The 71,827-nt window shown below is 42.1% G+C and overlaps 2 protein-coding genes and 1 non-coding gene across 6 annotated transcripts; 1 reads left to right on the top strand and 2 right to left on the bottom strand.

Moving 5' to 3' along the window:
- The first annotated feature begins 12,950 nt into the window (after positions 1 to 12,950).
- On the top strand, positions 12,951 to 49,367 carry PLEKHF2 (pleckstrin homology and FYVE domain containing 2). 3 transcript variants are annotated; one of them, XR_010794351.1, is made up of 2 exons: positions 12,951 to 13,110; positions 48,611 to 49,367. XR_010794351.1 is itself a non-coding variant. In XM_066625132.1 (2 exons), exon 2 carries the CDS (start codon positions 32,731 to 32,733, stop codon positions 33,478 to 33,480), a length of 750 nt encoding a protein of 249 aa, XP_066481229.1. In that variant the 5' UTR covers positions 12,951 to 13,110; positions 32,718 to 32,730; the 3' UTR covers positions 33,481 to 35,093. The 3 variants fall into 3 exon arrangements, 2 of the variants coding, with proteins under 2 accessions (XP_066481229.1, XP_066481230.1); XM_066625132.1 differs by lacking the exon at positions 48,611 to 49,367 and adding an exon at positions 32,718 to 35,093; XM_066625133.1 differs by lacking the exons at positions 12,951 to 13,110; positions 48,611 to 49,367 and adding exons at positions 13,241 to 13,327; positions 32,718 to 35,093.
- Positions 49,368 to 50,132: 765 nt separating this feature from the next.
- CFAP418 (cilia and flagella associated protein 418) lies at positions 50,133 to 62,412 on the bottom strand. 2 transcript variants are annotated; one of them, XM_066626437.1, is made up of 7 exons: positions 62,235 to 62,412; positions 61,416 to 61,515; positions 58,133 to 58,215; positions 57,938 to 58,003; positions 56,507 to 56,602; positions 55,865 to 56,000; positions 50,133 to 50,392 (listed from the first exon to the last, which is right to left on the bottom strand). In XM_066626437.1, exons 1-7 carry the CDS (start codon positions 62,390 to 62,392, stop codon positions 50,378 to 50,380), a joined length of 654 nt encoding a protein of 217 aa, XP_066482534.1. In that variant the 5' UTR covers positions 62,393 to 62,412; the 3' UTR covers positions 50,133 to 50,377. The 2 variants fall into 2 exon arrangements, with proteins under 2 accessions (XP_066482534.1, XP_066482532.1); XM_066626435.1 differs by lacking the exon at positions 50,133 to 50,392 and having other exon boundaries at positions 52,782 to 56,000.
- Positions 62,413 to 62,609: 197 nt separating this feature from the next.
- TRNAS-AGA (transfer RNA serine (anticodon AGA)) lies at positions 62,610 to 62,691 on the bottom strand. The gene has a single exon. It is a non-coding gene; the product is annotated as a tRNA-Ser (tRNA).
- Between the last annotated feature and the right edge of the window lie 9,136 nt (positions 62,692 to 71,827).

Raw genomic sequence — 71,827 nt, 5'->3', positions numbered from 1 at the left:
TTTTAACGGAACTAATCAAGGAAATTCATACTTTCAAAATAGCTCTATTTACTGACTTAATATCTGTCTGACTCCTTAGAACCATTCTCACTCATGGTAGTTAATCAGATATTCTTTGTACTTATACCTTGCTAAATATACTCATATTCTGTTTCATATATATATGATTGCACAAAATGTATATTAAAAAGGCAAAAGGAGCCTTCTGGCTACATAAAAGAAAATCATGTCTTGTCTAGAATCTAGATTATATCCCTCTGCTATGGCATGATACCACAAAACTGTACAACAGCAGTTCTCAATCTTTTTCATCTCTGGAGCCATTTACACTCCTAAACAGAGTTTTGGAAAAAAACCCAGCACATCTGCTTGATTTTTTTAAATGTAAATAGCAGCCACTTGGGACTCTATTCTTGATCAGGACTCAGACTTGGGTGTCTTTAACCCTTCCCTCCCCTCCCCAAGTCCTAGTCCAGATTGTGCTCCATGCCTCTATTTGCTCTGGGGGGGAAACAGTTGCCATTTGTACGGATGGGAGCTTTTATTCCAGGTAGTATAATAGTTGTGGGAGCCCCCCTCCAATATCACAGTCCTGATTCAGATTGGGGCTCTCTGTGGCTACTATTTTACATTTGAAAAATCAAGCATATAGGCCTTAATCATACAATAGGAGTATCATCATGTTTGGCTCTCTGTTTCTTCCCTACCAAATTGTTTGAACTATTTAAAAAAATAAACTCTTAAGTGTTTGTTTTAAACTGACATCTTATAAGTGGGGCTATCAGGTGCAGAGATGGTGTGGGGGCAGTGGCGTAGCTAGATCATTTGACACCTGGGGCGCATACATTTTTGACACTTTCCCATACAGCAAAATTAATCTGGGCTTCAAGTCTGGCCGGGAGCCCAGATCTAGCCGCCCAGTAAACCTCAGTCACAGAACCCAAAGTTCAACCAGGAGCCCAGGTCTACTGATTTAGAAGAGATGGCTCCAGAGGGCAGTCAGAATGGGAGCCTAGGTCTACCCACCCAGCACACCTTAGCCACAGAAGTTGAAGTTCAACAGGAAGCCCAGGTCTACGCACCTGGTTGACCTGGGCTCTGGAGTTAAGAATGCTTGTGCACCCCCAAACACAAATGCTGGATGTGTCCCTGACTTAGTGACATACTGCCCCTGCATTTGGTGGTTCAATGTAGCCATCATGGTTAATAACCACTGATAGACTAAAGTCCACCATGACTGTTTAGAATCCACTTTAAAAGTCATCTAAGCCAGTAACCAACAATTTAGAACCTTCCTACCAGTGGCATCGCTAGGGTTGATGTTGCCCCCATTTATTTATTATTTATTTAACTATAGAACAGTACAGGTTACCAAACCAATTGTCTTGTTGGCATCCTTCAGTCTCGGAAGACTATGGTGTCACGCTCTGAATTGTGGTTCTGGAACAGTGTCCTCTCCAGTGCGTGAAGCCTGGGTAAAGTAGGTATGGAGGATAGGCTGTTACCCATGCAGCAAATCCCCCTCTCCACGTTGCTGAAATGGTCCAATGGAAAGGCAGAGGCCAGTACGGTTGGTTCCAGCTTATACCATAGTCTTTCCATGCCCGATCTCGCCTAATCTCGGAAGCTAAGCAGGGTCAGGCCTGGTTAGTACTTGGATGGGAGACCGCCTGGGAATACTGGCTGCTGTAGGCTTATACCATAGTCTTTCAAGACTGAAGGTTGCCAACCAAACCAATTAGTAACCAACAAAAAAACTGGCCAACTTGATGACACTCACACAGCTGAATAGGAGTTGAGCATTAGCTTTGATAAACAGAAAAGGGAGCTGATTCATAACATCTCATAGGTTCCGTGCTGTGTCATAATAACACCTTGTTAGCACTCATAACAATCAGGCTCATTGCTCAGTTTGAGTTAAAGAAATCTACTTTTTGTGACATAAGGCAATTGTGCTTCCTTTTCTGGTTTTTTGGCTATAGCTTTTGATAGAACATAGATATTTCAATGTGGCTTGTTTCTTTGCATTATGCTGTAAATTATGCATTGAATCATATATAACATGATGGTATTATTCCTAATAATTGCAATTTTAGCTGTTTTGGTCACTAGTGGTGTCACCACGCCCCCCCTTGCAGCTTGACAACTGGAGCCTACGGCTCCCCCCCATTTGTACACCACTGGGGCCTATAGCTTTAAGTGCTCCCAAGATGCTGAGTGAGGCTGCAGCTCTCCATTCTTAGACTGGTCCTTCCATCCTCTTCTCTCTGTGATGAAGCCAGCATTGCGCTTCACTTCAGGTGGTGAAGGAAGGTGAGAGAAGAGACCAGTGAAGGAATGGGACAGGATGCCTAATAGCTGCATCCTTGCTGGATGGCTGAAGTAATTTAAAATCACCACTTAAATAAGGGGAATGTTTCAATGCTACTGATGACAATGGAATTGCCCAACACTGCAAGCCTGTGTTTGGAAACAGGATGTGGATTGTTGATAGGTTTATATTGTCTGACTTCCTGAGCACATTCTGAAAAAAAATTATTTGTTCCAGCCAATCAACAAACATGATTTCTGACAGGGGTACTAAATTCAAGGACTTTGGGCACATAGGGATGCTCTGTGTGCATCCATAGGACTTTAAACTGTTACTGCTTTTTCCTCCTTAAAGGGAACCTATCTAATGTGTTTAGAAGCATTCCTTAGTCACAGAATAGATTAGTGAAATTCCCTTACCTACAGAAACCTACTTAGTGAGGAGAGGGGTTAGCCTCCAGACTTATCTTTTCAAAACCACAATAGCCTAGGTCAAATGGATTGAGGGTTGCAGTCTGAGAGCAAAGCCCTCTATTTTACACTTTCATGTCCCAGTGTATAAAATTGTAGGTATAAGATGGCAGTGGATGACTTGAATAGGCTTCTGGTTCATGCAGAAGGCAATACACCCCCAATCCTGTCCCTGACTAACCAAGTAACAAACTGGGTCAGCTGTGAAGAAACAGAATGACACACTAGTTAACTATTTGCTCAGCAAATTCTTCAGCATGCAGTTTGACTTAGACCAAACTACATGTTATGTTAAACACAGTTTGGCCCAGTGTATTTATTTGCCTTTTCTAACTGAAACAGAAGCTCTGTATGTGTGAGGGTGAGATCTGGATTGAGACTGAAAGGGAAGAAGGGGTTAGAGCTCTCCTCCCTCTTGTCATGGCCCTGATCCTGATTGGAACTCCCTGTGATTGGAATTTTAGAAATGGCAAGCATGCAGGGCTAGACATGTTTAAGGTTATGTGTTGTGTGGCCATTAGCCAACTATGTCTGCTCACCTGATTAATCAACCTGACTCCTTGTAAGCTATATTCAGTGCAATATTTGGAATTATTTCATTCTAGTGGACAAGCAGAATAGGATTTTGTTCTTAACCCTGATTCTATTCAAGAGCACGCCTTTTAACCTTACTGAGACTCTTGCTCTGTCTCCTACCAAAATCTGAAATCCCATTTAGCTTTTAACACAATGATATATGGATTACTGAGTGAGTTCTGACTTAGAAGCAAGTGATGTTCTATTTGCTCCACTGCACGACAAGAAAATGGGTTACAGTAGCTCTGCAACCATGTCCACAAAGTTAGTTGAGCAATGCCACAGTAAGGTGCAGCCTAGAATGTGGTGCATGGCCAGTCAGCTATTTGCAAGATGGAAAGGAGGTCTGTGTACAGAGGGCGAAGAGAGAGTGGGGAAGTGATGACCACGCTAATCAAAATTGCAATGGTGTAGATTGCATGCTCTCTGCAACAGCCAGCCTAATTAACAAATAAAAGCACTAGGTAGCAAGTATGAAAAGGCTGGGTCCTGCAGCTAGATTTATGGCCAGTGAGTCTAAACCACAGAAGGACTCCCAAAATGACAACCATCAACACAGGAGGTAAAAAGGAACCTGCTAAAGTTGAAGATAGTGGACCACCACCCCTAAGATTCAAGATTCACCAACCCCATCCCCGTCCTGTGGCAACTCTTGGGAGACTTCACAGCTCCGATCTCTCGGGAGACATCCTCAACTTGCCAGAGGAGGAGGAGCTATGCCACAGATCACATTGAGAAGGACTGATCTAATGGAATATTCGGACAAACTATGGGGGGGCAGTCACTTGGTGGCACAGCACATGCTTTGCATGTGCATTCAATTCCTGACATATCGGTGTAGGGCTGGGAAACGTGACCCAATCCCTTTCCTACCTGAAACTCTGGAGAGCCACTCCAGTCATTGCAGACTGGATCAGTGATCTGTATATAAGTCTGGTATGTTACACTACAATTCCTAATAGTGCAGAAATTTCAAACCACAAAACAAATAATTGCTGAGGCTGGTCACTTGGTTTTGTGGTCTTGTTGTTTCCTTGTTTTCTCTTGGTTTCTAGTCTGGGTCAGCAGGAAACCATGTGCTGTAGTCAATAGCTTGGCGTTGTCCTTTGATGCAGTTTTTGGCTTGGCTTTCACAGCTCAATAAATTTTTTGCATCTCTTCTTCTGCTGAGTCTGATAAAGTACTTTGATAAAAAATAAAGTTGTTTTTTGAACATAAGAACAGCCCCACTGGATCAGGCCATAGGCCCATCTAGTCCAGCTTCCTGTATCTCACAGCGGCCCACCAAATGCCCCAGGGAGCACACCAGATAACAAGATACCTCATTCTGGTGCCCTCCCTTGCATCTGGCATTCTGACATAGCCCATTTCTAAAATCAGGAGGTTGCACATACACATCATGGCTTGTAACCCATAATGAATTTTTCCTCCAGAAACTTGTCCAATCCCCTTTTAAAGGCATCCAGGCCAGATGCCGTCACTACATCCTGTGGCAGGGAGTTCCACAGACTGACCACACGCTGAGTAAAGAAATATTTTCTTTTATCTGTCCTAACCCTCCCAACACTCAATTTTAGTGGATGTCCCCTGGTTCTGGTGTTATGTGAGAGTGTAAAGAGCATCTCTCTATCCACTTTATCCTTCCCCTGCATAATTTTGTATGTCTCAATCATGTCCCCCCTCAGGCGCCTCTTTTCTAGGCTGAAGAGGCCCAAACGCTGTAGCCTTTCCTCATAAGGAAGGTGCCCCAGTCCAGTAATCATCTTAGTCGCTTTCCTTTGCACCTTTTCCATTTCCACTATGTCCTTTTTGAGATGTGGCGACCAGAATAAGACACAATACTCCAGGTGTGGCCTTACCATTGATTTGTACAATGGCATTATAATATTAGCTGTTTTGTTCTCAATACCTTTTCTAATGATCCCAAGCATAGAATTGGCCTTCTTTACTGCTGCCGCACATTGGGTCGACACTTTCATCGACCTGTCCACCCCACCCCCCACCCCAGATCTCTCTGCTGATCTGTCACAGACAGCTCAGAACCCATTTGAATTTAAAAGAAATTATATTTTGAGACCTACTGCAGGAGATGGAATGTGTCAAACATACAACAGATGCCAGGCCTGAAGAACTTGCAATCAAAACATAGCCACGTTAAACTAATCTTAAACAGATTTGTGACACCATGATCAGAGATGGAGCTTTGGCAGATTTGAGGAACTGTGATGCAAAGTTGCATGCTGGCTGAGGTGTTCATAGTAGCTTGAAAGATATCCTAGCTCACCACTTAAGAGCTGGCAAAGGAAACCATCAAAGGAAGTCAGAAGAGAAGTGAAAGGGAAGAGAACTTTTTATCTTAAGTGTATAATACATAGCATTGAATGACTGTTTTTATATTTGGCCTTTATAAACAAAAAATCCTATACCAATTAAAGTCATAGAAAAATGCAATCAACTGTACATTAGTTATCAAATCCGGTTTAGGCAGCCCAATAAACCTCTTCCTTGGAGGCTAAGCAGAAAGACAGTTCGTAATTCATTAGGTTTGCTCTACATTGATATAGAGTCTGGACTCAATTCAAGAGCAGAAATTTGTTTTCCAGAAATATAGTGGGCAGTGGCATGAGCTGCAAAGGAATTTGAATATGTTGATACTGATCGTGGACAGTGATGATAAATATAATATTTGATATTTATGATGGCCACAAAAGGTAAATGTTTCCATGAAACACCAACTTTAAGGTCCATAGAGAAACAGATTTTGAAACTATCCTTTTCAATGGTTCCTGGTTGAAAATTCACAAACATGGCTGGAGTTGCAGCTGGCATGAGGTTATGTGACTATCCATGTCTCAGGGATAAATCTAATGTCTCATGATAGAAGTAAAAATAATAGATTTGAAGGGGTCAAGGACATAACTGAGAGGTATACTGGTAGGAGCACACGAGCAAGGATGAACAAGGAGATAGAGGAGGCATTTCTGAGGCCCAATAATCCATAGGCGAAGAAACATAATAAAAGCCCTGCTGCATCAGGCCAAAGGCCCATCCAGTCCAACATCCCATGAGCAGTTGTGGCCCACCCGTTGCCTCTTAGAAACTGTGGCTGATGCCTGGCCACTTCCATTGTCCCAAGGGGACAAGTCTGCAACCTGGGACTGCAGGAAGGACACTGGTACAGATGCAAGCAGACCACTTTCTCACTGAGCTGCTTCTTTTAACAGAAATAAGATCAAAGCTCGGCCAGGCTACAACTAAGCATAGGTTATGTCACCATATGATAAGGTTACATTACCTTATCTTAAGTGTCCCAATATTATAGAAAATTCTGCAGTCTTGAGCCCTTTCAGGCAGATGATCAGTGTTTCCCTACATCCTTCAGGTTCCAGTTGGCCAGATGGATGGTGAATGCCTATGGATCTTCCTTCTCTGCATGTGATACTCTTGGGGAGTGGGCCCTTATAAATGGCAGCCCCCTATTCAATCCCCCTGGGTCCCACCCTTGGAAAGTGCCTGTGCTTTGGGGGGGGGGAATCTGTGCCCCTTCATGCTCTGCAAGGAGGGGATACTCTTTTCTGCTTGTTCTTCCTTATTTCTCCTTCTGGTACTGCTTCCCTGTTCCTTCTCCCTCTGTCCTCTTGACTACCTCCCAGTCACTTTGTTCCTCTCTTCACCTGCTTTCTGTTTCTCCCCCATTACCCCAGGCTTTTTCTTCCTTGCCTTTTTGATCTCTTCTTTTACCCCTTTTCTGCCTGGCTCACACTAAGATGCTCCCTCTTTGAGCTTCCTTCTTGTATGCCTTCATTTCTCCCCTCCTGAGTGTCCTTTCCTCCTCTTCTTTCTTCTGTAGCCCCTTTTGAGGGCTTGTCCCAGCTTCCATCACTTGCTGCTGATGGGAAACTGGTGAGTGGTTGACCAGCCACATTGTGAAGGCTTGTAGTGATTATGCTGGGTATCCCCATGGAGGTTCATAGCTGGGAGAAGTGGCATTTCACAGAAGCCCACAAGCAGAAGAGAAAGGCATTACACACCACTTAATCTGGAGGCAACATACAGCCACCATGATTAGTAGCCATTGTCATGTTTTTAATGAATTTGTCCAATCCATTTTTAAAGCCATCTAAGATAGTGGCCATCACCACGTCTTGTGGCAACAAATTCTAATTCTATAGATTAATTATGCACTGTGTAAAGTGGTACTTCCTTCTGTCCATCCTACATCTCACATTCATCAGTTTCACTGGATGACCCCTGGTTCTAGTATTGTGAAATAGGGAGAAAATTCTCTCTTGCCATACCATTTTATAAGCTTAATTCATATTGCCCCTTAATTGCTGATTTTTTCCAAGCTAAAAAGCCCCAAATGTTGTAGCCTTTTCTCATAAAAAAGGAACCCTTTGATGTTTTTGGTTGCCCTCTTTTGTACCTTTTAAATTTCTACACAGTATTCTTCTTGAGGTGTGGAAATCAGAATTGTACACAGTACTCCTAATGTAACCACATCATAGATAGAATGGATACGGAAAGGTTAACAAATGAACAGTTAACAAACACCAACAGAGTGAGGGGGGGGGAGGAGAGAGAATAATGTAGGAATTTGCCTAGAGAGTGTTGAGAGTAAGTCTTCATCACACTTTCCTTCATGTTGCATAATTCTAACATTGGAACATGTGGTTAGAGAAGTGCTGTGTGTGTGTGTGTGTGTGTGTGTGTGTGTGATGTGGTTCTGGCTGTGTACAGGCTGCATGTGGTTTGAGGCTTGCAACATAGGACAGTATGTGAGTGTGGTTTGTTGCTGTGCTGTGCCTGTGGTTGCTATAACGTGCATTTGACTCAAGGGAAATTCTAATGTTAAACATTTGTTCTGGAACCTTAAAGGGATAAGAGCAATACATGTTGGGTGCAAAACTGTGGTATCTCCCAGCACTGTGACCCTGATCCAAATTTCTCCTCCCCTACACCCACCAACTAAACTAAATTAAACTAAAGAATAAAAGGAGCTGAGAGGTGGGGGGGGGGCGTCCTGCTCTGTTCCCATGCCATGCCTAGTTCATTTTTAACTGACCTGGATGGCTGTCTCCACTAGTTTTTCTACACTAGTCTTACACCTGCAGAATTTTCTAATTACTCCTGGTTCTGTTGATTGCAGTACATTTGTCTTGTGATGTCTGCTCCTTCCTGTACTCCACTTACCTAATGTTTCTTTTCAGTTGTACTCATATTCTGTTCTTCTGTTGTAAATTTTGTTTTGATGGTATAGGTTTTTGCATTCCCTGTTTTCTTCTACCTCCAGCTTCTAGCAGAAAACAAACACACTCTGAGATGCTAAACATTCACTTGGTGGCTAGAGCTAAGCTTCTGGTTGGGTGATGCTAATTTAGAATACGTTCTATTCATAGCCCAAGCCTATGCTTGTTTGTTTTTTAGAAGTAAGTCTCACTATCTTCATAGGACCTTACAGTATTTGCAAGCTATGCAGTTTTTCCACCCTTTTTTCCAAGTTATTGTTCACATCCAAGCCAAAGTTTGGGGTTGGTTAGAAAACCAAACCAAAAATAATGTTTCCCAGTTAGGTGCCTGAATTTGAGCATACTATGTAGCAGAAGAAGTTGCAGCCTAAGAAGAGGAGAAGGAAATGCATCCCTGTTGCCATGGTGCTGACCTCTAGTGCGTGTGCAACAGCAGCACCATAGGAGAACTAGAATTGCTTTATCTAAAATTCCCCATTCTGGGTCTCCCTTTGCACCCCAGATGGCATCTCTTTTACACACATCCACTCTACTTTGTGCCCTTGGTAGAGGATTTCTTACCCTGTCCAGTGACTATTTGGAGTTGATAGGGCTGCGAGGAAGTTGGCTTTCTGCTGCTGCAATGAAAGGATGACAAGAATACTAGTTAGTATGTAAAAAGAGACATGAGGATGGGCTCTAGTCTTCCTCATCGCCTTACCCTTTGACCCAGACATCCTGGCTCAGAGTGGATTTGCACATTCATTTCCCATAGCATCGCACCAAAGTCTGGTTTTCCTAAATGAGTTATTCCCCAATCGCTCACATAGGACAGGTACAAAAAGATTGATTATAGGAACAGCCTAAAAACTGAGCTCAGGCTCACATCAGGTTCTCCACAGGTCTGGTTAATGCTAATTTGATAGCAATCCTGTACTCTGCACAAGTAGAGAACAGAGTGTAAGTTGCTTCACAGCCCATTTCCAATGAAAACTAGTAGTGGTGGAATATGCGTTCCGCCAGTGTAGGCTTCCACAAAACAGCTGTAAAGCGCTTTGAGGCAGTGGAAGGTGCCATCATGCTGGCAGGAAGGCTGGAGCATTCCTGTGCACACTGATAGGCATCTGGAGGCCAGTTGGGGCAGGTAAGCCCTTTGCAAGGGGTGAAGGGGTGAACCGGGGAGGAGATGGGGTGGGAGATGGGTGAATGTGGCCCCATTCACCCCATGGGTGAATGTGGCAGGTTTGGCTGTGGCAGCGTCTGCTGAATCCAAATCCCTTTCCTGAGCCTAAGCCACCTGCATGGGTCAACACAGACTTGCGCCAGTGATATTGCTAGCGAAAGTCCATGTTGAATGATAGTGGCTGTTGGGATTACTCCAGGGTAAGAGAACAAATTTCCCTGTACCTCAAGGTGACCCCAAGCAGGGCTCTCCCATACCCATGGTTTCCATATCTGTGGAGATCCTCTGGCATGGATCTCCCCTGAAAAAATCCCTTAACATCAACAAATATGTACTGTCTCTTTAAGAAAGCACAGTATGAGAGACACACAGAGACTGAGGGAACTGAAGCTTCATTCTCCTATTTCAGACTCATTCCCGAATGGCAGGTGGAGTCATCTGTACTATTTACACTGCTGTTTTTCTTTGTCTTTTGGGGGTGACAGTGATCATGTATACTTAAATCCATACAAGTCAGTCGCATGTGCCATGCAGTTCAACTGTATTGTCTTTCTCACAGTGAATGGAACAGCATTTTTATAGTTACATCCAATTTCTCTGCTGCAGTACACCTTCAGTAACACCATTCTGTTTCCTCTTCTCTTTCCAATCCAGGCCAATGCAGAGACTGAACATTAGCAGTGTGCATTAAGGCTGCAATCCTATACGTGCTTACATGGAGTACTGTAAATGTCACTGAACTCAAAGGAATTTACTAAGTAGACATGCCTAGCCTTGCACTTTAAATTTTTTTTTTTGGGGGGGGGGGAGGAAGCAGTTGTGGTAACCCTTTGAAACTAAAGGCTCAGGCCAAGGCTAGGCCAAGACCGAACAGCACCTGAGGCTGCATGCCAAATGCTAATTGCCCTTTAGTTTTGATATGCTATCCTCTACTTTCCCTCGATAAATTGAAAAAGGAAGGGGGCAATCTTCCAACACTGTAGCCCAAAGCTGTGAGTCGTGGTTCCCTAAAGCTACAGAAACCAGCCAGAAGAGCCATGGAATCCTCATGAAAAACCTGCCGCTCTATACAATGAAAAGGATTGTAGCCCTAATAGGGAACCAGGGCCAATGGCCCAGTAGATTAAGGGAGCCACCAGGCAAAAAAGTTTGGGAACCACTACTGCAGCCTATCTCTTCTCCACCCTTCTTCTGTCCTGTCCTGTGTTTCCTTTTCTAATTGAGGGAGTGAGGAGAAGAGTAATGGAGACAAGCGGATAGGCAGAAGAAGTGGGTATCCCCTGCCAATCTACTGCCTGATGCGACCTCTTCAGTTGTCATGAATGGGCCAGCCCTCAAACTTGAGTCTTGAACTGAGAACTTGAAATCTGGCAACCTTACTCATCCAAAGTAGTTGTTGAGCATCATAAGAACATAATAACAGCCCCACTGGATCAGGCCATAGGCCCATCTAGTCCAGCTTCCTGTATCTCACAGTGGCCCACCAAATGCCCCAGGGAGCACACCAGATAACAAGAGACCTCATCCTGGTGCCCTCCCTTGCATCTGGCATTCTGACATAACCCATTTCTAAAATCAGGCGGTTGCGCATACACATCATGGCTTGTGCCCCGTAATGGACTTTTCCTCCAGAAACTTGTCCAATTCCCTTTTAAAGGCGTCTTGCAACCTTACTCATCCAAAGTAGTTGTTGAGCATCTTAATAGGCGAAAGGGCTCATGTATTCTTCCACATTAACAATATTTATTTATTTTTCACCCTTCCTCCAAGGTACCATTTCTCAAACTGTGAGTTGGGACCCACTAGATGGGTTGCAACCCAATTTTAGGTGGGTCCCCATTCATTTCAATGTGTATTTTATTTTTAATGTATTAGACTTGATGCTACCTTGGTATGTGACTATATTTGGGGAAATGGTAATAGTTGTAGTTGGCAGCCTTCAGCCTCGAGAGACTATGGTATCGTGCTCTGAATGGTGGTTCTGGAACAGCGTCTAGTGTGGCTGAAAAGGCTGTACTAACAGGCTACTATGTATTGTATATGCTTTTAACAATGATAGTCAATGGAGCTTACTCCCTGGTAAGTGGAGATAGAATTGCAGTCATTGGGATGTTTGGAGAACTTGATTTTGTCACATGGGGATCTGGTAAAAATTTTCTTGCTTGATAATGTCACTTCCGGTCATGACATCACTTCCAGGTTAATGACATCACTTCTGGTGGGTCCTGACAGATTGGCCTTTCTAAAAAGTGGGTCCCAGTGCTTTGAGAATTGCTGCTCCAAGGAGCTCAGAGCGGTAAGAACATAAGAAGAGCGCCGCTGGATCAGGCCATAGTCCCATCTAGTCCAGCTTCCTGTGTCTTACAGTGGCCCACCAAATGCCCCAGGGAGCACACAGACACCAGACACAACCTGCCTCCCAGTGCCCTGCCCTGCATCTGGCAATCAGAGGCAGCCTACCTCTACCTTGCACATACCTACCATGACTTGTAACCTGTAATGAACTTTTCCTCCAGAAATTTGTCCAATCCTCTCTTAAAGGCATCCAGGCCAGATGCCAACACCACATCTTATGGCAAGGAGTTCCACAGACTAATTACACACTGAGTAAATAAATATTTTATCTTATCTGTTCTAACTCTCCTGACACTCAATGTTAGTGGCTGTCTCCTGGTTCTGATGTTGTGTGAGAGGGAAAGAGCCTCCCTCTATCAACTCCCTGCATAATGTCTTCCCCTACATCATGTGGCAGGGAGTTCCACTGATTAATATTTCATTTTGTCTGTCCCAGCACTTTATTTTGGTGCTGTCCCCTGGTTCTGGTGTTGTGTGAGAGGAATAATAGGCTCCTTCTAGCCATCTTCTGCACAATGTTTTTCCCCACATCATGTGGCAGGGAGTTCCACTGATTAATATCTCCTTTTGTCTGTCCTCACTCTCCCGTTTAGGTGGCTGTCCCCTGGCTCTGGTGTGGTGTGAGAGGGAAAGAGCCTCCCTCTGCCCACCCCGCCTGACGGCTTCCCGTGTCAAGTGGCAGGGAGTTCCCCTGCATCACTTTGTGCGTCCCAGCCGTGACCCCTCAGCCGCCCTGCTCCACTGCAGGCGAACCCCCATGCGGGCTGGCGTCGTGGGAGGCGCTGAGGGGCTCCTTCTCCCAGGCCGCCTCTCCCAAGATGGCGCCGCCCCTCCCCGCGGCCTCTCTCGGGAGCGGGGCGGGCCGTCGAGGCCGCTCCAGGTTGTTGCATGTTCGGGCGGGGCGCTGTGGCGCGACGGCGGCGGAGGAGAGCAGCGAGCCGCGGACCTGAAGCGGAGCCGGGCAGGAGGGCGCGCCTCGGCCTCTCGGTAAGCGGCGCCCGCCGGGAGGGCACTCGGGCGGCCGGCGGCGGGCGTCCCTCGGGGAAGCGGGCTGGGGGCCGCGCGGAGGAAACTTTCCCTCCTGGAGCCGCGGCCATGTTGGGGGGGAAGCGCCGCCGCCCCTCTGAAGACGCGGTGGGGGCCCGGTGGCTGCCTCTCCAGCGCCTTCAGGGCAGCCTCGGACGCGGACTCGGACTACTCAGAAGTAAGTCCCGTGGAGTTCAATGGGGCTTACTCCCAGGAAAGCCTGCTCAGGAGTGCAGCCTGACAGCCCACGCCTGTGCTTGTCTACCTGTAGAGTTCAGTGGGGCTTACTCCCAGGAAAGCCTGCTTAGGAGTGCAGCCTGAGTGTCTCCCCCCTCCAGACTGACAGGATCATGGCAGGCGTCTGTCCATTCCACTCTCCCTCTTTCCTAACTTTTTCTCCCCCCTCTTGGAGCTGCTCACTCTTGGCCTGCCAGGGGGACCCCACACAGAGCAAACGTCATCCTGTTCTGCTGGCACAGTGTGGTGTCCTTGTCTGAACTCTGACAAGAAAGAGGGGGAATCTCTGCTTCCTAGCTCACCCAGGCGCCCTAGACTTCAGACTCAGGAAACTGTGTGTGTGGGGAGGCAGGTGAGGCAGAGCCTCCCCACTGGAGTTCTTCAGAAAGCACCATTAGTCCAAGGAACCACAACTCACATGTGGGTTGTGTGTGCTTGGGCGCATCACACAGCAGCCCACCCACCACAGGTTCCTGGTGTGGGGAATGAGCGCCCCTTCATGGACAAAAGCTTTCCCACTTACCACCTGGCTCCTGTCTTTATTCTAGGGCAGTGTTTCTCAATGTGTGGTACAGGTTCCACCAGCGGTACTTACATAAGAACATAAACATAAGAACAGCCCCACTGGATCAGGCCATAGGCCCATCTAGTCCAGCTTCCTGTATCTCACAGCGGCCCACCAAATGCCCCAGGGAGCACACCAGATAACAAGAGACCTCATCATGGTGCCTTCCCTTGCATCTGGCATTCTGACATAGCCCATTTCTAAAATCAGGAGGTTGCGCATACACATCATGGCTTGTACCCCATAATGGATTTTTCCTCCAGAAACTTGTCCAATCCCCTTTTAAAGGCGTCCAGGCTAGACGCCAGCACCACATCCTGTGGCAAAGAGTTCCACAGACCGACCACACGCTGAGTAAAGAAATATTTTCTTTTGTCTGTCCTAACCCGCCCAACACTCAATTTTAGTGGATGTCCCCTGGTTCTGGTATTATGTGAGAGTGTAAAGACTCTCCACTTGAGGTGGAGTCTGGTGGTACTTGTGGACCCCTAGACCCCTGCCACCCAGCAGTGAGACCAGGAATGCAACACAACCAACAGCAGTAGGAGGCTCGGCTCATTAGGCAAATCTCTTTTCCTCGCTTGAAAAAGCCCTCCTGCCCACCCCAAGCCTCTTACTAGTGTTTGTTGCTACACATCTTACTTGTTGCTTCACATCTGGCCTCCCAACCCAGAAGTAACTGGTGATGATGACTTAGCCAGTTACTTCTAGTGTTACTTTGAATAGGTGGAGCACGTGAAGTGGTACGGTAGAGGACAAACATTGAGAAACACTGTTCTAGGGCTTAGGATGAGAGAGCTGGGGGGTGGGGAGCATGTCTGTTTTTCAATGCACCCTCTAGTTCTCCCCAGAGCGAGTTTCATGGTGGTTGTGCGATTGTTTTGTAGCAGAAAGCAAAGAACTTCCTGTGACTGTCAGAAAGGCAAGTGGATTCCTTGAGGGAAACTGTCTGAGGGAAGTTTGCACTCCTAAGTTTTGTTTCTTCTAAAGAGGCTGGGCCTGGCCTGTGCTGCTGTTCATGCCTGAGTGGTTTTTTGTTTTTGTTTTTAAAGGACCATGATATCCTGGAATCTGCTGGTGACTGTTGTGTTCGTTCTACCGAAATTAGGAGAAGGGTTATTAGGTTTATTAGGCCCTGCCTGTCTGCTTTTGGGACTTTGGGTTTGGAAGCCAATACCCTGCCTTCCTCCTAAAGTCATGCTTATGACATGAAAATCAACTGTGTGCGTGAGAGAGAGAGTGTGTAATCTGCTACAAGCTGGTAACATATAGGAGCAAAATCATATACAGGTTGAGTATCCTTTATTTGGACTGCTTGGGACCGGAATGTGTCTGGATTTCAGAATGATTGCATAAATACAATGAGAAATGTTTTCTCTTGCTTTTTTCACCTTTTACCCATATAGGTGTCTGCTAGCTCTGACATTTTTCAACGATGTCTGTACAGGTACATACCACATAGCAGAGAATGAAACTTATAACCTGTACCTGCATTGTATGTGGGAATGACCTTCTGGTGTTCATACTACAGAAGTTTAAAAAAAATCTTGGACAAAAATGTCCAGATTTTGGATGTTCCGATAAGGGGTAATCTACCTGTAGTGTAAACAGCATGGGTGAACTGGAGGAACTTCACCTGGCGATAAAAGATAACAGTGGCGTAAGCCCACTGAAGTTTTTGGAGTCCTCTTCTTACTTTGTAAAGGTTCTGTTGCTTTCTGTTACCAGATTCAGGCTGCAATTGTAACCACACTTTCCTGAGAGTAACCTCCATTGAACAAAATAGGACTTACTTCTGAGTAGACCTGGTTAGGAGAACTATGTAAGTTGCAGAATATGCTTATTTGCTGTAGTGGCTCTTAAAATTTGGCATATGTTTGTTGTGTCAACTATCACTTCTTTTACTGGTGATCACCTGGTTAACTGTTCTGTTTTAATAGGAAGTCACATTATAGTGAGACAGATGTTTGGTCCATCTAACTCAGGATTGTCTGTCCTGGCAGGCAACAGTTCTCCATCTTGTGGTTGAGTTGGATCTTGGAGATGCTGGGGGTTGAACCTGGGATTTTCTGCATGCAGAGCCCTTGACCTCATCCCTTTAATCTAGCTGATAACTTTGATGGAAAGAATTTATCCTGTGGTTTTATTTGTATTTTGTAATGCAGTATTTTGTGTTGACACTTGTGGTTATAAACAAACTTGAACTTGTCTGCACCCATTTGAAACTCTTAAAAAAATCTAGTAGTATGAGTTGAATGTTTATGGGTTTAAATTGGTCCAAGAATGTCTCTAGATAAATTCCCTAAGCAGAAGTTTAGTGAAACAGGATAAGTTCATAAGAGAAAAGTTACCTTGGGGTCAGTGACAGCTGATCCCTTTAGAGCATTTGTATTAGCAGCTATATCTGCACAGTTAACATGTAGCTTGGGAGTGCCCAGCAGGGAACCTTGACTATTCTTAGGAAACCTTGGCTTGTTCAGTATATTTGAGCTCAATTAGCTTTTCTTGTACTATAATGTTCTGTGTCTTTGTTTTTCCCCCTGAGTGACTGTAAGGTAAGGAGATGGCCCAATGATTAATGTACCATATTATTTAACACCATTGGTGTACAAGTGGCATGAAAAGAACGTAAGCAACAATACATGACAGATCTGCAGTCTGGATTTCAACCACTGGGAGAGATAACAAGGAGATGGAAGAAGGGATGGGCAATTCTACATGAACAACTGTATTGGAGAGGTGAAACTAACTTCTGGACTTATACAAAATTTTACTGAAATATAATTGTTTTGAGGGGATTTTTCAGGCCACGAGTGGCAATATTGTCTTGTTCATGTTTAATCTGTCCAAATATTGGTAGATTGCTAGTAGAGGAGACTTGTTTCCTCTTTGGCAGTATCTGTGCTTTCTTTGGCCAGTGAATTTTTCACACTGGTGTTTGGCTTTCAGGATGTAATTACTTTTAAGTAGAGTGGTATAACTGGTTTCTTCTTACCAGATGAGCTCTCTGGTTAGTCCTAGTAATTAACTGCTAGTTCCAACAACCAAAATTATTGCATCTTAATCATGCAGGCAGGTTTAGAATTCATGAGAAAACAAAAATTTAGGATTTTTTGTGTTCAGGTTCAATGACTTGATGCATGTTTTGAGTATTTTTAAATACAGTGGATCCTTGGTATCTATGGAAGACCTGTTCCAGGATTCCCTGTGAATACAGAATTATGTGGATAGTGAAATCTACAGTGGGCTTTGCCAGCAAACTGGAAGTACTTTTTAAAAGCCTCCAGGAGGCCTTCTGAGGTGTGGGAAGGATGTGTGTGACCTCCCCATGACTCAGCAGGCCTCCCAGAGGCTTCTGGAAGGCACTTCTGGTTGCATCCAGGAGATCTCTGAGGCCCTCTGGTCATGGGCTTGGCATCTGTGGCTGGCTGTACAGGGTGGCCACAAGTCCTTATGCAGGCTTCAATCCCAGATCTATTGTTAAAGGACTGTTTTCCTTTAATTGAAAGGGTACTTCTGATCGTGTTGAGATAGAAAAATCTGTGGATAATTAGGTTATACCTGTAATTGCTTGCATGACTGTTTCTCTACAACAGTAAAAAGCAGTTTTTTAAACTGTGATTTTAAAGGGATGCATTTTTCCCCTTCTCCAGGGATCAGCACATCCCTTCTCATTTGCAGGGGCCATTCGTGTTAAGTCAAATCTATGTATAAAAAATCTGTGTATAACAAGGTTGGACCTGTATTTTTCTGGAAAGTGCAGTAAGGGAAAATAGAACCTGGGGTTTGTATGTTCACTGTAGGAGTAAAGCCTTACTTACACTATGAAATACCTGTAGCATTTTTTAGTTGGTGAGTTTTCCTGAAGGATAGAAGATTGGTCTATGTTTGGTTGCATACTGGCATGTTTTCTTGTATTTGAACTTGTTTGTAGCGGTACCCTTCATGAATATGCACCCATGATTTGTTTTTTCCAACTGAAAAACTGGGACAAATATATTTTCACCTAAAAAAGAGTACCAACACTGATTTTTCTAAAACTCATAATAATAATACTTAAGATTTATATAATGCTCTGAATGTGCAAAGCTCTTTGTGTGTATTATATCTTCAAATTGTTTTTACAACAGTCCTGTAAGGTGAATAATGCTATCCCCATTTTTCATCCAGAAAGTGGAGGCTGACAGGAAGTGGCTTGCCTACAGACTTCTGGTGAGTTAATGGCAGAGGAACTCCTGATTCTCAACTCAGTCTGTTAGGCTGCAATCTATATATACTACAGTATGCTATATGTATACTTCAGAATAAGTTGGACTCAGTGGGATTTTTTTCTGAGTAGACATGTATAGGATTTTCTTTTAGTCACTATGCTGCATCAAGTCAGGTACACATAACCTTAAGAGTAGTTAATATTCCACCATCAAATTCTAGGAAGGCACTTATTAATCAGAGCTTAGTGGGGGGAGGCAGTTAACAGGGCTGGAAATTTCTTGCAGCTGATATTCAGTATTTGGGCACCTACAGTCTTGAGAATGCCAAATAGGTAATGTTGGGGAGGAAACAGCCTGCTTTCAGTAATACCAGTTCACTTGTCTTTCACATCCATACACGATGCAGTTGTTCTGATGAAATGCATTGTGGTCAATGGTGCACAAACTATGATCTAAAAACTCAATGAGTTTAATGTTTTCATATTTTTAGGGAAGTAGAAATGGCATTTTTGCATCAAGTATTTGAAAGTATGTTTGCCATTAACACTATTTATTGGAATGATGTATTTTATCAATTAATATCCTACTCTTCAGTGTAAAAGCATTCTTATACAGCTTACTTGTCAGGTCCCCTTAGCTCCCGTTCATGTTGAATATTTTGCTTTTATTAAGAGGAGTGGCTACTTTCCAACTACTGATTCATCCTTGCTTTTGTAAATATTTTTAGCAAAGCAACTACTGTTTGGATACCCAGGCCTGCAGATTACAGCAGACACCTGCCCATAAGTTGACCCCACAGATAAGTCGAGGGCAGGCTTTGAACCAACAGTCATGGAATTTTTTATGACTCTCGGATAAGTGGGGGTTAAACTTAGGGGGATGTCTTACTATAGTTTTGTCTGATTTTACCCAAGACCAGATCCTGAAAAATAACCTACCACTAATTGTTACCTAAGAACTATAGTCTCTAATTTATTAAAGACATTTAATAAATGTCTCCCCTTTGACATCCGAAGCGGAGTGAAGCAGGGCTGTGTTCTTGCACCAACCTTGTTTGGGATTTTCTTCGCTGTCCTGCTGAAGCAGGCCTTTGGAACTGCAACAGAAGGCATCTATCTCCGGACCAGATCAGACGGAAAGCTCTTCAACCTATCCAGACTGAGAGCAAAGTCCAAAGTCCAGCTGAAATGTCTGCGTGACTTCCTCTTTGCCGACGATGCAGCTATCACTACCCACTCTGCCAAAGATCTCCAGCAGCTCATGGATCATTTTAGCAAGGCCTGCCAAGATTTTGGACTGACAATCAGCCTGAAGAAAACACAGGTCATGGTTCAGGATGTGGACTCACCTCCCTGCATTACAATCTCTGAGCATGAACTGGAGGTTGTCCATGACTTTGTGTACCTTGGCTCAACGATCTCTGACACTTTTCTCTCGATACCGAGCTAAACAAACGCATCGGTAAAGCAGCTACCACGTTTTCCAGACTCACAAAGAGAGTCTGGTCCAACAAGAAGCTGACGGAACATACCAAGATCCAGGTCTACAGAGCTTGCGTCCTGAGTACACTTCTGTACTGCAGCGAGTCATGGACTCTTCACTCACAACAGGAGAGGAAACTGAACGCTTTCCACATGCGCTGCCTCCAACGCATCCTCGGCATCACCTGGCAGGACAAAGTTCCAAACAACACAGTCCTGGAACGAGCTGGAATCCCTAGCATGTATACACTGCCGAAACAGAGACGCCTGCGTTGGCTTGGTCATGTTGTGAGAATGGATGATGGGCGGATCCCAAAGGATCTCCTCTATGGTGAACTTGTGCAGGGAAAGCGCCCTACAGGTAGACCACAGCTGCGATACAAGGACATCTGCAAGAGCGATCTGAAGGCCTTAGGAGTGGACCTCAACAAGTGGGAAACCCTGGCCTCTGAGCGGCCCGCTTGGAGGCAGGCTGTGCAGCATGGCCTTTCCCAGTTTGAAGAGACACTTGGCCAACAGACTGAGGCAAAGAGGCAAAGAAGGAAGGCCCATAGCCAGGGAGACAGACCAGGGACAGACTGCACTTGCTCCCAGTGTGGAAGGGACTGTCACTCCTGAATCGGCCTTTTCAGTCACACTAGATGCTGTTCCAGAACCACCTTTCAGAGCGCGATACCATAGTCTTTTGAGACTGAAGGTTGCCAACAACAATTTATTAAAGACATAGTAAAAGATAGTAAGAAACATTTTTATTTTTTAAATTCTGGTCTTCACCACCTTTTTGTAAACACTATCAGAGTAAGTGCACTGTGAACTACATACCAGTAAAACAGTGGTTCCCAACCTGGTATTCACATACTCCCAGGGACACTCAACAGGACCTTTAGGTGTACTTGAAAAAGAATGGCAGAAAAAGGCAGGCCGTGCTCCAGAATGCTTTGCAAGGACCAGCAAGGCAGGAAGGGAGGTAGCTAGTTGGCTGTGAAAGCCCCACCAATAGCTAGTTTTTGGTCATCAATTCATCTATGAACCAGTGATTGAAAACCAGCACAGTAAAAAAGCTGAAACATAATATGGAAAGTGATCAATCACCCAGAATTTCTCAGCACACTTCCGGTGCAAAACAGTGCAAAGGCAGAGTCTTCTGTTCTTCAAACAGATAAAAAGAGAAAACACTGTGAAATAAATGAAGTCTGGGCTTTCATATAGAGGAGATGAGGGCTTGTATTATTACAAACATTTTGCTAATATGAAGGGTACAATTTATGGAAATGGGCTGCCAAGGGATATGCAAGTGAAAAAGGTTGGGAACCCCTGCAGGAGGTCCATGAATCAAATCCACCTTTAAGGTGTCTGGTGTGTTAAGCCAGAAGCTCTACATACAACATACAACCCATAACACATAACCGAGAGTGTGCAATTCAATTCACAGCAGAGACAAGATATTTGCAACCCTTTTTACTCAGAAATAGACCCACTGCTTTCTATAGGTGTTATTCTTAAGTAATGGTGTAAAGAATTGTAACCTGGGAAGGAGGATCCCATCCCATCAAAAAACAGACCTGCTGTGCAAGCATTTGCAAAGAAGAGCCAGGCTGCAGCAGAAGGAAGGAGAATAAAAGGTTAACTTTGGCTGGAATGTCCCTGGAAAGTAACTGTAGCAACTAACCAGGTGCCTGCCTGAGCTGAGCAACAGCTCAGCTGAGAAACTAAACTGTTCAGGCTCTGCCCTCTGATTGAGATAAGGTGAAGTGATAATTGAAGGTTGATTACTTTGCAAAAATTTCATGTCCTATACATGAGTATCTATGGTAAGTACTCTTTGGTATTTATTGACCAAGTTCCAGAAGCTGCAATACACTTTGACACTAAGTTGTGTGGCTGCTGGAAGCATCAAAGCATTTTTGACAGGGTCACATGTATGTATCTTTGTTGCTTCTGATTTTCACTATGGGGAAGCTGAAACTAAAATCTAAACTTTAAAAAAAACAAAAAAACAGAACAAGGCTGTGTGGATCAAGCTGCTACTACTACTTCTATAACGAAATATCCCCTTCCTTAAAAGAGGAGGAATTTCAGACTTTGGCTGCAGTTAGAAATCAACTGTAAAATCTGATGAAACTTGTTAGCTGTTGCAGAGATGTACTTATAATTTATTCAAGTCTGTAGCAGCAATTTGAGGGTAATCTGCATTGGCAAATTTTCCTAACAATAATATTGTGTTTCAGCTTCTTAGTGCAGTACTAAGAGTACTAAGTAACATAAGAGCCCTGCTGGGTACATCAGGGGTCCATCTAATCTAGCAACCTGTTCACTGACCAGTCACATGACTCTGGGGAAGCCACAAGCAAGACATGAAGACAAAGGGCCTCCCTAATAGCTGCTGTTCAGAGGTATATTTAATATGAAGGCTCCATTCAGCCGTTATGGTTAACAATCATTTTGTGGTGGCTCAGTTTGGGTTGGTTTTTGCCCCCAGAACAATCTTGAGCATAAACTCCTAATATAGTTATCCCCAAATTGTGATAATCTAGACCAGGGGTGTCAAACTCGTTTCATACCAAGGGCCAAACAGCATTCATGGTGCCTGCTGAGGGCTGGAAGTGATGTCATTAGGCAGGAAATAATGTCATTAATCAGGTCATAATAAAAAAGAAGCCCTTTTCCACTTAGGAACTCATTAGCTGCAAATGACAGAAGAGAAAATACACAAATCTTGATCATATTTCAAGTTATGGGAGAGCCCCATTTTCATGTGGACTGTCCTTATAGCAGTAGCACCTCAGCACTGCTCAGCAGCTGAGAGCCTGAGGGCCGGATAAAAAGCTACTGTGGGCTGCATCTGGCTCCCGGGCCTTATGTTTGACACACCTGATCTAGACATTGCTTGATAATTGAAGCTAATAAACTGTTGCGCACACTTCATGAGGGGAGTAGTGCTTGTGTAGATGGAGAGAAAGGAACCACAAACTTAAAGCATAAACTTTTTTTGTTTTGGAGACTTGCTGTGGAGGAAAATGGACTACATTTCTCTTTCTCATACACCTCTCTTTCTCATATACAATTAAAGATGGGGCGACATTTATTTTCTAAAGTGATTCCTAGGTGGGTGATGGTATTCTAGTTGGTTTCAGAGGGAAAGCTGTTAAAATATGAAACATGGCTGAACTTCAGGACAAGCCATAATTTGAGATGAAGTATATATCTTGTAAGCTATATATTTTCTTTATCTCACAAAAGAACACATTGTTGGTGGGTGGTCTGTACATACGTAAAGACCATATTGTACCCATTTATAACAAGCATTTTTCTATCCTCTGCTGCCATTGGCATTTTCCAAAGGTTTAGGGCAAAATCCTAACCAGGTCTACTCAGAAGTAAATCCTATTTTGTTCAATGGGGCATACTCTCAGGAAAGTGTGGTTCGGATTGCAGCCTTAGTGTGTTAAGCATGCTAGTCTTAAGCATGCTTTTTGTTGTACATCTGTATTCTTTACAGGATCTAGGCAGTGGAGTTGATTTCTTATATGGGGCTGTATCAGATTTCAATTCCGTTTTGTAATATAAAATTAATGATAACTTAGAGAATAAGCACATTCCATTATAGCACTGAAAGATTGAACTTGGATGCCTCTTTTGAGGTGTCTGGATATTCATGAAGATGTCACAGGGTTAATCTTCCAAATGCACACACTTATGTGAGGATTAGAAATCCTAATGTAGATTTAGATTATGTCTAGGTCAGATAATCATGTCACTTGTACAAGCAAGGTGTGCCCTTGACATGGTCATTGAACAATGGCAGAGTTTCCTGAGTCAGGCTGTAGTCTCAGCTTTTCAAGGGGAAAAGAGTGACATCACAACTCCTCAATGGCCAAACACCAGGTCAGGTAGGTAGGTTTAATAGGTTCAAGTCCTCCTAGGCAGGGGGGTTGCACATTAAAATGTAATTAATTGAATCAAACCTATTGCAGTAATTTCCATACTAGATGCATCTGGTAGAAAAACTCCGAAAGAATTTAAGTCTTTCTTTCTTTCTTTCTTTCTTTCTTTCTTTCTTTCTTTCTTTCTTTCTTTCTTTCTTTCTTTCTTTCTTTCTTTCAGAATTAAAGTATAGCATAGTGCAGGAGGCACAGCTTTGGACGCTTTGTATCTTTTAATAGCAGTTTGTTAGATATTTTTAGCTTTCTCTCCCCTTTGCTTAACCCATTTCTGCCTGGCTCACAGGTGTACACCTTTGGTCCCTGTTGTGTATATGCAATGTTGGGCAGAAATGGCTTAATTCATTCTGCCTTCTGCACTCCACCCAGCATCATTCATGTGATGCAGGTGAGCATATGGATATCTTTGTGCACAGTTGCATGTGTGTATTCTGCTGCAAACACGTGGACTAAGGGCACCAATCTAAAACAAAAACAAACAAAAGATTAGGACAGCTTTATTTCTTTCTAAAAAGGAATTTCTGTCTTTCAGCTATCTTTCAAATAATGCAACAGTTTTTCCTGAGAAGATCTGGACATTCATGCCCCTACTTTGGTGTTCGGTATGCAAGGTGTTTTGTCTCTTTCTCGGAAGCATAAAAATGACTATAATGCCAAACATCAGCTGGCAGTGAGGAAAGGCCTCATCTCCTTCAGAGTTCTCTGGAACAAAAATATCCGCTTTGTGGGTGGACTAGTCTTATAACTGTATAACGTAGGTTTTGTCCTCAAGGTGGCTACAATATTCAGTACATGAACTATATATACAATATACGTATATTCTAAAACTTCCAAGATAAACTTTTGGTTCAAAGGATAACCTAGGTTGATGCAATAATAAAAAAATGTAACTTGTCCTCTGTTATGGAGTGCTTGATTTTTGAAAGTGTTTTTTCTTAAGTCAACAACCAATTCAGCAGTGCTGATGTAAGGTTAGACTGCAAATGCACTGATAACTGCCTTCATTTGAGAAACGATACTTAAATTTATAAAGCATCTTTTATAAGTCATAACCATCATTTTCCAATATTAAGGCTACCTAGTACCAAAAGACAGTTTCTCCATGGTATGTCTCTCATGGAAGGCACAAAGCTTTACAGAAACATGCACCTGGCATAAACTACAGTTTTCATACATTGAATTAAGAGTATACTTGAGTCTTTATTAACTATGTCAAGTCTAGTATTGGTATAATTCAGAAGTTTGTTTATGAATGGTGGTGGGGGGGCAGGCACAGACTTACAGTCCTGTAGTTCTCTTCTGATCTATTCACTCTGGTAAGGGCTAGGAAGCATTGTGTCTGCCCCAATCACTGATGATTACATGGCAGTTACACGAAATCAAATATAGTGAAATATAATATTATAAATATTTTACTGTATTTTAGATGTTTTGATTGCCTTCTGGAGAAAAATGGGATAAAAGTCAAATAAATACAAGAGCTGTGGTAGCTAATTGGTCACCATCATAGAATAGAATTAAAACCTTTGCAACAAATGCCGTACAGAGGTGTCACTGAACAAAAGTGATGTCCTAGTTGTATAAAAGAAGATGTTTCAGCAGTATGTTAAATTTCATATGGAGTTGATCTTATGGCTAAGTACAGTATTTGGACTGTATCCACTTCACTAAGACTAGAGTTCAGAGGACCCTATTCATATGTGATAGCCTGGTTTTTGTTTTGACTGCCTCTTCAATGTGTAGCTTTCTACAAGAACATTTGAACTGAGAGACTTTTTTATATAAGAGTACACATTCCTTTGACTTTATTTTAGAATCTAAATAGTTAGTGTTTTTAGTAATGTCCTAATTTGTTTTCATGAATCTGCGTAAACTGGATGACAGTGATGCTTTTTCAATTTCCTTCTGTAGGAAGTCGGATGAAAACTTACTGTGATAGGCATATCATGCCAGCACAGGTTAATGTTAAGAGAGCATGCTGTGGTAATTAGGAAGTCCAGAGGTAGCATGGTAGTGATTATGCTTGGGCATCACTTGTGCCTCAAGGTGCTGATTGACATAATATGGTCAGTCGTCAAAATTCACTCTGTAGATGTGACTACTATTGCTTTTTAGAATGGTTTTGCAAATTACTAGGAGGTTCTATGAAGGATTCTATAGCATTTCCCTTTTCAGTAGCTTTTAAAACCACTAGTGAGTTTCTATAGGGAAGTGTGAAATTTAGTAAGAGGTAATATGTGATCTTTCTTGACTCCCCCCCCCCCCAAGTTCCAGTGCAATGTAGACTGTTATGGTTATACTTATTGCCCTTTCCTTCTACCTTCTCCTGTGTAAATGAGAGACTTCTTTTGATTGTGCCCTCCTGCACCTTCTGGATGTCCGGCTCTATCCCAGATATCTTAAAAAAAACCTTTGTTGCAACAGCAGCACAATCATGGAGGGGTTATCACCACTGTAGGGAATTAACTGGTTCTGGTATCCTGGTGGGTTGTGACTCCCAGGTTGGAAACCACTGCCCTAAGTAAAACAGCTTTGTTTGATACATGATGGGTTAAAATGACTTAAAGGGGGGGGAATTGCAAACAGTTGCTACTCCAACTGAGAATCATGAGCTTGTTATAACACAGTAGTGTTGTAAGATCATCTTTAATGAGCAGTCTTGTGGATGATGTTGAGGGAATCTTCCCAGGAAATCTCAGTGTTCCTATGGCAACACTGCAACAAGGTTAGGGGAAGTAGGTTGCTTCAAAGTTTTTAGGATCGACACAGGTATAATACTGAGGAAATTAAGTGTTAAGTTGAGGGATGGTCAAACCATGGCTGACAAGAATATGAATAAAATAACTGAAGAAACTCAGAGTGTGTATATACAGTATGACTGGTTTTTTTCAGAGAGTGAAGTCCCCCCAATCACTTGTACTTCCTGCACACTGAAAACAAAAGAATCTGGGGAAAAAGAATGGTACAGGCGTGCCCCCATATCTGCAGCAGTTCAGTTCCAGAACCCCTGCAGTTAAGTGAAACCGTGGATGCCTCCCCCCAGCTCTCTGGAGCTCTGTTCCCCTTTCCTCCAGAGGAGCCGTGCCCTGGGGGGGGCTGGCGGCGGCGGACCTAATCCACAGGTAAGCGAATCCATGGATACATGATCCGTGGATACGGGCGCCCCTGCTGTAATTGTGCTGTCTGTGGGAATCAAGTGGATGACTTCAAGCTGCTAGGCTATGCTGAGGAGCATCTACATAGTTTATTGGGTAAAGGGGACTGGAAGAAGAAAGGCGGGAGCAGTGGATGTGAGGAATTACAGCTTTGGGAGGTTTTGTAGGTGCTTTTTTTGCATTCTTGCTACAAATACAAAATACTGACTTAAATTTTAGTCTCTGAGATAAGGGATGTCATGTTGGGTTATTTAAAATGTGTGCCTATATAAGCATTTATTTTCACTCGAACTGTTTGAATGTATACTTTTGGCCAAAAATGCTACATAGCCATTATTTCATAGGCACAAACGGCACTTAGCTAAGAACACCATTGTCCTTGCTCTCTTAGTAAATGGTGTGCTTTTTTAGTAATCTTGTTAGCAAGATGTTCTTATGACATTACGTTGCAGTGAACCATTCAGTCACACTCTGAAATTTTGAAGAAGTTGAATAACATAATTTTTTTCTAAACTTTCTTGATATTATAGTTATAGAAGACACTGTAATAATGTCCACCATGCTGAAAAGAAACATGAAATTGCTTCTGTTTCCTGATGAAGGAATTTTGTTAACTGTTGATAGAACTTTCTCTCTTGTTAAGAGAGTCAGGAATTTTTGTGGCAGTTTAATTCTGGTGCACCTGCAGTGCTATCAGTCTCCTCCCCCCACTGTTTATGGTTGAAGGATAAATATGAGATTCTTAAGCCTTTTACACCTCCCACTTAAGTAAGTTGTTTTAGGCAGCTGTAGTCTCAAGAGCTTGGGCTGAACTTGGGGTTGCTGCAAAAAGTATTTTTATAGAGGGCAGGGTGGGAATAAAAACATAAACTTGTCTGTAGATTTTCACACTGCAATAGGCGTTGCAAAACTTACAGTTGTGCTAGCATCACCAACATTGGGACTCTCGAATAATCTGAATATGTAATTGGAATTACATGTTAATGTAATTGCATATGATTGCTGTTATATGTTATATGTGTTTATAGTTATATGTGTTTATGATTGCTGTTATATGTTATATGTGTTTAAAGTCCTTGTTGCAATCCAGGTATGTTGTTGTGAATACGTAATTGGTGATGTCTTATAGCTGACTCTGGCGGGGAAGAGAACCAGAGAGTAAATGCACCATTTGGTCTGCTGAGAATTTTAGTCTATTGATGTTCAGATGTCTAGATTGGTGTTTGGAAATATTTGTGTTTTTAAGAACTGATACTTCAATTTATTTTTCCCTTTTGCTCATTTTTCATGTCCTCATTAGGCCAGTGTAAACATTTAATTTCTTACTCTTTATTTTGAATTAAGAAATGTGATCAGTAATACCTGGAAGCAAAGTAAACCTGAGTGAAGGAGAAATAGATACCATTTTTCTGCTACTTTTATAGTGCATGCATTTAAATATCTGCAGATAGGTATGGGTATACACTTTGAATCAATTAAATAATAGGAAACAAAAGTGTGTGGAAGGAGGTTGAGATTTTATGCAAGAACAAATGGTATCCAACTTCAGTATCTTACTGATTTATTAAGTTTCTTGAATAGCTGAATTCTTCTCCTTTCATATCATTATATAGTATGTCAAACTTTCTCTTATGAGCCACCTGCCCCTGCACATGTGAAAATGTGACTCTTTCCTTGTGTTAATGAACAGAGGGTGAAAAAATGCAAGTGTGTTAGCCTGATTTAAATGAGCCCCTGCCGTGTTAAGGTTAAGCGGATGGTTGTGAAGATAGCTTAAGGGAATACTTCCTGACTTGATCAAACCACATTTTGTCATTAAGCAAACCAGAATTGATCCTGGGGGCCAAGGGGAGTGTATGGGCACAGAGGTTATTCCTGATCTCCAAACCATAGTTTGGAGGATCTGAAATATGATGTCAGAATGCAGTCATTGTCTTTTATTCAGTTGCCTAACTCTTATACAAGGTGTAATCTTCGGACCTGAGATGGAAAAGTTCTGAATGGACTGTATTTGCTTGCTGGAAGAAAACGTCTAAAAACGAGTGTTATCCCTGTAACCCAGTAGTGTTAAATTGCAGTAGTTCCACCCCCCCCCCCCGTTCTAAGTTGATGGGGTACCAATTTGGCTGTAAATCACACTATACTGGAACAGTTAGAATCTGTCTATGTCAGTTCTTCTCAACCAGTGGTACTTGTACCACCTGTGGTACTTGAGTGGTGCCCGATGGTATGTGCAGGACCCCAGACCTCCACCACCTGGCAGTGAGACCAGCAATGCAATGCGACAAGCGGCAGTAGGAGGCTTGGCTCAGCAGGCAGAGCTCCGGCATACATTTTTCACATGCTCAAAAAAACCCTTCAGTCCTCCTTGAGCCTCTTTCTGGTGTGGGCACTTTGCATCTGGCCTCCCAGTTCAGAAGTAATTGGCAGTGCCACCAACACTAGTTACTTCCTGTGGTACTTCCCATAGGTAGACCATGCAGAGTTGTACAGCAGGGGACAAATGTTGAGAAATGCTGGTGTATGTTGATCTTTGAAGTATTACTAGGTAGGTTATTGTTGAGCTGCAAATCTTATAAGTATTTGATCAATTTTTGAACACAAGCTCCTTTGGCTTGGCTAGCAATTGAATGCATCCCAAACTCAGCGTTGGTCTTTGTACAAGAGGTGCATTTGGTATGAGTGCTCTAGATGAGTGTGTAGACTCCTTGGAGCATTCAAGTGAAAAGTTTTTTAGACTGATCAGGTTATAGCTGTGAAGTCTGTGCCTCTATTAACTAAATTGGGAACTTTATCAGTCTCCATGTTCTGGATTGAATTACGGTTTCTGTTGTGTCCTTTTGAACGTGTCTAATATGGTCTTCATTCAATGTGCTACCTAGTTAGCAAGTTTGCTAATTGATGCTGTTTTTAATGGAAACCTCCCTGAAAGCACCAATACAGCTGAGTGTACCTTGGCTTTCCATAAGTCAGGGAGACAGCAACATAAGCTGAAGTGCAGAATTGCCCTCCTTCATCTGGTTATGTTTTTCAGAACAGTGACTTGTTAGTCACAAATAGTTAGAATATGGTCCTACCTTTGTCTACTTGGTTCTGGCCTGAACTGGTGTTTTTTTTCCCCTTCTGCTTGCTAATCTCCAGCATGATAGTACAGGCAAGCAGCTCAGTCTTCTAATCCCAAAGGGTTAGATGCCCTTTGGAGCTACAAAAGAGGAAGCAAACCTGAGTATCACATTCAGTGCAGCCTATGTCTCACTTAACTTTAAAGGTTCACTTTTGAGACTGGAAGAATAGTCTGGGGTTCTCTGCTTTGTAGTCATATAGTTCTTTCCTGTCTAACTTATGTGCAGAGCTGACTTGGTACTGCATACTTGCCTCTTATATGTAATTGCTAGTTGTAAATTCGTAAAGCAGATATTTCAGATTCACAGAAGACCTGGACTGAGCTTCAGTGTGTACAGCTTTGGCAATATCACATGCGCATCAAGTTGGCACAGACCTGCTAAAGCTGTAAAGTGGGCTTGACTCTTATTTGTGTCTAGATATACCTGGGTGCAGCAGAATCTCTTGCCAAAGAGCCTTTGCCCACCTCATGAACTGCTATATCGTACAGGGGGCCCTCATTATCCACGGGGATCTGTTCTAGGACCCTTGCAGATAATTAAATTCATGGTTAGAGGGCCTCAGATACTTAAATCCACGGATGCTGAGCCCACTGATAAGGAGGGCCCACTGTATATATTTTGAGTATAGTATCCACTCTGGGGGCCAGGACTGACCTCTCTGTCTTAATGTAATGGAACCAAATCTGTTGGAGGTTTTTAAGAATATAATCTGGAAGAAGGATTGTATAGATTCTGTTTTACTTGAACAAATATCACTTTGGGTCCATCTATTTAATTTTTAAACACTTTCAAGACTGTTGTTGATAGGGAACCAGCTAACTTAGAGCTTGTGAGTACTTTTATTTTTTTTACACCTCAGGTGACTGAATTCAGTAGATGAGTGAATATCTGACTGGTAGGACAATGGTTTTTGTGGGATTGAAAGTGACCTATAATGTAGCTATAAGGAAAGTGAACAAACTGTCACAAGTCTCCTGATTTTTTGTTTCATATTCTCTTTCTTTGTCCAGTTCACCTCGATATTCGTAACCATTACCTTACTTCTTGGATTCCTTCTGATCTCTCCCCCTCTGATATTACTTTTTCAAGTTCATGAGTGATGGTTGTGTTTCTCTGACTGCAGCTGTTGCTGGTTATCTATCAAGATCCTTAAAGTAACATTGTCAGAATTTAAATAACCTTGGTATTTTGCTCTAAATTGTTGAGCTTGTTATGCAAATTGTTATGTCAATTTGTAAATTTTGATTGCAAGTTGTGTTTGATATGCCAGTAAAGGTTTCAGAAAGAGAGAGAGAGAGAAAGTGAACAAATAGCAACTTCTAGTATTCCTTTTTTTGGGGAAGTCTTCAAGTGAATTGATACCCAGAAGTAAGTTGCAATCCAACCTTAGGCAGGTCATGGCAATGCGCATTCCTCCATTTTCTTTGGAGGCCTAGACCAGCATAGTCTGAACATTTGCCAGGTCTTTGGACCCTAGATGAAGGTAACTACTACTTGAAACTTTAGCTTTAGAGGGAATTGCTTTGGCCAAGCCCCCCAAAGTTCATTGAATTCCCTCAGTCTCCTCCCCATCCAGCTGTTCTCCTTTGCTTTGGCATTCTCTTTTGCTCTGCCTTACCTGGCTTCCTTTTCTTTCTGCCTTTCAGCAGTTGAGTGTACACTGTTTCCATGCCACTCTCAGCTCCTCCTCTTTTTCCATTTGGACTAGAAAGAAAGAAGGGGAGAATGGTACAGTGGCAATACATGCTGATTGGGCACAGCAGGTGGAAAAAGGAGGAGAGATCTGGTACTAAGTATGAATGTACTGCTTGGTGGCAGGGGACTTGTAAGCACATGGAATAACTTGGATTTTAAACTAGATTTTTCTGTGGACTCTTGTTACTTTTGCAGTAGTCTTTGCCAGTGGACTCTTGAAGTTAGGTTCTGTATTGCAGGTTGGGGCTTGAGTGGATTCCAACTTTTGGCAGGTTGGTTGTGTGTGTATTGCATTCACTGTGAACATTTCCCAGCAGAATTTATTTATGACTCTATCTAGTAGCATTTTCTTATCTTAGTGGGAGGTGATATTGGAAGGTATTAGCCTCTGAACTTGCCTGGGCCAAAGAATTGAATTGCTTTATCATTTCAGGGATTTTGTAATTGAAATATTCCCTTTTGGATGGGAATGCTTATTGCTAAAGTCCTGACCATTGCCAAACTTGGCAGCATAGAGTGCATCCTGCTTATAAGGTTAGCCATTCTTTCAGGCATTGTAGGTACATTTTGTTTTGATGCAGAGAAAAACAAGAACACATAATTTGCAAAATTGAACTTTTGCTTGCATTTTTCTTTAGTAATTGTTGGGATGTGTGAAACAGATAGTACAGAATCCATGAGTTCATGTTGTATAAAATAGAACTCATACGCTTGAGGTGAATATGTTGATATGTAGCAGGTCCATTTGTGTAGCTCAGTTTTTTTCTAGTCAGTTTACCATAGAATCATAGAATATCAGAGTTGGAAGAGGTCTTCGAGGTCATCTAGTCCAGCCGCCTACCCCACCAGACAACTATATCATCCCTGACTGATGGCCATCCAGCCTATGCTTGAAAACCTCCAATGAGGGAGAGCCCGCAACTGTACAATGCAGGCAGCTCCTGTCCTGGACAGCTCTTACAGTTATTATTCATGTCAAGCCTCAGTCTACTTCCTCATGAAACCCTCGGGTTGCTTTTCCAAGTTCCTAGATTAAAAAGCAATTTAATGCTTTGTTGTAGAAGCTGCTAAAGAAGAAGTTGACAAACAGTGATACTGAATTTATATCCATTTGCTAAATTGTTGCAGTATTTTAACCATATTCATTTCTGTTTTAAGATACTAGGAGAAGATGGTGGATCGCTTGGCAAACAGTGAAGCAAACACTAGGCGTATAAGCATAGTGGAAAATTGCTTTGGAGCAGCAGGTCAGCCTCTGACTATTCCTGGCCGTGTCCTGATTGGCGAAGGAGTCCTAACAAAACTGTGTAGGAAAAAACCAAAAGCAAGGCAGTTCTTCTTATTCAATGATATTCTTGTGTATGGTAACATTGTCATCCAGAAAAAGAAGTACAACAAACAGCACATCATTCCACTGGAAAATGTAACTATTGAATCGATCCAGGATGAGGGAGATCTGCGGAATGGGTGGCTTATCAAGACTCCAACTAAGTCTTTTGCAGTGTATGCTGCCACTGCCACAGAAAAATCTGAATGGATGAACCACATAAATAAATGTGTTTCTGACTTACTTTCCAAAAGTGGGAAGACTCCTAGTAATGAACATGCAGCTGTTTGGGTACCCGACTCCGAAGCCACTGTATGCATGCGCTGTCAGAAAGCAAAATTTACTCCTGTCAATCGTCGACACCATTGCCGGAAATGTGGGTTTGTTGTATGTGGTCCCTGCTCTGAAAAGAGATTTCTTCTTCCCAGTCAGTCTTCCAAGCCTGTACGAATTTGCGACTTCTGCTATGATCTCCTTTCCACAGGAGAGATGACCACCTGCCAGCCCACAAGATCAGACTCTTACACTCAGTCATCAAAGCCTCCTTTAAATGATCTGTCGGATGATGATGACGATGATGACAGCAGTGACTAAGGAGTGAAAGATAATGTCGTGATATTATGGTTGGCATTTGAATCTGAGTTGCTATACAAGGAAATCTCCAGCTCTAGGCTCTGCTGAGAGCCCTACCCTAGCCATAAAATTTGCCTGAAATCCTTCAACTCAAAATGTGCCTCTGAATCTCCCAGTTTTCATATTGTTACACTTTTCTGCAGGGATAGATTGTTGCTAATATATCATTTTCTAGCTTTGTATACTTGATTTGTATAGGGATGAGTTGGTCATCTCCTCTTCCAACCTCCATCTGGTTTCTTGGTGGAATATTAGGAAACCAAGCACCAATTTCTCTTGTTTTCTACCAACAACCAACCTGCCTGTGTTTTTGACAGCTGTATTTTATTTCTTCTATTTAATGGGAGCAGGGAGAGTATTAAACCTGCATGAAAATCTGGTTTATTGGTTAGTTGAAAATTGAATAGGTATTCTAACCAGTTTTTGAAATGGATGTTATACTAAGACCCTTTGCAACATAATAATACTTTAATATCATCAACTTAGGAAACTTTATGCAAGATTTCATTTACCAAGCAGTGCCTTGTTATATTGCACTGTTGCAGAAAGAAACTAACCCATTGTATCTTTTTTGCAATTGTATGCAACAAATGGAGAAATAGATGGTGCTATTGACAGTAATTGCTGTTGTATAACTAGGGTTTGAGTAGTAGATGCTGTGCGTAAATCACTACAATGTGTTGTCCAACAATTCCTTGCACAAACTAGTTTCCTCTAATGTGCTACATGAGGATGGTTTCAGGAATGTTGTGGAGTCCAAATGGGGCGGTGTGAGCTCCATACTGGTGTGGAGCTTCCACAACATGCAAAAACTTCAGGACATAGGTGCCTGTAATAATTAAATCATTTTCAAATGAGTTTAGCATCTTGCTACTTTCAAAATTGTTTGAGATAATTTAAATTGTTGTAGCTATCATGTATTAGTAATTAAGTACTGTACTGTTGTCTCAGATCACGGTAATTGCAGTAATGTTTTTGATTTGATATTTATGAAATTTAATTCCTCGGATGTTTCACTAACCTTTGTAAACATTAGGAATAGATTTTTATATGCTTAGAACCTGTTTTAAAAGCACAACAATATGAAAAAGTGTTCCGACCAGCCGCCATCCCCCAAAAAACTTGCAAAAATGTCCATCCTGTTGTACACAGCTGACCTCGAGATAGAAATGAACTGCAAACAACTTCATTTTAAATATCTAAAAACCAGGGCAGATAGTGCAAAAAGTGTTTCCAGTAAAGTATTTACTTTTTACTTTTATCGACTTGCTTTTCTATGATGGTGTAATTTTTAGAGAAACATCAGATTTAGCTCTGTGAAATTTTGTAAACCCCACAATACATATCTCTATTTTTATATAACGGTAGTACTTAATACATTTATGTAGATATCCCCCTGACAGAATTGTGTCAGAATTCAAGTAGCACCTGAGATTTTATAAAAAGTGTTGAATATTGTTTGTACAAAAAACATTATAGTATCTAGATATTAGTTTATAAAATGACAGTTTTCTGCACTGTTTGCCTCCTCTGGCAATAATTTGGTTATATTTATTGAATAAACAATCAATTATGCAACTTGCACTAGTCTCCCAGTCTGTAATCCGACTGCTGTTGCACAGATATGAGTGTTGGAAAAACGATGTGATGGATATGCTCCATTAGGTGATGCTGAGCAACTAAGTAGAGCTTGCTTGGGGACATGCTGGAGTTTGTGCAGCAAGCATTGCTAGGTAGATTGTTCTTGTTCAGAGCTGATTCCAAATACCTGAACAGTGCTTGAAAGGAAACACTGTGTTAATTCTGTTGGCAGTCTCGAGAGGGCTTATATGAACCCATATTTTTCTGAGAAGCTTTTTTAAAGATGGTACCCCCATGGCTTTGCCCAACTGCTCCTTGAGCTCCCGAGTTGAGACGCTGTTCTTGGCAAATGAGCTTTTATGACACTTTCTCTGGCCTCTCATAAGAACATAAGAACAGCCCCACTGGATCAGGCCATAGGCCCATCTAGTCCAGCTTCCTGTATCTCACAGCGGCCCACCAAATGCCCCAGGGAGCACACCAGATAACAAGAGACCTCATCCTGGTGCCCTCCCTTGCATCTGGCATTCTGACATAACCCATTTCTAAAATCAGGCGGTTGCGCATACACATCATGGCTTGTACCCCATAATGGATTTTTCCTCCAGAAACTTGTCCAATCCCCTTTTAAAGGCGTCCAGGCTAGACGCCATCACCACATCCTGTGGCAAGGAGTTCCACAGACCAACTGCACGCTGAGTAAAGAAATATTTTGTCTGTTCTAACTCTCCCAACACTCAATTTTAGTGGATGTCCCCTGGTTCTGGTGTTATGTGAGAGTGTAAAGAGCATCTCCCTATCCACTCTGTCCATCCCCTGCATAATTTTGTATGTCTCAATCATGTCCCCCCTCAGGCACCTCTTTTCTAGGCTGAAGAGGCCCAAACGCCGTAGCCTTTCCTCATAAGGAAGGTGCCCCAGCCCCGTAATCATCTTGTTGACTCTTGGATGCACAGTCAACATGTCTCTGTTAGGTCATTTTGTGACATGCTTAGGATACCTCTTGACTTGCTTTGCAGTGGGCATAAACAAAACTGTGCTGGAGTTATGAACCATGAAAGCATTAAAAACCAGATGAGCAATACTGTTTGGTTGATGGCTGGACGTGAATGGTTGGTTTGAAGAGTGGAGGGGAAATGAAATCCTCAGGTTGCAATTCTGTGCGTGCTTGTTTGAGAAGAGTGGGAACTTCTTAAAAGTAAATTTTCATAGGAGATGCCTGTAAATGTAATTGGACAATTCAAAGATCTTCCCCTTACTCCCGTGAACAAAGCATACATCTTGACACATTTCAGCTTTCTTGTTCTAACCTATGTTGTGGGAAAGACTTTGCATATTCAAATACTGAATGTCATACTTATATTTTCCCAATTATTTTTTTTGTTGCACAACTGCTTCAGCACTTTCTACCTGCAAGAAAACATATCCTCCATTTGGCAACATGTTCTGCCTGCCTACGTGCCGTAATCCCAGTGTCATCTGTGAATAAAATTCATGCTATGCTGCAATTTATCCCAGAAGCTGTTACCAAATTGAGATGTGTAGGAGAAAATTAATCCTGGGCATGGGAGTGGTGAAAATAGGTTACTGCTTTTGTGGTCTGCTCAGAATTGTGTAAAGTAAACTTTTGTCTTGTGTTAGTCAAACTTCTAAAAGGGCTTAATAAATGATTTTGAAATTTTGTCTGTCAGACTGCACTGCTTTCACTTTGCAAATGTGTAAAGGCTTGTGAATAAGCTACTTCAGACTAACACAGTAGCTGTGTTAGTCTGCAGCAAAACAAATAGTCTTGTCTCCTAAAGCTTTAACGTATTTATTTTAGCTTAAACTTTTGCACGCTAAATCATTGTTCCCAAACTGGGTCAGGACCCAATTTTTTGGTGGGTTGCAAAACTGACAAGGCAGTTTAGGCTATGGCCACCAAGGATTAAACTAGCTGCTACTTGGGTGGGGACACTGTTTCAATCACTGCTGCTCAAGCCATAGGTAGCAGACCAGTCTCTTGAGCTGTTACATTCATACTGTAACTGCAGGGTGATTAGATTTTTGTCTGTGTACATGCTAAAGCAAAACTTTACAAACATGCTGATGGGATCTAATCTGGCTGAAACAACTAAGGAAGCAGATCTTGTGTTCCTAATAAAAAGTTTACTGAAAAGTACTGCTCTCCTAGGGAAGTGAAATTAGTCTATAACATCTGAGACCTGTAGCAAAATGTTGTAGTGTATCCTGCATCCCTAAGAGAAGCGATCACTGTTTAGGGGAAGGGGATATTCAGGAGAAGGGCATTTTGTTGCTATATAGCACTGTGGACAGTTGTTTTGAAAGTGGAAATGAAAAAGATGCCCTTTTTGCTCTTTCAGACATCTCTGTATAATTCAGGAAGGGGTACCCATGGCATGCATCTCCTTCTCCAGGGTACTTAGTACTGTAGAAACTTATGGGCTTGAGCAGGTCAATTCCTCTGATCTTAGTTTTTCCCCATGTCTCTTTTTAATCACCTGGCCATCCTGGCCTCATTCTGTAGTTCCTTAAGCTCATGTATTTGGCCATTTTGGTGTTGGTGTATATTACAAAAAAATTTCATTGATTTTACTTTTGCATTCTCCTGTATACCCAGAGAGCCTCCAGAGTATGTAGAAAACACAACCTTACTGTTACATAACTCTGTTTTGCTTCAAAACTGTTAAGACACTCAACCACTTGAATTTACTGTTTGAAGGATGGAGAGAGAGAGAGAGGCTCCCAGGGCGATAAGAGCTTTCAGCAGCACATAATAGAATAGACCTGAAGGTTTCTCTTTTGAGGAGGCATGGCTTAAATAAATGTGCCCTCCCTTAAATATAGTGCCCAAGAACTTTGTAGTGTAGTTGAGATTTTGTTTGTGATATTAACGTTGCTTTTTAAAACAAGATGGGGCATAGATAATTGCTGGCCCACTAACAGCATTATCCTAAAGCTTGCAGCTGACCTTAATGTTATATATAACTTGGCATTTTGAATCAAAGTGCAATAGGTCAGGCACACCCAGCTAGTGTTTTGAGTGTTAAATAACTGAATCTGTGGCAGGAGTGCAAGAAAGAAAAGACATTTACTTCTCCCCTCCCTTCAATAAAATCAATATTGTGATTGTGTCACATGGTGGTTCAAGTATAATAATTTGTCACAGTCTGCTTTTTAAATTAGTAGTACTGCATAACGCAAAGTACTGTAGTAATGTCCTGGATGTTTGCAAGCAGATATTTTTGCTTGTGAAAGTGGGGCTTTGGGATGGGGTGAAAATGTTTCCTGAAAATTATCCTGCCTGGCTCTTTTCAGCCCAAAGTTACTTTAATGCATTAAAGAACAGAACACTTGTGTAATCTTGCTAGTTCTGTGAGCTCATCCAACTATAGGACACCATCAATTGTGGTGACATAACATGATGATGTGAAGCCAATTCAAAGAGAGGGCAGGATCCATTTCTTTCACTCTAAATGTTTGTTAAGGGGGAGTTGTCTTAAATTCCATGTTAGAAGTGATTGGGATATACACGTAAAAAATAAAAACACTCTTGCTCCTATTTCCCCGCTGAAAATAATTCCATTTTTTGCAAGGTACAAAAATGTTTGCAGGAAGTATCCCGCCCCCTTGCTTTGATTCCAGTATTAGGAACTTAAACTGCTTTCTGCCATATGCTGGATTTCTATAAACAGAGTACATCCACTGGTAAATAATCTTGATTGCTGTAAACTAAACTTCAAACAAAGTAAATACAAAATTGAGGTGAGGCAAGCTAGAGGTATAAAATTTTGCTTTATTCTTATCGATTTTGGTTGTACTAAATTGGTCAATGCTGGCTAATTCTCCCCTAATGTGTTTGTTATATGAGTCTGTAATTAGGGTGTGCTGTAGTTTAGGTTGTATTTAATGTATGAAGTCATTTGAAAGATTGATAGATGAATATATGAATACAGTGGGGGAAATACTTTTCCCTAAGATGAGGTTAAAAAGGCAAGGTAAACGAAAGAGATGTTAATACATACAGTTTGTTAGGGATGTGTCTAGTCTACTGAAGTGTAGGAAAAGAAAGGAAGGCAGATGAATTCTTGATCCAATCCAGATTAGGTGTAACCTTTCTGGCAAAGGGCATAGAGTGCATTAATTTATGCAGACAGAGTTCAGTTCCAAAGATTGTTATAACAATGTCACATAACTAATTGCAACATAACAATCGAGAATAATTAATCTTCAGTAGCAAGTTATAATGTATAACCCTTATACATAATGTAAATTATGTACATTATAACCCTAATGTAAAGTTATAATGTATAACCCTTATTCAGTTCAAGTGATCTGGTTTTGGACTCTCTGAACAATTCTACCTTTGGTTTGGGCTAAGACCTTTACTCTATTGCAGGGGTGTCCAAACTTTTTGGCAAGAGGGCCATATCATCTCTGACACTGTGTTGGGGGCCAGAGAAAAAAGAATTAATTTACATTTCAAATTTGAATACCTTTACATAAATTAATATATTAGAGATGGAACTTCTATGAATGAATGAAGGTCTTGCAGTAGCTCAAGGCCTATAAAAGGTCTTGCACAAAGCAAGGCTGGTCTTTCCTTTGCTGCCATTGCTGCATCACAAATGTGAAACAGCAAGTAGTGGAGGGAGCCCTCATCCCAAAGCTCATGTGAGAGGTTGAACAGTCACCCTCATGCTGTAAACACTTGCGTTGGGCAAGCATGGGTTCCAGCAAGTCTCTGGAGGGCCAGAGTTTCCTTGGAGACTGGGGGCTCCCCATGGGCCGCATTGGGAGTCCCCGAGGGCTGCAAGTGGCCCCCGGGCCGGGGTTTGGGCACCCCTGCTCTATTGCAACCATTTTCAATCTTTTCCATCTCATGGCACACGGACAAGGCACTAAAATTGTCAAGGCACACCATCAGGTTTTTGGCAATTGACACCATGTTGTTAGTGGGGGGTTCACATCCCCCATTGGCCCTACTTATAAATGACCCTCCCCCAAATTCCTGTGGACCACTCATGGCACGCCAATGTGCCATGGCACAGTGGTTGAAAATGGCTGCTCTATTGGATCCCCATTCATAGCTTGCAGGTAAGATGTGATGTGACTCATTAGGGTGGATAATGCAGATGCAAACCTTGCCAGTTTCCAAGGAGTATAGGATGGTGTCTTATACCAAGAAGGTCCAGTGGCCTATTTATCTAAATATTGTATATACTGACTGACAGTAGTTCTCTTGTGTTTGACACAGGGGTCTTTCCCAGCTTTACTTGGTGATGCCAGGGATTGAATGTATGATCTTCTGCAAGCAAAGCACATGCTTTACCACTAAGATACGGTATCTGATACTTAAATGCTTACCTTTGGTTTACAAACATTCTATGGGGAATTCTACCTATAATCCTTCAACAAGGAAGTGGTTTTTAAAAAAAAAAAAATTATTTGAACAAGTTTATGGAGATCTCTGATTTTTGTTTTAAGCAGTTACTTAGGGATCATTAATGACTGAAGAACTTATTTGCATTTTTTAATTGGGCAAGAAAGGGACACTTCCAAGTTTGCAGCATCCTTCTTTGAAATTGATTTTCATAGGTTCCCTTTCCTGGGTTATTATAATGTCTTCATAGAAAAGCAAGTTGCTATTTGAAATCCTTTTCCTAGCCTGGGATTTTGTTCCTCTTGAGTTTTGAACTCTGTTAGGGTGATGAGAAGCAAAGGAGGACAGTGCTTCCCTGCCTTTCATAGTCATGTCGGAGGAACGATTTTGGCAAGTTCAGTTTGTCATGCCTGGGTGATGAAAACCAGGTCTGGCACAGTGAACTCTCTAGAGGGCCAAATTACACATTGTGTTAAATAAGGAGCTTGGGCATGCATATGCTAACAGAAATTGCAGGTGGAGGGACAACAGGATTGGGAGCATGGTATGAGGGAAGGGGGATTTAACCCTTTCACCCCACTGTGGTCCCAATCCAGGTCAGTCCCCTGGTGCCAAAATAGAGTTAAGAAATTATGTTTACTTTTTTTTAATCAAGCATACTGCATACAAATTAGATCTGTCAAAACTTACAAATGCTGAAAACAGGTGAAATTTTATTTAAATACATTCAAGAGTTTAATTTCTATTCTGTTTTTTCCACCCATTCAAGGTAGCTTATAAATTAAAGTTTGATTAAAGTTGTTGGTGGCCTCATTAGGAGCAGATGTTCACATGTAGATTATCCATCTCTCAACAAAGGCAACAGGGTCCTTTACCCCTGTATCTACTCAGCTCCTGGCTGTCTTGACCTCCCTAATGAGGGCAAAGCACAAGCTCCCTAGAAACACTTGTATCTCCTGTCCCCACCCAAATCTGAGAATGGAATGGATAACGAAGTCTAAACCAGGAGGAGAAGGTTGCACCAGCTATACAGTTCTTTCCAGATAAGCTGGTTAGCTGGCACCTAGAATGTCCTCTGTCAACCATGAGTATTGTATATGTGTGCAAGACTACTGCCTGCTTATGCACTATCAAGATGTAGTAATGTGCTCTGTCTCAATTTCTACATTGTTCCAGGTTTCTGGTGCTGTTGGAAGATTGTGATATTCTCTAGTCTGCCCCAACCTTTTGTGCTGTGTGCCAAACAGGGTTTGAAATACTTATGGAAAATCCTGTTACAGCTTTCCTGTTAAAGCAGTGTGCTTCTCTGGCATCCAGCTGGTGCAGAAGCCTAGTATAAGAACACTTTGCTCTTGTCCTTCCTTCTAGGTAGCAATCCTCAGTTATTAAAATAACATCCACCTGTCTTCTCTCCATCTAAAGGTCTTTGAGTATGGCAGTCTCTAGCCAGCAGTGATGTAGTTAATGGTGGTAATTTGAACCTCAGTGGTTTCATATTTGCTTGATTAGAGCATGGTGCTGAGACTGAACATAGTCTCTCTCAAACAGGGCAGATCTTCCTGCTTTGGAGCGGTTTTTAATGTGGCTTATATTTTGTTGCTTTCCCCCACCTCTCTCTCAATACACCATAATGACTGTGTTTTGAAACGAAAATGTATTGCAGAGCAAAAAATGCAGTAACTAGAGCTGGCTTGCACACGTGTTGAGATGTCAAGTCAACCAGTCCTTGCTCATTATTTTTGCATCAGTATTATTTTACTGCATAATTATCCTAGGTGTCCCAAAGCACACGGCATTCAAAATAACAGTCCAGGACGGCAGATTTTGTCTTTATGGTTTTTAAAAATCTGCAAAGAAGATGTATAAGATACAGGGATCATGGGAGGGGGCTCTGCCCACTTAGGAATGCTGTTATCAAACAATATCAGATTATGGTAATCTCTACAGCAATTCTGCAAGATAAAAGATTCTTTGTACATTATTCTTCCTGCATTCACTTTTCGTAAGACCAACTATGCACACTCACATGCCCATTGTGCCCCTTAGCCAGACCCCTAAACCCTCTGCATGGTTGAGCACTGCCTGGAGTCAGAAGCACTGAATGCAGAGAGAGTTTCTTGCCACAATTTAGAATCCTGACATTTTGTTATCTTCTAAATAACACTCATTTTTGGTCCCAAATTGTGCATTCATTAGAGCTGCGAATGTTGATTAATCATTGAAAAAAAAATTGAATTTATAAGAAAGTACTCTTAATTAATTGGGCAGAAGCTTTAAGGGGAAAAAATATCATCCATACAAGTATTCATAAAACCTCATGACCCTTCTTCTCTCACATAGGAAAGAATGCCTCTTCTAAGTATGCCTCTTTCTTGGTATGGTGAATGCCTGCATCATCTAAAAACAAGCAAAAATATGCTTCTTACTGTAAAAGTGCTTTTATCTGCTTGAAAATATATTTCAATATCAGTCAACCAATCATCTAAAATTCATATGATGAACTAAGATTAGTTTTTAACTTGGTGATATTTATCTTGGGTGCCCCAAAGCACACAACATCCAAAATAATGGCCCCAGGTGGCAGATTTTGTCTTCTATATGGTTTTTAAAAATCTTTAGTGTGCTTGTGTGTGTGTGTGTGTAGCTTTAAAAAAGTATATTGTATCGGGCGGGAGGTGATCTGGATGGAGCAAAAAACCAAAGTTAAATAATACTGCCTTCCATCTAGGGAATAGTCACAAGTTGCTTCTTTTTGGCCCATTGAAGTCAGAGTTGTTTTTCTTTGTGGGCCTGGAGCATTTTTGAACTTACGCCACATTCCTGAACACCAGAGAAGCAAGACATTTTCACTTCTCTTTGTCAGTGTTTAACATGATTCACAAGCTGGGTTTTTACATGTCCAGAACGACAGATTTTTTTTTCCTCATCAGGTTCCATGATTGCTTAGCTTAATACCAGGAGGAAGTCAGTGATGCAGCAAGGGTGGGAATGCTTGTTTTCTTGATTCAGTATCATCGAGCACATTGGGAGTATTTCTGGATGACTTGCAGCCCAAAAAATCAGGGTTCCTCCTGTTTTCAGCTGTCAGTTTAGAACTGAAAAACAGCTTAAAGGAAAATCCTAAATGGGCAAGACAACACAAAACAAGACAAAAGGTTTCATTTCCTTGCAGGTTAGCCAATATGGAAAAGGAAGTACAATACTACTCTTGGTTTCAGAATTCCTCTGCAATCTGTAGATTATGCTTCCTTCAGAAAAATGCAAGGTTTTGAAGTAGGCAACAATCATGAGGCTTCTTGAATGTTCTCTGGCATCCGTGGCCCTCCCTACCACCCTGGAATTCTACTCCTTGCAAACTTTGCATATGGACTTTAACTTGAAAGGCTCTGACCACAAGGGTGGAAGTCTTTCCCGTTTCACCATTATAACATGCTAAACGACCTGCGTAGAATGTATATGTGAATATGTAGGGAGATTTCCTGCATCTAGGATTCACACTTGAACCCGTGTTGGAGGCTGTGCAGCATGGCCTCTCCCAATTTGAAGAGACACTTGGCCAACAGACTGAGGCAAAGAGGCAAAGAAGGAAGGCCCATAGCCCATAGCCAGGGAGACAGACCAGGGACAGACTACACTTGCTCCCAGTGTGGTAGGGATTGTCACTCCCAAATCGGCCTTTTCAGTCGCACTAGATGCTGTTCCAGAACCACCATTCAGAGCACAATACCATAGTCTTCCGAGACTGAAGGTTGCCAACAACATGGTGGATGGACTACTACAGATGGAGAAGACCCATTCCCTTGCAAGGCTGGTGATCACATTTGGGTTCGGACTAGATATTTTAATGGAGTTGTAGCTGTCAAATGGAAATTGGGCATCTGCAGTGTTAATCTCATCAACCACAAAATCATGGGGGAGGGTCGGAAAACAGCTGACAACTTATAAAAGGTCAATGCTAGATCTGAGGAAAGGGGAAAGCTAAAGAAGGGATCACATTTGCCTATAGGACACTGCCAAAAATGGAAAGTGATGCTACTTTCGGAATGGATGTGAGTATAAATTAATCTTTGACATATATGAGTTTTTGAAACTTGCAGGAAAAGAAAAGACTCTAGTGGGTTAATGTACATAGGGTAAAGCCTGGAGTTCTGTTGCCTGAACTTTTTTCAGTGCTTAACCACAGAATAAACCATGCCAGCTCCTCTTGTGGTCTATACTACAAGGTTGCAGATCATGGCAAAATGAATCATTAACACTATTACTATGAAGCCACAATCTTAAACATGTTCAGGAATAAACCCCACTGAATACAGTGGAAATTACTTCCACGTAATCATGCATGAGATTGTGCTGTTAGTTGTGACTAACTATCTCCGTTGATTTCAATGGAGCTTAGTTGTAGTAGTTATATTTGTCTGGTTTGTGCTCCATGTCTAGAGGAATCCTTTTGGCTCTAATCATTTCTTGTTTTTGCTAGGTAGACTTCTGACAAGTACAAACAACAGTCTGGTTTTTAAGAGAATCCAGAACCTGGTTATTAAGTGTGATTTTGGAGTATAATTATGATGCTTAAATAAGCAGAGTCCCTGATTGAAAGGAGCAATTTTGAGCTATTACTGTAATAGATCCTCCTCCCATCTCCCACTAAAAAAGAAACCAACAAAATAGCTGCAATTTGTATACATGGTGGGCAGGGTGGAAAGAAGCAAGGTTAGAAACTTGATCTCCAGAGCCTGCTTGAAGCACACTGAGTCAACATGTCAGCATGCCAGAGATTGCTGCTGTGGGTTTGCTTCTTGCCCCCAGATGCCTAAATCACAGTGAACTGACATCAGTCCAGTCATGTGGTTATAAGCTCATTTTGGAGTGTATTTGCATAGTTCCGTTTGGGTGTGTTGGAGTTGAGTGGCCTGTGTGTAAACAGCAAAGTTGGAGGAACTTGATGCTATGTACATGCATTTTCCTCAGCCAAATAACATTTATTTCACCAGAAAATACTGATAACAGAGAATATTGATAAAGAAACATCTTCCCTTGTTTTGTCCATAACAACATTATGAGATGGTTTAGGTCCAAAGTCACCCTGTGAGTTTCATGACTGACGATATGAACACGGACCTTCCCAGTGCTTGTTTGATCCACTGCACTCCAAGCTGTGCAGGATGGGGGGCACTCCCAATCCACTTATCCCTTTGTGACAATCTGGTCCCTATTGGTACCCTAGCAGCTTCTTTGAGCTGTGCTGTGAAGGCTCTTATGTCCCAGATCTGCCACTCAGGCCCAACTGTGCCACCCAAGACAAGTGCCAATACACTGTTCTGGCAGGGATGGGTTTGAGCATTACGAGGAGGGGCATCATCCCCTTTTACAAGGCATGCTGTGAAGTGTCCTCCAGGTAATAAATGGCATGCTTACAGTAAGAGAGAGGAATTGGTGATTCTTAGAAAACATAACCAAATAAAGGCTATCTACACCACACTTGAGATGTGAGACTGCATTTCAGCTGCAGCAATGGAAGGTGCTGTTTGCATGGTGGTATTTACAGTGCAAGCTACTTCCAAGGTCTCCTTCATTTCTCTCTGATTATTTCACGCTTTAATATAAAGTATGGAAATAACCCAAAACAGAATTAAACATGCTCTCTGTGCTTTCATTTTTTTTTATTAGCTGTGAAAGATGTAAGATTTTTTCCCCCTTTAGATATCAAAAAGACTTTGAAAGCTAAGGCAGGCAATTTCTCTAGGTGGTGGTTGGGTGCCATTCTGGATTGCAGGGCTGGTTTTGGAGGGTCACAACCACATTGCATTTCTGTTCTTAAAATTAGAATGTATCTACAAGATGAAAGAAATCAGCTTTTATGTGCTTAAGTATAGCAAGAATAAATATAGAATACTGATCCAGGTGTGCAAGATTTATAATGTTATATGACCGGGATAAATGATGCATGTGGATGGTAGAATGAGCTGCAAGTGCAATAAAAAACCAAGGTATTTGTGCACAGAACTAAAGGAGGAAATCACTGAAGATGCTTCTTGCCTGGGATACCATCTGGTTGCCCTGATGGTCTGTAAAAATCCGGTAAAAAATGTATATTGCCAAGTTTCACTGGTTGGACTGAGCCCATGAGCCGCTAGTTGGCCATTCCTGGATTAAAACGACACCAAGTTTATAAAGTGGGACACACAGAAGCTCATGTGTGGTGACTTCTGACTGCTGAACTGAAAAATGATTTCCCAGCTCTTCATTGATCGTTCCTCAGCTTGAACTCGTTCTGAGTTTGTAATCCACCTTTTCAAAAATTAAACAAGGCAGGTTGCACATAAATTTGCACATCACTGCTTATGCATGATGGTTCTGTCAGGCTGAGGAGAAAAGCCTTGTCCTGCCTTAAGATGACATGTTGATTATAGATTCCTTGGCTTTCTAAAGGGATAGTGTGGTGTAGTGGATAGAATGCTGGACTTTACTCTCGGGTGACCTTGTTCCAATAATTATCTCAACCTGACCTGTCTCACTGGGATGTTATGAGGGTAAAACACAGGAAAACCATGTATTCCTTTTAAATAATTTAAGCCACTCTTCAAGGGAATGGCAGCATATATGGGTCCCATTCTATGGGTCCCAGGTTTATTGGGCTTTAAGATCAGCTCTTTTAATTGTACCTGGAAAAGGACAGGTTGTCATTGTTTCTGGGATTATGAAGAAAAACTCCCTTTCTAGAGATTCATCTTCACACAGATACTAGTCCTTCTACCTTTACATCTAAAAATTAAGTCCTGAGACTTATTTAAACACAACGAGCGAGGCAATTGCAGAACAAGAGCTTCCATTTGGCAGTGGCCCTGGTATAATAGCTCATACAACTCATAAAACAAAATTATCAATGCATTAACAGAGTGATAGTGTGTGCTGTTGTTTTCATAGGTTACATCTAAGGCTTTTTCCCCACAAAGCAGCTGTGCAGCCTGAACCTCAGTTGCATTTGAAGTCCTGCTAAGGGCCCTCCAGTTTGTTGGCTTCTCCAGAGTATGAAAGCTGTTTGCCAAGGAAAATATTGTAGGGTAATGATCAAATAATGAGATTTCTCTGAAAACTCCTCTATATTCCTCATTCATCTCAAGGCTTGAAACATTTATTTTTCACACCACCCTTCCTCCAAAGAGCACATGTACACAGCTGCTCCCCTCCTTTTGTCCTCACAACAACCCTGTGAGGTAGGTGAGGCTGAGAGAAAGTGATTGGCCCAAGGTCACCCAGGAAGCTTCATGGCTGAGGGGGGATTTGAACCTGGATCTTCCAGAACTAAGTCCACCTCCCTACACCACCCTGGCTCTTAAAACATCTTTCCCTGACATGTTCATCTAAAAGTGGGACAGTGTTAATTAGGGTCAATCATATTCAACTTTCTAGTGCTAATGCAGCTGCAATGCAGCCTTGAGGTAAGGGAACAAATGAAGAGGCCTCCTCTCCCCCCCCCCCCCGCAAGATGCAGTGCATGCACTGTTGGCAGCATTGGTGCAGGAAAGTTGGATAGGATTGGGCCCTTAACTTCATAGACCAAAGTGGAAGGCTTCCCTTTGTTCACTGGGCCTCTTTTCTATCTTGGTCCTGACAGCAAGGCCAGTCTACAGTCTGCAAACAAAGTGAGTGAGATCTCTTTCAAATAGGTGGCAATAGTGAAAAGATTTGGTTGAGCTTAATAGGATTATAAATGAAATTCTGTTCTCAGTTACTCTAATGTAAACCAAAACTAATTCCAAAGGATTATTTTGGATATATTTCAGTGCTCAATATAAATCATCCATTGTAACTCAATTCATTTGGGACAAAGAAACTCCAACATGAGACCATAATTTTTCAGATCGGACTGATGGAGTGATCCAGTGAGTGAGTGATCCAGCCCTTTGCATGCTTTGGTAAATGTAATTTCTGCCCCACTGGCAGAGCAATTGTCTGTATCATGATGTTTTTTAATAGTCAGTTGAGGGGATTATTTAAAACTCACTCTAATGCAGGGCTAATGCAGGGCTACTCTATTCTGATCTAATCGTGCATGGGGATTTATGTACATAACTCCCTGTACATCTGGATTATAATGGATCTCACAGTTTTTTTTTTCTCCTACAGGAAAGTACTAATGCTTTTTACAATTTCTGCCCCTGAACAACATCCTGTGCTTAAAACAGAAAGATGACACAGAAATGAGGAATGAAGCAAAGATGGAAAGGACCTAACAGATGTATTAAAGGGTCCGTTGTCCTCTGATTCAGGAGGAACCCTTCACACAGAAAAGAATATTTTCTGAATTACAGGGGAGGAAGTCATGAGAGGAAGACAAATGCTACAATTCAGCACAAGAATTAGGCATGTTTACATCTGCCTGATGGTGGTCAAGGGCTCCAATCCAGAACTGCACATGGAACTCCCCTGTAGGTAGGCTTCCTAGCTCACTGTGGGGAGTTCCATGACCTAGCTTCAGAAGCATGTGTGAACATGGTAGTTTCCATATTCACCTGAGCAGGGAAGCCTTTGAAACTATTGGTAGTTTTAAATCTCCATTGGGAACCCTATCTGAGAAAAGAGCTCCGAGGAATAGACTGAACAAGTGCTGTACCACCTTACTCTGCAGATACACTTTTTTAACAAATCCACAATTAATTCATCTGGAAAGCCTACTACTCTTTGCTCTCTCTTCACTTTCATTAACATAGTGTACCCTAGCATAGTATGCCATAGAATACTATGGTATGGACACATTATTTTATCCTCCTTAGTGAACTTTCATCCTCCCAGAATGTCTTTCCACATGGATTTTGCAGTTGAGAGACCCTTACAAGGAAACTTTGCAAGTTTCAGTAGATTCTGGAGCACAGTGTGCATGTTCAGCTTGCACAGAGTGCAGGAGAGGCCTGTTCGGTCTTCCTGCTGTGCATAAAGAAAGCATGTTTGTTAGAGCATATCTAATGCTCTCTGTAGTTGCACATTTCAGGGGAAGATCAAGCTGTCTTTCAGGGATGCTTGTCCTCCATTACTGATTGAGGAACCACTGACGAGTTTCCATGGAATCTCAGGGCTCCCGGAAGCTACACTGAACACCACTGTTCAACTTCATTTGATTTCTACTAGAGCATGTTCAAATTATTGACCCTGCCTTACAGTAAATTATCCAGCACCAATCTAGCAGGAACATGGTTGCACTGAATACATTTACAATGAACAACTGCTTAAAATTGACAAAAACTGGTTGCACTTGCTTATAAAAGTCATTGACTAGTTGCCCTATCCTAAACTTTTCTGCTCTAGATAATAATGGTATGATAAGGTTCACTGACCACACCAGTACAATTTGAAAAACGATGGTGTTATGCCAATATTACAGTAGTATGTGGTAATATTTGTAGTATCAAAGTAAGATAATAATGGATCACACAAAACACAAGTTTCGCTGTGTTATTTGATGAGTGGCCATTGATGCATGTGACATATAAATGTAGACCTTGCTGGCATTGCAAAGTTGTCTGTGTTTTTTTCTATGAGACTATGTGAAAAACTCAACTGAATAGCCCCTTCATATGTTAAGAGGACTAGACAGAAAATAAAATTCTACTCTCATCCAAGTATATAGACTTTTAAATAACACTTTGAACAGCCATTTAAGAAACAATCTTTATAACATGAGTTCTGATGTTCACAGGCTTTCTTCAAAATAACTGAAAAAGACACTGACAAGACTTAGATCTATTTTCATAGGCCAATCAATAACTAATCTTCCACCATGATTAACGTGCATCATCTTTTCTTTTACTACAGCAATTTAGAATGGATTTCTTTGAAGTGAAAATTGGTTTCTTTGTATGTTCTTTCCTGATGATGCATTCCCTTATTCTTTTCCATTTATTGTTTTGTGATCTGTTAAGGAAAAGCATGTAAGAACTATAAATAAAGGTGTGATTTTTAAAATAACAAAATAAAAACACATTGCACATTCTGCATTTCTCATTTTTGTAAAAAAAAATCTGCAAATAAATAAACTGGGAAATCTGCAAAAAACTAAAAAATAATTGGCTGGGCTGGGTTGTGTGGATGGGTAAGGACTGTGGCTGCATCTGCCGATACTATTCCTCCAATATATCCTACATAGTACATTTTTAAAGTGATTATAATTTATAATTATAATTTATAAAAATGTGCCCCTGGAATAAAAACATATAACACCGCTTTCTGACCTTTTCTTCCTTGGGGGAAAAAAATGAAATCTGCAAAAAAATAAAAACATTTAAGAACACGTCTAACTATAAGTTTTTAAACAATCAACAAACCATCTTACAGTAAGGAATATTCTAAAGACTTTGGGCAGCATCCTAACTAGCATTTGTGCCCTTTGAAATTCTTTCCAGAAATGTCTTCCTCTGGGAATGGGAGTTCTATGCAAGGGGTCCATCTCAGTCAGCAGCAGTGTGTTTAGCATCGTGACTGTGTGTATGAAGGATACAGCCTTGTAATTTGTGTTTTGTAATTATAACTGTGCACACTGATAATCATGGCCCACTAAAGAGTGCAGCAGGCACTTTTAAAATCACCTTTTAGAGGGAGAGAAATAGTTTAATTTTGGGCAGAAACTTCAATTTCTGAAGGAACAAATTACCAAAAAAGCATGCTGTTGGGTTCACATGACAACATACAATGGTGCTTCCAGAACAGATTACCACTGTAAAGTGTATTGTGGCTGTCATTTCACTATTTGATTTTCAACAATGAATTAACTAGGAGCTGATTTTAGAATGTTTGCATTGTGGGTCCTTTTGGTTTTAATTTTCATTTCCCTCCCTGCATTTACAAATGAATAGACCTCGTGTTTCTGTGTTGTGTGATTTAAAATATGAACTTCTGAAGGACAGTCACCTAAAAAGAGAAGTTAATCACCATTGTGTTCAATGGTGTTTACTCACATGAATGTGTGCAAAGGATTATAGCAAAATTAATTGGATAAAAAATGACATTTTTAAAATGGAAAATTTTCATTAGAAAAATATAGTGAAGTAAAATTTCCTGCAGAACATTTTCAGTCTCAGGACAGCCTGAAGTTAAAATATACTGCCCTGTGTGTGTGTGTGTGTGTGTGTGTGTGTGTAATATATACATATATATATATATATATATATATATATACATATATATATATATATATATATATATATATATATATATATATAAGCAGATTATAAAATATACTGCAAAATTTTGGTTTACATCCAATAGCATCTAAGGAAGGAATCCTTGCCCCTTCCCCCCATAGCAGCAGCTTCTTCCTACTTTGGATGCAAGCCTATGTCTACATATAATCTCTCTCTCTCACTATAAATTTGTATATTAGAGAAACCAAAGTTTACATACACATTCATGATTAAGAGTATCTCATGAAAGTTAACGGAGATGGATATGTATACTGTAACACACAAAATCAGAAATTGGGTAAAATATATATTTTCTTGTAACTCCAATTGCTTAAGCTTAAACTAAAAAAAAAGTAGCAGAGGTCCATAAGAAAGATAGTGGAAGAGATTTTGTTTGACATATTTGGATTATATAATAACAAAAACCTCGTTTGTGGTATGTTCATATAACTCAGACTATATGTTCATATACATGAACTATACGTATGCATAGACTATATGACTATACTGTTCATATAACTCAGAGGCCTGGTTGAAAGGGTGAGCTGTGCATTTCCTTTTAAGAAATGTAGAAGGAGGACTTCTATAAATCACTCACAATGAAGTGTAAGCCTGCCCTTTACAGTTTTGAACATGGTTATCTTTAAGAGTTCTGATTTCTCAAAATCCTCAGTGTTGCAATTTGGGAAGATGAAAATCTTTATTTCCCAAGTAAATTACAAACAATTTTTAATTGATAATAACTGATTATCTGATAATAAGCTACAGCCCAATAACAATATAACATATTCATTTTACACTGATAAATGGCTGTTATTCCTAGGAGTTCAGGGCAGTTTTCCTATAGATCCAATGCAAGAAGTTTAGAGGTTTAGAGCTGCTCAGTTTCAGCAGGGGAATTTCAGCATATACATCATTTATTAGGCAAAAAAAACCTCCTAACCTGGAAATTAAAGGTTGATAAAGTTTCATTTCTGGTGCTCAGCTGATGTTAAAGGTACCACAGCATTGCTGGTTAAAGAACTGGCAACTAATTAAGTGCAAAGTAGACCAATATTTAATTTTATAAAGATAAGATCAGGAACAATAAGGAACATGCAACCAAAATATGAAATATAGGCAACTTACAAATGCAAGAATATAGTTTTTAATTACTAATTACTGAATGACTTGAGCATTACAGAGGAATATTTTTATTTCATTTAAAGAAATATTAATACTATTTATACTCAGATTCAAAACAGAGTAGTCATCTTGAATTAAAGCAACTGAAATAAATGGGATTTATATTTATGTGAGGTGCTGGAAATTACAATGCAGCAATGAGCAGCAACTGTCCTCCCAATTTGCTGTTGCTTGTCTTACATTGTTTCCTTTTAGTATGCTATAATTGTTTAAATGACACTGCTGTTTTTAAACTTCCAGTTTAAAACTTCCAGTTTAAAAACAGAAAAAGCATTGAGACCTATTACTGGTGTACTATTACATATTAGATGGCAAATACATCAACAAGAATTACATTCAGGAAAAGAAAACCCTAAGTGAGAAAAATGTAACAACTGTCATGATATGGTTGTGATAAATGTCCATTCCCTTCCCCCTATTTTCTGTATTTTTAGACATGTAAGAAGAGCCGCACTGGGTCAGGTCAAAGGCCCATCTAGTCCAGCTTCCTGTATCTCACAGTGGCCCATCAGAGGCCTCAAGGAGCACACAAATTCCCCAGAACCCTTTGTTGGGAGCCTTTGGCTTTTGTTTGAAACTACATTATCTAGCCCCCCCTCCCGCAAGTGCAAGGAGCAATGTACAGTAAATAACTTTAAGTTGGGACCATCTAGCTAGATTACACTAAGGAATTAATTAGGAACCATTTAGCTAGGATGGTGCAAAGAGATTTTTTCCCCTCCTAGTTTGCTGAGTTACTCCAGTCAATTTGCAATGTCCCTAGATTTAACCTAGATGTGTGTGTGTGTGGGGGGGGGGGGGCTGAATTTTTTGAGTAGCATCTCAGCACCATCTGCTGGGAACTAATGGTTACTGTACTCATTTTATCAACCTTTTTGCTGTGGTTTTGAACCAAGCTCCTTAAATTCAAAAAATTTTTTGGCTCCTTTGTGAAAGCTTTTTAAAGAAGTACATAGGATAGAGAAGACCAATCATTGTGCAGCTTGCCCCTCTGGATGTTTACTTGGAAGTAAACACTCCTCAGTTTAGTGAGACTTACACCTAGGTAAATGCAGTAGTATTTGTCACTTGAAATTATACTTTTCAGAACTTTGGAGCTGTACTGATAGTTCCTTCCTGGACTAATACTTGCAAATTGCACTTGCTCCAACTGTGAACTTCAGACTTCCACACAGGCCTAATATGGTTAATTCTGCTACAAAACAGCATTAACTTCACTTTGGCCCTACATGATGAGTGCCCTATTGTCAGTGTTCCCCATTACTTTTCATGCCACTGTGTGGCCTTCTATAGTTACGCAGCAGCATCCCGGCAATACTGCTGACTTCTGGGTTGCTGACCTCTAAGCTGTGCAGAACTTGGTTTTGTGTTGCACAGCCATGCAGCTTAGGAAGAACATTGCCTATGGTTCCCTAATTTTTTTGCCCAATTTTTGGGAAGGTCCTCTGCAGGTTCAGCTATCTTGGAGTTGATGGAAAATTATCTTGTAGCATTCTTGTTTTTCCATTATTTCTGGCCATGTGCTAGATGTAGATCCAGGGTCCGTCTTCCTGCCTGCAGCAGCTATTCTGCTTAGCAACAGAACTACCTTGCCCATTGGGTAAGAACTCTGTCTGTCCAGGTCCGAGGGGTGGAATGGAGAAACCAACTGGGGTTCCTCTCCTGCAATCAGATAACTTGATGACATCATCAAAGTAAAATTATATAAGCTCCAGACCAAATGAAGTCTGTGGTTGTTCTCTGCCAGTTGCCTGAGTGACCATTTACTGGGAGTTCAGAGAAGAGCACCCACTTGTTCACTTGCCAGGTGCAAGGACTGGGGTTTCTTTGAACAGCTTCAGGTAGGAACATCTAACTAAATCCCATCAAGGAATTACTTTGTTTTTCTAGTTGCTAACTGCTTCCAGCCAGTGTGCAAACTTTTCCCTGGACTTAACCTAGCATTGGGGTGGGGCACGGTCCGTGGACTAATTTCTTTGAGTAGCATCCCAGCTCTGTCTGCTGGGTGTTAATGGTTACTGAATCCATTTGATCAAGTCTTTCTGCTTTCCAACAAAGCTCGGACATGTTTCATCAGCCTGTATGTGCTTTCCTTACCCTCCCCCCCGTTTCTGCATTTTGTTCAATTCCCTTTTCTTTTGGATGTTTAATAAACTATTTATGTTTTGAACCTTAGTCTGCCTGGTCTATGTTTATGAGTAATTCAGTGGATTTTCTTTGCCCTGCAGATGCTACTGTGGGCATGATGTTTAATAAGAACACGTGGGCTTCAGTGCACTCCTGGGAGAGTTCCCCCCCCATGGCCCCACTCTGCCTAGTTCCTATAGCCTGGGATGGTAACAGCTAGTATAAACTATCAAGGTTTTTTCCCCTGTTCAGCTGCTGGTCCAGTAAAGGGAAATTAGGAAGCAGGAAGGGGTATGGGCACAGTGACCACTCCCCCTTGCTCAGTCTGGCTTCTCTCAATATTTACTTTCCTTTACATGACAACTTAATACTCACCTGCAGGGGCTGTACTATTTGTTTCTATTGTCATTAGAGTTGTCTTTGGAATACGGCAAACCAGGCACTATAAACAAAACAAATGAAGTACTATTCTAACCAAAGAATTTGATTGGTCAGACTTTACTTTGGATATCCTCTTTCAGATTTGTGGAATGTATTCTAGATCATAATCCTTGCTTTCTTCCAACTCCATTTCCTGAACACTACTGGAGAGTTCAAAAGGACTGCTATGAACCCTGTGGTGCTCCTAGTGCTGGAACTAAAATATTCTTGCCACTCTGTCTCTCTTAGGCAACCCATAGGGCACATCTCTGGGTGCAATTTTCCACCTGCTGTGGTTACTTCACAATGCAGTTCAGGCAAAGTAAAGTGCTCCGTCTGTATGTAGAAAAGCAAGATCTAATTGCAAATCACTTTGGATTCATCATACCAATGCTGAGAGGTGAGCTGGCAGTCCTAATAAGAAATGAGCAGATGAACTAGCAAGATGACATCATTCTATGTGCTTGCTACAAACCCAATGGAGCTGCCGGTCCATACTGAGGTCTGTTAATTCATCTATTGATCTCCAACTGCACTGACAAGCATAGGCCCGTGTTCCCTTTTTCTTCAGCATCTTCGTTCTCAACTTGCCGAATTCAGGCATATTATTCCTGTCAATCAAGAGTGTTCCATTTTAGTTGGGTATATACTGTATATATTTTTTACACATTTCAGTAACATATTTATCAAACTAATAGCTGATGTGTAGTAAAAGAAAGCACAGCTAAGCCCATTGCACTTCACAGAGACATGAACAGACATCTGTTCTGAGATAGTGAATTGCTCTGTGCCCTTGGTACAGATACTACTCTGACATTTCCTTACTGATGTTACTGGATGGCCCCATTCATATTAGGGAATTAACAGCAAATACCCTTCAGCCTTGTGACTAAAACTTAAACTATTAATCCTACAGATGTTATCCTAACCTATGTACTTAAAGAAAGACCTCTCATCATTCTTGTCATATCCCCATCTCAATTAGTATGAAATCCGAACATAAAGCTTAAGAAACATTCAGTGTTGCCTGTACTAAAGAATGGTTTGGTGTATTTACTAGTAAAATGGCAAGGTGACTGCATCAATTATGCCTGATTAACATTGCCCACAAACATACCTGAAAAAGAGATAATCACATGATCTATCCCACTGATAGTCATTGAAATGTGAAACATGGAAGTCGCATCCAGTACAGCGTAATTGATCACATGTTCTGTCCAAAGCAAGAATGGGCCAAGGTCATTGACTTAAAGACACTGAACAGGATAAAATAGATTTTATTTTTGTAAAATACACAGAAGTACTAGAAATCTTCCCCCCCCCCGAACATTACATTAGTATTATTATCATTCCTCCAAAGAACTCATGGTTCCCCCACTCCATTTTTATGCTCTTAGGAACCCTGTGTGGTAAGTTAGACTAAGAACAGAGGATTGGACCAAAATCACCCTGTGAGTTTCATGGAGATTTGAAAATCTTACCGTGAAAGCACTAAGCACTACACCACATAGACAATATTTGAGAGCCAATGTCATGGTAATATATTAGCATCTGATGCTATTTACTGGTACTTTCATCCAAGAAATGTAAGAACTAGAATTAAGAACACTTTGGATATTCCTACATAGTGTCACAAACATGATCTTTCTAGAAGGGCCAGAAAAGGGGAGAGGTGGAGATTAGATGCCTGCTGAGGGCCAGAAGTGACATCATTAAGCAGGAGGTGACATCATTAAGCAGGTGATGACCAGAAATAAGCACTTTTTTCTCACTTAGGAACTCACTAGCTGCAAATGACAGAAGAAAAAACTATGCAAATCTTGATAAAATTTTCAAGATATGGTACAGCACAATTATCATGCAGATCACCCTTTAAGCAGCACCACTTCTGCAAAAGCATCACTTCTCAGCTCAGCAGCTGAGAGGTGCTCTACAAAATGATGGCTTGGCAGAAGCAGTGGTGTTGGGTAAGTCAAATCACCATATGTGCCACCCTTTCAGCAGTGACACTTCAGCAGAAGCAATGTTGCTGAATGGGTGACCCGCATGATAACTGTGCTCTCCTAGCACCACCATCTCAGCAGTGCTGCTTCAGCCAATGTACCACTTTGCAGCTCTGCAGCTGAGAGCAGCTGATGTTGGTGCTGGGAGAACCGAACTGTCACATGGGCCAGATAAAGAACTTCTGCAGGCTGTATCTGGCCTGTGAGCCTAAAGTTTAACTCCTCTGATTTAGACAGAAGCCTGGGCAACCCCAATAGTGATCTTTGCTGATGGTAGTTGTGGGAAGAAGATAGCTAGCATGGAATTCCTATATGGATTTAACTTTATGGCACACCTTTGCTAAACTACGAAGAAGATGAATTGCTTTTAGTGTGCAAAAAGTGACCACTGGATTAAATTATGCAGATTCTGATGGTTTCTTCCAGCTGCCTTGCCTACTTCCTTTGATTTCCACAGGTTGAGGTAGCTGAAGTGGTCTTTAATAGTGTGAGGAACATGGAGGTTTAATAATGCAACTGGCAATATGTTTTTTATTTATTCTTACCTCTGAGAAATATTTGTTCCAACACCATACGGTGCAGTACTTCCACCAAGATACACTGGACAACACCTACAAGAATTAAAATGGAAAGCCTTAAAAACTGTTTTAGAAAAGCAACAACCATAAATGTTACCATTATTTACAGCAAAATCTGATGTTTGACATTAGCCATTATTCACTAGTGAGATCTTTACTTACCTCTTACCACGGGCTTGAATGGAGGCAATATTATTTGCCGTATTATTCTCAAATGCAGGATTAGGTGATTTCAAAAATGGTTTCTAAAAGAGATAAGAGGAGACAGAGGTCTGTAAACATCTCCTAGTCATGTAATATAACTGCTCTGTTGCTGTTTTTTAAATAACTAGAAGCAGAAACCTGCCTGAGTGATAGATGGAGGGTAGAAAAACAATTGAACGGTATGGTTATCTTCTCAAAGGACCATATGGCTCAGGAGTAGAGCACCATCTTTTGATACAGCATGTCTGGTTCAGTCCCCAGCATCTGCAGACATGGCTGGGAAAGACCCTAGTTTAAAAATCAGTAGAAGCTGCTGCTGGTCAATGGGGAGAATATTGAACCAGATGGACCAAAGGTCTGACTCAGTTTAAGACAACTTCCTCTGTTCTAAAGGTTTCCATTTTAACAGCTGGCTGGTGCCTGGGGGAACCAGCATAATCCAGCATTTAGACAGCTCCCTTGCCAACCTGCAAGAACTTACCTGTTCGTTTCAGAGGAGGGACAACTCTATGTACATAGAGTTGCATCTGCCTTTAAATGAAAGAAAAAAATGGATGGACCAAAGGAAAAACTGTGAGGTCTAGGACAATTAGCAGCACTGGACTCCCCCAATCTTTCTCACAACACAGCTCATCCATTATAGTGACCAAGATAATTTCTGTGCTCAAATCAGATTCAAATAGATTCATATAATTTTTATTCCAAGTGCCTGGAGTTGCATAGCAATTACCTTCTTGAGCACCTTCAAAACCAGCCAATCAATGGTACAAACCTTGGTAGCCAAAGGGGACTGTCTTGAGGAGTGGTCATGCAACTGTCTCCTTTAGGGTAGCTGGACTCAAAAGGAAGTACTGGTAGTTATTACCACCTGGACCCTGCCAAACATCATGGATAATCAAGGATCAGGCAGACAAGTGAGAATAAGCAAGGGTCAAGCAGAAATGGGGTAGGACACTTGTTCAACTAAAAGTCATGCCAAGAACAAAACTTCTCTCCCCCCTCCCTCTCAGAATGAGAGAGAGAGAGAGAGAGAGAGAGAGAGAAAGAGAGAAAGAGACAGACAGACAGACATGTGTTCCCTGTCGGAACTGTGAAAAACCATCTGCCTTGTGGACTACTTTCTGTTGAAAAGTGGCATATAAATGTTCTTAAAAATGATGTTTCAGACCTCATTGATAAATTAAAGATCAATAAGTCACCGGGCCCTGATGGCATACACCCAAGGGTTATTAAGGAATTGAAGAATGAAGTTGCAGATCTCTTGACTAAGGTATGCAACTTGTCCCTCAAAACGGCCACAGTGCCAGAAGATTGGAGGATAGCAAATGTCACGCCTATTTTTAAAAAGGGAAAGAGGGGGGACCCGGGAAACTAGAGGCCGGTCAGCCTAACATCCATACCGGGTAAGATGGTGGAATGCCTCATCAAAGATAGGATCTCAAAACACATAGACGAACAGGCCTTGCTGAGGGAGAGTCAGCATGGCTTCTGTAAGGGTAAGTCTTGCCTCACAAACCTTATAGAATTCTTTGAAAAGGTCAACAGGCATGTGGATGCAGGAGAACCCGTGGACATTATATATCTGGACTTTCAGAAGGCGTTTGACACTGTCCCTCACCAAAGGCTACTGAAAAAACTCCACAGTCAGGGAATTAGAGGACAGGTCCTCTCGTGGATTGAGAACTGGTTGGAGGCCAGGAAGCAGAGAGTGGGTGTCAATGGGCAATTTTCACAATGGAGAGAGGTGAAAAGCGGTGTGCCCCAAGGATCTGTCCTGGGACCGGTGCTTTTCAACCTCTTCATAAATGACCTGGAGACAGGGTTGAGCAGTGAAGTGGCTAAGTTTGCAGACGACACCAAACTTTTCCGAGTGGTAAAGACCAGAAGTGATTGTGAGGAGCTCCAGAAGGATCTCTCCAGACTGGCAGAATGGGCAGCAAAATGGCAGATGCGCTTCAATGTCAGTAAGTGTAAAGTCATGCACATTGGGGCAAAAAATCAAAACTTTAGATATAGGCTGATGGGTTCTGAGCTGTCTGTGACAGATCAGGAGAGAGATCTTGGGGTGGTGGTGGACAGGTCGATGAAAGTGTCGACCCAATGTGCGGTGGCAGTGAAGAAGGCCAATTCTATGCTTGGGATCATTAGGAAGGGTATTGAGAACAAAACGGTTAGTATTATAATGCCGTTGTACAAATCTATGGTAAGGCCACACCTGGAGTATTGTGTCCAGTTCTGATCGCCGCATCTCAAAAAAGACATAGTGGAAATGGAAAAGGTGCAAAAGAGAGCGACTAAGATGATTACGGGGCTGGGGCACCTTCCTTATGAGGAAAGGCTACGGCGTTTGGGCCTCTTCAGTCTAGAAAAGAGACGCTTGAGGGGGGACATGATTGAGACATACAAAATTATGCAGGGGATGGACAGAGTGGATAGGGAGATGCTCTTTACACTCTCACATAATACCAGAACCAGGGGACATCCACTAAAATTGAGTGTTGGGCGGGTTAGGACAGACAAAAGAAAATATTTCTTTACTCAGCGCGTGGTCGGTCTGTGGAACTCCTTGCCACAGGATGTGGTGCTGGCGTTTAGCCTAGACGCCTTTAAAAGGGGATTGGACGAGTTTCTGGAGGAAAAATCCATTATGGGGTACAAGCCATGATGTGTATGCGCAACCTCCTAATTTTATGAATGGGTTAAGTCAGAATGCCAGATGTAGGGGAGAGCACCAGGATGAGGTCTCTTGTTATCTGGTGTGCTCCCTGGGGCATTTGGTGGGCCGCTGTGAGATACAGGAAGCTGGACTAGATGGGCCTATGGCCTGATCCAGTGGGGCTGTTCTTATGTTCTTATGATGATTAACTGCAGAATCAATTCAATTTTAACATATGCATTTGCTACATAGAACAAGAATTCATCAAAAACAAGCTCAAGGTACCTCCTAACTATTAAAAGTCTAATAATTTCATCTGTTTCTAGTTCCTTTGCCCTCCCACTTAAAAATGTGTCTTCAGAGCAGTTTCAGTTTAAATGCATATTGCGACAAAGCTTGCAGCCACACTATTTTTATATCCAGTTCCTTTGAAACTTGCTCTTTTCTTCTTAATATATCTTCCCCCTTTCAGATTCCCAGATGTTCTGATCCATCACAGCTCTTGACTCTCACAGACCTCCCTTCTAGTGTGTTTTCTCCTCACTGGCTGCTCCACCTTCACCACTTTCTCAGAGTGTTACTTACCACAGGGTTTTTTGCAAAGCTGTTTTCATCAATGATATCTTTAATGATTTCATCTATGTCTTCTTCTTCATGAACATCTTTTGTTAGTACTTTGGAACCTCTAGAAGAAAATGGAAGAGAAACATGGCTCTATAAGGTTACATGAAGAATTCAGCATAAAAATGGGTTGGTGTGGAACTGACCACAGGACAAAGATTAGAGGAGGCAAGCTTAGGTATGTACCATATAAATATAAAAAACCAGAGTTAACACATGCACGCACATATTTCCAATATAATTGAGAATCTCATGGTGCAAGCTTAGGCATCACCTTCACTTGCCTCACCTCACACGGCGCTGGGGCTTTTCGAAGGACTCCAGTGCCTCACCTCACATGGCGGCGGTGTGAAGGAGTCCAGCGGAGAGGCTCTGCCTCACCTGCCTCCCCACCCACCGCCTGTCCCTGCAGGGCAGCAGCACAACGCACAGCCAGCAAAGCAGACTGCAAAAGCAATACCTGTGCATGCTATTTCTTTGCATGGGCTGCAGAGAAACTGGAAAAAGGACTTTTAAAAGTGCTTTAAGCTTAAAAAAAGGCTTCTAACTCCATCTTGCCCCTCAAGTTCAATTCGGAGCATGAAGTATAGTTGTAGTGTTCAGTGCTGGGGCCCCTTGAGAGCATCTTCAGGAGAGCCAGAGGGAGGGTGGACGAAGGCACCCCGCGCATGCGCAATCTTCACCAGGTCGCCGCCGAGGAGCAGGAAGGCATTCTGCGCACGCGAAGCGCTCACCTGGCTGAACAGCCGAGCAGAAAGCATCCTGCGCATGCGCAGTGCTCACCTGGCGGCCGCCGCATCCTGGGCCTTTCGGTCTTCGTCCCGCAAGCGGCTCTTGCTCCCCTGCGGTGCGCCCCGGACTCCATGTGGGCCGTCGGGCCCGGGCAGGCGGCAGAACCTGCTCTCCACCTCGTCCAGCAGGTCGTCCAGGTCGTCCGCCATCTTGGCCCGCCCTGACCAGTCGCCTCCTTCCGTTGTCAAGGAGACGGAGGGGCGGGCGCTGTTGTGACAAGCAAGCCACGCCCCCGCGCCCCAACCCGGGAGCCCGCCTGAGGCGGCGCTCATCCCCCCCTCCGTCCCGTGAATGAACAAGCCCTCTGCGGACACAGGGAGCTCTGGGCGCGCCTGACACAAAATTAAAACAAAAGTAGAATCGCACCGTAGTCGGCAGGATTCGAACCTGCGCGGGGAGACCCCAATGGATTTCTAGTCCATCGCCTTAACCACTCGGCCACGACTACAGGATGCTCTGAGGCCCCTTTCTCAGCCACTGAACTCTCCTGGCTGCGGCTGCCTCCTCAGCGCCCGCTCCAGGCGCCTCAGCCAGTCTCTCAGTCAGGCCCTGACAGTCAGCGGGGCTGCCGGGAAGGCGCCCGGGAGGCAGCCTCAGACCCAGTGCTGGGCGTGTCTGCTCTGAAGGCAGCCCCTAAATTCCACTGGACTTTCCCCACCCTTTAAACAGAAGGCCTGTCCAGCCCCCCTTTGACATGCACTCATCTTCATCCGGCAGTCGAGACGGTGCAATCCACACTGTGGAACCCCGCGGTTCGCGGTTTATATGGGATTGTGCCACGTATTTCCTACTGACATTCCATACATCTCCTTGGTGCTTGGAGGAAGCTTTTCTCCCCTTCATGGAAATCATGACCCCAGAATGTGACACTGCAGCCCCCCTCTTCATAGCGCTGGAAGTCCCATCTAGTCAGCCCCCTGCCTATAGCAGGAAATCCTCCCTAGAGCATCTCCAACATCGAGCATTTGCCTGAACCCGGACAAGTACCTGCTGGAGATGCTCTGGAAAGGTTTCCTGCTACTGGCAGGGGGTTGGATTAGATGACCTTTGAGGACCCTTCCAGAGGGGGCGTTGGTGCACGTGGCAACTAGATTTTATATGCTCATAAGAAGCCTTTACTGGCTTCTTATAGCATATAAGATCAGAGCGCGATACCATAGTCTTTCGAGACTGAAGGTTGCCAACATAGATAAGATCAACAAGCCTTTACTGAGTGAAATGGGATTCCTTAAAAGGAAGGTGCATAAGACGCCAGCTTCAAAGGTTATTTTTTCCCCTTTTTAAACAGAAGGTGTATACAGTATAGCTGTCCAATCCACGTTTGGCATGCATTTATCTTTGTGTTGCAATCGAGACAATACCATTTCATACTGTGGATCCCAACTGTTTGCAAGTGCCCCTGAACAGAAATTATTAGTACCTCCTGCAGAATTTACATACATGTAGAATTTGCAACTACTCCCTTATAATGTAACTCAACTGGATTTCCCACGGGCAAGCATTATACCCTGATGTCATTTCCGGGTGTGTAAAGAGGCAATTGTAACTACGTTCAATATTATCTTTTTGTTTGTTTGTTTTAGTTAACAGCATCCTATTAAAAAGGAAAAAAACAACAACCCTGAATATATTTTGCAGGCAAGGGCGTCACCTACCGGCCAGCCTGATAATGATTACCTCTGATCCTATGTTTATTTTATTAACATACCTATACTTTGATATTGGTTTTTTTTCCCAGACCCAGGATGATGGCTAACAATATAAATATAATAAAAGAATAATTCATGACATACTCATGACAACCGAATCCATAACACAGTACAAACAAACAAAAAGCAATAAATCAGCAAATTGAGTAGCAAATCAGCAAATTGAGCAAATCTGCAAACTGGCAGAACAAACTATTACAACAGCAACAGACTTTTAGGTTTATTCATTCAAATATTTCTGTGCCACTTTTTAACCAAAAGCTCAATGCACTTTAACTAGAATAAAATATAAAAAGAATTGCTTAAAAAGATTTTGAAAAAACCACAAAACATGAAATAGAAAATGCACTGTTTATTCAGAAGTCTTGAAGAAAAGGAAAGGTCTTACAGCCTTTCTGAAAGGACAGCAAAGAGGAAGCTTTCCTACCTTTTCGGGGCGGATGTGCTCTCTTTTGGGGGCTGCCTCTGAAAAGATCCGATCCTTGGCTGCCACTGTGCAAACATGTTGCGTGGATTATACGGACAATATGATAGCTGAACAGACCTCTACTGCCTGATGGTCCCAAGTCAAACACTTGCAAATACAAGAGTGCTTTGACCAGGTTCATCAAGACAGACAAAGAAGGGGGGGTGTCATGTGAATCCCTGGGGTCCAGATTGCCCTCCACACCTGCAGAACCCAAGGGTTAAGTTCCTGCTTTGCAGGAGCTGCAGAAAGCTGTTGGGAGTGGATTTATATAAGAAGACTGTGCATGGTTTTTGCTCTGCATTCTTCTTGTAAAATAGGCCCAGTTTCCAATGACTTGTTGCATTTTATAGTGTTGGTTTATACACAATTATCTTAATTTTTGATTTAGGGCGCAATCCTAACCCCTTATGTCAATGCTCTCCAGCACTGACATAGGGGCAATGCAGCTCTGAGGTAAGACAACAAACATTCGCTTACTTTGAGGAGGCCTCTGTGAGTGACACCCAACCACAGGATGTAGCACATGTCCCACTGGCACCGCTATGCCAGCACTGACATAAGGGGTTAGGATTGTGCCCTTATTGTGTTTGCTTTTAAATTCATGCAAAAATCTTTGACTGAAAGATGGTGTACATTTGCTTATAAAAAACAAACAAGTAAATAACAAGTGAGGGTGAAGCTACTCTGCTTTGCTTAATGGTCAAGCCTGATGTGACCAGAATGTGTAAGAGCTTCTCTCACTCTCTCTCTCTAACAGAGCAATCAGTTAAGGCTTCAGTCCTAAATATAAATGTGATAAGATTGAAGAGACAGGAAATGCATTTCTTAAATGCTTTGTGTCAAATTCGATGTGATTTGGAACATATAAATGTCCCTTTGTTTTGGGTGTGAAATAACACCTGGGGGTTCAAAATGGAGCAGGGGTCTTTAGAACTTTGCCCCCACCATGATCCTGATAGCACCTTTCTACATGCAATTTTAATTGGTTTTCTCAATGGAAGGATTTTTCCTTTTAAAATAGTGTTGGGGAGGGGGAAGGGTCAGGACCAGTTTTAGGGCCCAATCCTAAACAGTAGCAGTGCTGGTGCTGAGCTCCAGCACTGGCACTGGGTGTTGCAAAGGTGTCATAAGGCATGTCTGAGGCACCTGGAGAGGAGGGGCTGCAGGCACTGGGAAGGCTTGGAAGGCTGGCCTCATTAGGAGGCTTGGAGCTTTCTCCGGGGAAAGGGGATGAAAGTCCCCTTCCCCTGAGGATATCTCTAGTGGCCTTGATGGTGCCCTTGGATGCAGCAGTCAGCATTTTGGCGCCGCTGCACCTATCAGAGCTGCCAGCTTTAGGATTGGGCTGTCCGTTGCTATGGGGCCCTACTGAAAATATTTGTGGAGCCTCAGGTTCACAACCAAGGTTGGTAGAAGCTTATTTATTATAGTCTTTATATCTCTATGGTAGAATGGAAAGCAAGTAAAATGTGTGCTTATAAAATTGCCTATAAAATTATGAGAGTAGATTACCATGGCATGGTGTGGGGCCCCATAGGAAGCAATTGGTCCAATTGGCTTAAAGCTGGCCCGGGGTGGTGTTATAGATTCTATATACAGATCTATATATCATAGATTCTCCACCCCCCCCCCCGTGCTATTTAACAAACAGCTCCCCCCAAACAAAGACCAGTGATCCTGGTCACATTGAGTTTAATAATTTAAGAAATGTTTTTCCTGCCTCTCTTGAATCTTATAATATTTATAATTAGGGCTGTAACTTTTTCACTGATTGCTCAATTCAATTCACTCTTTTAACCAAGTAAAAAGCCACCCTGATTCATCAGGCAGCCAAGTTCCAGAACAGTTTTGTTTTCTTTTTACTATAAGTCCTTGTACATACTGTATATAACAGCTTCCAGGAAGAGTCATTCCACATTGCTTCTCATATAGGAGAGAATCCTTTTTCAAGCTAGCACCTGCTGTGACATCTACATGCAAAGAAAGGATTTTCTGCCCTTCAAACTATTGTTTTACTTGTAGGCACATTTATGTGGATTGAATCAATCAGGAAATCAATTAAAACTAATTTGATTAATCAACTAAGATTTATTTAGTCAAATGATAGAAGTTTTTCTTTGGTCCAGCACAGGTACCACCAGTCATTCTGAGTGCACCTCTGGTGCCTCTCAATATGCAAGTACCTCAGTATTAGATGAGTTGGCCTATAGCCACTATTGTCCATTTTTACTGATTCCTAAAAGTGACAGGACAGGGAATACTGTGTGTTATTTTGTATTTGATTGGTAACCCGAGGAAACAATTGAAAGAGCCTTTCTGAAATGTTCAGAAGAATCACTGTCTCTTCTAAGCAGAATGACAGAAAGCCTCTTGCTGGATTTCTCTTGCCAAGATCGCTCAACATTCGTCAGCCTCTAAAAAAAGTGAAGCCTGCAGTCCTTAACAGCTTCAGGCAAAGTTTTTCAGTTACAAGGTGTTTTATAATCCTCTTGGTAACATAAGTAATGAATTGCAAGCCCTCTTTAGATTCTTGTGCACTTGAAGCTTTTTTATATCATCGTTCCATTCCCCTTCCTCCACCTCTCCAGGCTCCTATAATATCACTGCCCTGTAATGACAGACGCATTGGGCAGGGCAGTTGCAAGCCTCCCCTCCTGTGGCTGATGCTATGGAAGAAATGGAATAGGAGTGATGCGGCTCCAAGTCTTTTTCAAGCACTCCCTTGGTTTAGGTCGTGGTGTCATGTAGGTAAATTGAGTCCAGAAGTTGTGGATCCTGGAGTGGAATTTTTACATTCATCCCTTGCAGCTGCAGAGAGTTTAGACTAATCGCAATTCTCCCTGGTATACCATCATCTCTGTAATTTGAAAAAGGACCAGGAGGAGCCTGAAGGCTTGGAAAATCTTGAAGAAACCTTTTGTCTCAAAATACATCATCACATGTGGAAAGAGAGCACTTGTTGCTTTAGTGCACAGAGCTTTAAGGAATGCTGAAGCCAAATACTTCTCTGGCAGCTGTTCAAAAACCGAAGTGCACACGGCACAGTCAAAACTGCATCCCCTCCCCCATCCGCCCCATTTTTGATCAGCCTGAGTAAGGTGCCCAAGCGCAAATGCAAGGGAACGAAGGCCTCCATAACTACCCTTCCACCACAGGATGCAGTGCACACTCCATTGGTAGGGCTATACCAGTGCTGGAAAGTTGGATAGGACTTGGACCTGACGTAGTTGCTATCAACTGCTACCCTGCACGTGCCTGATCTTGAAAGCTGAGCAGGGTCAGGCCTGGTTAGTATTTGGATGGGAGACCGCTTAGGAATACCGGGTGCTGTAGGCTTATACTATAGTCTTTTGAGATTGAAGGTTGCCAACCAGTTGGTGGGGTACCTACCTCCATTTGCCCACTTGCCTTCACTGCTGCCTCGATTCCTTGGAATAGAAAAGAAAGTGAGAGACACAGCAGAAGAGGAAGTGTGCACACTTCTGCTCTGTCCCTCTCTTCCTTTTTCAATCCAGGGAGCAGATGAAGCAGAGATTGGCACATCACCAGACAAGGGAGGTGGGAAGCATTTGCCATACTACCTTAGCCTCCCCCATGTCAACATCATTTAGTGATGCAAACCATTCTGTTTAGTTTCTCATTATTTCTTTCTTCATTGGATCTTGTGAGTTCATCCAGCATGCAATGAGTGCAGGAGCATGCAAAATGGCAGCCAGGCGATTCCACAGCAGCAAAGATCCCTGCTATTGGTGAATCTCTTACTGAGTTCTATTTTAGTTTTATTCTTAGGAGCATAGCTGTTTGTCCTCTCTCCCCCTCTGCCAGTGCCCCATTCAGTGCACACAGTGATGCTTTTGACAAAGTACCAGTAGGAGTATTGCTCAAAGATTAAAATAGAAATACTTACTGGATCGTTCCTAAATGCTTCACGTATCCTCGTTTGGATCTCATATTTGGATCTTCCTTTCCAAAGCCATTGTCCACTGTAAATGCTTAGCTTCTGTCAGACTCCTTTTTCTACTTCTACCTCATTCTGTCTGCCATCCTAGAATTCTTTTTTTTTTTTTACAAATAAAATAAATTCAAGACTCTTTCCATTCATCCAGATTGACTGTTATTACTATGGTTGTTGTTACAGCATGATCAATGTGCATGGTGATTTACAATCAAAAAATAAAAATTGTCACAATTGCGGAAGGGGAGGGGAATACTGTCAGGGTAAATACAGCAAAATATGCTCTATTTGTTTCATGTACAGTACTTAGCCTTAGGGTGCAATCCTAACCCACTTTCCAGCTCCGACATAAGGGCAATGCAGCTCTTAGGTAAGGGAACAAACATCCCCTTAGTTTGAGGAGGCCTCTATGAGTGCCACCCAACTGCAGGTTGCAGCACACATCCCTCCGACACAGCTATGCCAGTACTGGAAAGTTGGTTAGGATTTGGGCCTTAATTGCAGTATGGCAGTGATTTTCAACATCTTTCTTCTCATGGCACTTTGACCTCTATGGCTTTCTCTATTGTCTTGCCTCTTGTGATGTCACTTCTGGCTTCTGGGAGACTCTTTTGGGCTCTGTGACTCTGATTTCTAGGGCAACTGTCAGTAGAAATAAATTGTCTATCTCTGTTCCACCATCAGCTTTGTGGAAGAGGAAGAGGGACAAAAATTTGTTACTACCAACAGTTGCCTTAGAAACAGAGCTGCAGAACCCAGAAGAGTATTTCAGCTATTCTCAACTGCTGTGCTCCAAGCTTCTGTGGCACACCTGTAGACCATTTGTGACACACTGATTGAAGATCAATCACTTCAATGGAAAGAGTCTAGGAAGTCGTGCCGGTCTTTACAGAAAATAAGGGTTCTGGGGAGTGAGTTGAAGGAAGCGAGAGAGGAGGCATCTTGTAGGTGGTCAGGGAGCAGGCATTCCAGGCATAAGGAGTAGCAAGGGAGAAGGGACAGAACCGTTTGAGGGAACAAGATATCTCTAGCTGGCAGAAAGTAGTGCAGCCGGATGGTCACAGGACAGTGTGTAGAGAGATATGAGAGCAGAGAGTTCAGGACAGGCAAAGCCATGGAAGACTTTGTAGGTTAGGACTGGGAGTTTGTACTAGATCTGGGAATGAACTGGAAGCCAGTGTAGGGATCTAAGGAGGGGTGTGACATGATCAGAGTGACAAAAGAGCTGAAAGATTTTGGTGGCAGAATGCTGGGGGGAGCAGCTGAGGTGTGACAATGGAGAACCAGAGTGAAAAATGTTGCAGGTGAGAGAAGAACTGGGCATGAATGAGAATTTTCACAGGGAAACAGAGGAAAGGCTATCATCCTGCAAAGTGGTAGAGGGAGAAGAGACATCAGAATAATCACCTTAAAGCTTCAGGCTGCAATCCTATCCACACTTACCTGGAAGCAAGTCCCACTGCATACAGTGGGGCTTACTTCTGAGTTGACATGCTTAGGATTGTGCTGTGGGTCCAGTATTATATACTGCTTGACTGAGCAAACCTGCGCAACATATGTGGAGTGTACTGTATTTGAACTGACAACACAGCAGTGAAAACATATTGCCACCCGCTGCCAGTCTCGTAAGCCATCCAATATGTCTGTTTATTAAAAGATCTGGAATATATCCCTGATGAATTCAGCTCGCCCAGGAATAACATATTTTTAAGTGGTTGCAGCCACACGGGAAAGCATTTGGGATAAGTAGGTCAGCCATGTAACAGCACAGGTGTCTCTGCGTGTACAAGACACAGCAGGAAAATATTTTTAAATAAATAAATGTTGCAATGCAAATTAAAGAAAGGGGGGAAAAGCCCAAAAGCAACCCCTACCCATGAGCCAGTATCCTTTTTAATGAATCTGGCACCATTTCAAAATTTCTGCTCATAACCATGCCTGTTTGATCTCTATGAGGTATAGCAAACATTTTAAAAGAGTTTCAGGCAGAAAAAAGATTGATTGGCTTATGCTGGCATGTACCTAAAAGCCCCCACTTCCAAATCAGCACTAATTATGTGCACCTTCCAAAAAAATCCCAACACAACATCACACCTGCTTTCCCTGGCACCCTTTGCTACACCCTGTAGGCTCTGCAAGCAGCTTTTCATTTAGAAAACAAGCAATATCAGGACTATTGATTACCTCGAAATCAAGCCTGCTGCTGACTTGGGAGCCTGGAAATAATAGTCACACATTAACATCCACTTGCTTGTGAATGTGCCTCCAGCTGAATGAAAAAGGCACATGGGGTTATGAAACCTTTCCCTGCATAACCTTCTGTCCTAAGCGTATTAATCCATACGGGCACTCTGACAAGGTCTGAGCTGGGAACATTGGAAGCTGCCTTCTGTTGGACCAGACCACTGCCAGTGGCTTTTCTGGGTTTCAGACCAGGGTCTTTGGTAGCCCTGCCTGGTAGCCTTTGGTAGCCCTGAAGATGTGTCAGGTGTTGAACATAGCACCTTTGTAGACAAAGCAGGTGCTTGGCTACTGAGCTACATCCCTATCAGTTTGTGAGATTGAAGTTCTAAGTATATTTACTTGGAAGTGAGTCCTGCTGACCTCTCCAGAGACTTGGTTAGGATTAAGTTGCAAAGGTCAAAGGATCAGTTTGATTTGCCACAATGTAATTTGAAAAGTTTAACCAAAGCAGCTCAGATTAGGGTGTATCCTGTTAGATACTGTTCCTGCATAACACTATTGCTTGTGTTTCTCAAACAGGGAAGAAGTGAAATTACCTAAAGTGGGAGAAATTACAAGGTGGAGGGGGAAACTGAAATTAAGGCCAGATCTTTGTAAAATATTGTATTTTTATTCTTTTACCTCAATAAAGAACTGACTCCATAGATTTTGTCCAAATTATAGCACATCTCTACCTGCAGGGGGCACTGCAGTGTGACATTTAAGGAACCCAAATTATTTCTGAGCCATATTTAAAGCCATTATTTTATACAAACAGGCTCAAAGTTTAGTTCAGTACATGTCACTGGAAAGTCACCAAATGATCATCCGCAAGTTGAAAAGCCAGAGTTATTTTTACTGAGATGATTAGCTGGGAAAAAAAGTGACAAAGGACTATTATTTTTAATGATGGGGCAATATAAAAGACATAAACTTTTCATCTTACAGATGAGAGACTGACAACTTCTGAGTTTGCTCCATTAGGGTAGTTGCATACAACTTGGAGGCATAATTTTAATACCAGGCAAGTGTTGCAGTTCATAAGAAAAATAATGCTGCATCAGGCTAAAGACTCATCCAGCCCATTATCCTGTTTTCACAGTGGGCCACCAATTGCCTCGGGAGGCCTGCAAGCAGGAGAGAAAGTCATACTTTTCTTCTGCCATTACTCCTCAGCACTGCCACTGAACCAGGAAGTAGCACATAGCCATTATGGCCACGAGCTATT

The sequence above is a fragment of the Tiliqua scincoides genome, chromosome 4 (genome assembly GCF_035046505.1).
Source record: "Tiliqua scincoides isolate rTilSci1 chromosome 4, rTilSci1.hap2, whole genome shotgun sequence".
Classification (NCBI taxonomy): Eukaryota; Metazoa; Chordata; class Lepidosauria; order Squamata; family Scincidae; genus Tiliqua; species Tiliqua scincoides.
Note: the sequence above shows the minus strand (reverse complement) of the source record. Positions and strands in the feature narration are given on the sequence as shown.

What these genes read in the sequence shown, in the direction of transcription:
- PLEKHF2 (XM_066625132.1), top strand. Translation starts at nt 32,731, where the DNA reads ATGGTGGATCGCTTGGCAAACAGTGAAGCAAACACTAGGCGTATAAGC.
- CFAP418 (XM_066626435.1), bottom strand. Translation starts at nt 62,392, where the DNA reads ATGGCGGACGACCTGGACGACCTGCTGGACGAGGTGGAGAGCAGGTTC. An exon ending in GCTTTGCAAAAAACCCTGTG is followed by an intron (nt 58,216 to 61,415) that starts GTAAGTAACACT and finishes TATCTCTTTTAG; the next exon opens with AAACCATTTTTGAAATCACC. An exon ending in ATTCAAGCCCGTGGTAAGAG is followed by an intron (nt 58,004 to 58,132) that starts GTAAGTAAAGAT and finishes TAATTCTTGTAG; the next exon opens with GTGTTGTCCAGTGTATCTTG.